At 33.7% G+C, this 60,948-nt stretch overlaps 3 protein-coding genes across 4 annotated transcripts; 1 reads left to right on the top strand and 2 right to left on the bottom strand.

The window, feature by feature from the left end:
* The first annotated feature begins 832 nt into the window (after window positions 1-832).
* Window positions 833-3,140, top strand: LOC114739856 (MADS-box protein FBP24). Its single transcript, XM_028927956.1, has 6 exons — window positions 833-1,020; window positions 2,240-2,306; window positions 2,418-2,582; window positions 2,689-2,730; window positions 2,809-2,850; window positions 2,958-3,140. Exons 1-6 carry the CDS (start codon window positions 833-835, stop codon window positions 3,138-3,140), a joined length of 687 nt encoding a protein of 228 aa, XP_028783789.1.
* A 3,667-nt stretch (window positions 3,141-6,807) lies between these two features.
* On the bottom strand, window positions 6,808-26,994 carry LOC114739844 (myosin-1). Of its 2 annotated transcripts, XM_028927934.1 has the most exons (25): window positions 26,676-26,994; window positions 26,121-26,178; window positions 25,559-25,978; window positions 24,084-24,185; window positions 23,857-24,000; window positions 23,620-23,770; window positions 23,466-23,493; window positions 23,048-23,213; window positions 22,845-22,908; window positions 22,701-22,714; window positions 22,519-22,603; window positions 20,990-21,093; window positions 20,705-20,843; window positions 20,048-20,166; window positions 18,120-18,272; window positions 17,908-17,997; window positions 15,038-15,115; window positions 14,637-14,795; window positions 13,866-14,072; window positions 11,397-11,602; window positions 11,153-11,288; window positions 8,728-8,857; window positions 8,473-8,619; window positions 8,170-8,237; window positions 6,808-8,057 (listed from the first exon to the last, which is right to left on the bottom strand). In XM_028927934.1, the coding sequence occupies exons 3-25, from the start codon at window positions 25,937-25,939 to the stop codon at window positions 7,398-7,400; spliced, it is 3,531 nt and encodes a 1,176-aa protein (XP_028783767.1). In that variant the 5' UTR covers window positions 25,940-25,978; window positions 26,121-26,178; window positions 26,676-26,994; the 3' UTR covers window positions 6,808-7,397. The 2 variants fall into 2 exon arrangements, with proteins under 2 accessions (XP_028783767.1, XP_028783766.1); XM_028927933.1 differs by having other exon boundaries at window positions 25,559-26,178.
* Window positions 26,995-47,372: 20,378 nt separating this feature from the next.
* LOC114739849 (anthranilate synthase alpha subunit 2, chloroplastic-like) lies at window positions 47,373-53,988 on the bottom strand. The gene is given in 12 exon segments (XM_028927949.1): window positions 47,373-47,914; window positions 49,243-49,329; window positions 50,288-50,368; window positions 50,745-50,897; window positions 51,127-51,183; window positions 51,294-51,540; window positions 51,649-51,764; window positions 52,227-52,318; window positions 52,321-52,377; window positions 52,918-53,107; window positions 53,190-53,374; window positions 53,781-53,988. Coding segments are annotated over 12 exon segments (1,743 nt in total). The 5' UTR covers window positions 53,935-53,988; the 3' UTR covers window positions 47,373-47,590.
* Between the last annotated feature and the right edge of the window lie 6,960 nt (window positions 53,989-60,948).

Below are 60,948 nucleotides of genomic sequence, written 5' to 3'. Positions count from 1 at the left end.
ACCCAATTGACTTATTTGGGGACATTAAGGAAGTAAGTTAAGTTGGTTATTTATTATAAATAAGTGTTGTTATTCCTAAAATATTCTTGCTAATTAAGTATATTGGCTAAAACTATTATTATTAGAAGGATTATTTTGGAAAAAAATACATAAATATAAGAGAGAAAATGGATTGGGTCTTATAATTAGGACCAAATAAAAAGTCAAATTGGGTCTTATAATAAGGACCGGAGGAGTATTTTGTTTTATGAAATTGAGGCCATGTCATTGTCAAAAAGACAGTGGTGATTGTTTGGGGTAGTTTTGGAATTTGACATGCGCGGCAGAATTTTTTTTAAGGTTTTAAGTAGGTCGAGTTTCAAGTCATTCTGACTAAGGAAAGGAAAAAGAAGATAAGTTGAGGTTTGAATTCACGCCTTGTTCCTCTCTCGCTCTTCTCTTCTTCTTATTATCATTATGAACACTCACTACTCTCCTAAAATGCCAGCACGCAAGCTTCCACTTAATTTTTCCACGCATCTTTAATGGTGTCTCCTTACTTCCCTTATTTTAAGAAAAAATCTGTGTTTTTTACGACGCCAAAATTACTCTATTCTCAACCTAATCTAAGCCAGTCGAGTAATTGCTTATATACTAAATTACCAATTATTGATAATATCTGTATTGCAGTGTGCATCACCATTTTTGCTGCTGCTTTTTTTCTGAGTGAACTCAAAAGGCCAGAAAGCAAAGGTATGATTATTTTTGTTGTGCTTTTGGTCTGTAATTTCTTTAACTGGTAATAAGAATAATGAATCAGTTATAAATGGTGGAGGAAGTTAGGGTTTTTGAGATGGGTCGAGGGAAGATAGAGATCAAGAGGATTCAGAACACGACCACCAGACAGGTGACCTTCTCAAAACGCAGAGCTGGACTTGTGAAAAAGACTCATGAACTTTCTGTTCTCTGTGATGCTCAAATTGGCCTCATCATCTTTTCTAGCACCGGCAAGTTGTTTCAGTACTGCAGCGAACCTTTCAGGTCTCTTAATTTCTGCTAATGAAATATTATCTGTTACAGATCACAGATCTGGCTATGAAGAGCTAGCTTCAGCTCTCTATCATACTGTCCTAACTTCTCCCACAACTATTTCTTACATTTTACTATGTACGCCTGCGCGTGTAACTTGGGAGTTTTCTTTTTCGAAGTGATCTGTGATTGTTGTTATAGTTTGATTTTTCTTTCCAAAACGGCTACTCGCTAGGGTTTGTGTGCGTATATGCAAGAAGGTTATTTATTTCGAAATTTAGAGAGATATATCAAAAGTTCTAGCTTTTTTGAGGTATTTGTTGATTTGTATCTTCGTTTTTCCTTTTGCTTGCATTGATGATCTGAGATTTCGAATAAATAAAATAATCTTGCGTGTTATTTGGATATTCATGGGTTTTAGAGAGAGAGAGGTGATATTCATGAGTTTTAGGGCTATGGCTGCCATGTTCTGAAACGTGAGGTTGACCTATCTGAGTAGCTTGGACTTTCAGTTCGCGGTTCTGACAGAGAGATCATAACAATATAAATCGCATGAGTTGATCTCATCATCTCTTGTTTATTTCTTTCTTCAGGAAACATATGGCCGATATCTTTCACTTTCTCTCATTTCTGTAGATCGCACTGTAATGAAATGAAAAGTTACCACTGATCGATAACTTGTGTTAATCAAATATACCTCTTCTTTCATTTAATTTCATCGGCTCTTTGTATTTGGAAACAGATTTTCTATTTTGGGGCAAAATCCAAGTTTCGTATTTAGGAACAGATTGCATTTCCTTTAAACTAAATGATGATTTTAGGTTTAATCATATAGCAGATCCTCTAAAGTTTTATTAGTAATATTCTTTTTTAATTGTCATGCAGAGACATATACAAGAAATATATAAAGCTCGATATATATGAAAACTGCAATAGAGTGCAGTCTCTCTCTCTCTCTCTCTCTATATATATATATATTTTAACTAATTAAACTTGTATGAAAGCAGTCATTTTCTATAACAAATAATTGTTTTCAAAGGCATATTCATTATTGTTTATATGCCATTTGGCTACATAATTAAACTCTATCTAGCTATAGAAATTAATGCCGCTATAAATAATTCAATGTTATATTAACATATAATTAATGACCTGGATATATTAAGTGCGGTAGATTAAATTTTTATTTTGACGTGGTGAGCAATCGTTGACTTGAAACTGAATTTCTCAGGATGGAGCAGATCATTGAAAAATACCAGAAAGCTACAGGAGTACGCATACCTGAACACGATAGTCGGGTAAATTCATGTCACTGCTTAGCTTGATCTTAAGTAGGCATATTTATGGAATTAATAATAGGTATATGCATGAATATACAATAATAAATTTGTAGCGGAGTGTGTTTGTAGGAAGATTTAGTGAGTGAGATGGCAATGCTGAGGCAGGAGACTCTGCGCCTTGAACTGGGAATTCAAAGGTACATCGGAGACAGCATGGGCAGTTTGCAGTACGAGGAATTGGCTAAACTCGAACAAGACCTTGAGATATCTGTCACCAAGGTCCGAAATCGCAAGGTAGGTGTACTCATTCCGTTCCGTGTGTGTACATATATACAAATATATATATATATATAATGATGAAGAAACACACCACTCTATCTTTGAACTGGCATGCATGCAGAATGATCTGTTGCAACAGCAGCTGGATAATCTGCGAAGAAAGGTGAGATGAATTAATAACCTTGTACTGTGAATGTCGCATGCATGCATGTTAATGATATATGTGTTTAACGTTGTTTAGGAAAGAATGATGGAAGAAGAGAACAGCTACCTGTCGCAGTGGGTACGTAGTACGATGGTTAATGAAATGATTAGTGATAGATTAAATGATAATGATATGAAGGAATGAAATGACACGTGATATTTTGTATCGATTGATATGATAACAAGATTCAGGAGCAGCGAGGGGGAGGAGGAGTGATGGAGAATGATGGAGAAGGACAGCAAATGATGGACCAGTTGCCATTCTATGAGGGCCAGACTTCTCTTCAGCTTGCTCCTCTCCACCTTCATCCCTATCTCCAGCTTGCCCAGCCCACCATTCATGACGCTTCTAATTCTCATCCCCACTAATCCCTTCATGCTACCTACGTACGTTAATTAGTTCCTACCTATCATAATCTCCTCTGTTTCCCTGCACTATGCTGTTTTCTAAACGCTGCGTTTTTATTTGTGCTCTTGCAGAGACATACCAGGTTGGAGATGCATGCTTCGTTGCCAATTATATTAAGCATATCTGCACTTAATCTTAATTCATCGACTCTCTTCTCTGCTTACAAATAACTTGCTTCCTTCCAGTCCAGTATAGTACCTCTATTAATTCTATGCTTATTTGAATCGGAATACTATATTTAGTTCATTATCTATCAAAGGCTTTGATTTTGCATGTGAAACAAAATGAAACAAAACCATTACAAATTTGATCACTTGCAATATACGAAGTCCAGAATGATGTAACTATTTGGTACCTATTTATAGATACTTATATTGCTCAAATTGACGCCAGGCCACTGTATAGGATAGAAATGAAAAAATCAATAACGAAGACATGCATGCATGTAGCTACGCCTCTGTCACTGCCTCAACACCATCCTGCATCTCCGAAGCAGCTGAATTTTAATTTCACGCTTCTACCGCTCCTTTCAATTTCGGAATCTGCCCCCCTTTCTTGTGTGTAACTGTTAAATGTTCATGTTGGAGTTGTAGCTTATAAAGTTTTCTGGGTGGGAGGGTATTGGCTGCATTCGTCAATGTGCTTTCCCTTGTATTGTTGCTCGCAGGTGGGATGTCTCGGATTACCGCAGGGACTGTGGCGTTTTAACTTTCTCTCTCTGTTTTTTTTTTTTTCCGGACTAACTTGCCTGGTCAGCATGCCAAATAAGCAAATCGTGTTAATATCACATCACCAATATTACCACTACTGTTAACTCCACGTGTTCAAGAAAATAGAGAAACTAGCATTTCCGACAAAACTTGAAGAGATGAAAAACCCGGATTTAAAACCATAGATATCACCAATAACTTGTTAGTTGAGATAGTAGCGGCCTCACCCTCATAAGGAGGAGAACGTAAGTTTGAATCTCGAGAAATGCATTTATTGGGAGGGCTATTTTTTAACCGCTCTAGGTCTAAAAGGGATTAGTCTCAAGTCCAATGCGATTTGAGAATACCCTTATTTCACCTTAAAAAACCATAGATACCAAAATCAAAATTTGATAAAATTATAAATAACAATAATGATATTAATCCTATATATCTTTTGATTGCTAAAAAATAAAATGTATCAATGAGTCAAGCTCAGATTTTATCTTTGATGAATGGCAAGAAGCGGTTTCAGTGCTCATCGTATTGATGAGCACCATGATATTTATCAAATCTCAACTATTCAAACTTAGTATGGACGATCGAGATTTAATATTTCAGATTTTTTTCAAAATTTTTTTTCTTTTAATATCTATATAAGCCAAAATAAATGTAATATCTTAACTGTAAGTATTTTAAAAAAAGAAATTTTTTATTTAAAAATTACCAGTTGAAAGTTTCAAATCTAGACTATTAAAACTAATTTTGAATAATTTAGATTGCACCATGATGCTTATCACTGCAATAAGTACTAAAACTAATTCCATGATTGGCCACGATTAACACAAATATATCTAGCTCGTGCTGCATTGTGCATAAGGTGTGCTCATTTATAATTTGGACGTCTTCTTAAAATGGTTTTTATTTTACTTTTACTCGCTGAAGACTAAATTGTAACACCTTGTTCATAACATCGTGTATGGACAGCGTGACATAGCACAGGAACAGTTCTAGTTTATACTGTAGTGTGTTATATGGCTATGGTAATAATTAACCAATGAAAGGTATTGACTGGGTTAATTCCCTAGTTTCACTCAGACGTGTGGAATTTTATATTCTTTCTTGCTTCATATTCTTTTCTTTGATGACTGATCTATTGCTTATAGCAACTGCGGGACTCATGAATTTGCCTGGTTTTCGGATTCAAAGGTTATAAGATGGAAAGTGCCCGCTTTGTGAACAGTCCTAGAAGAATTCCCAGCCTTTCTAACTGACAGCATCGGGAAACCGTGTCGTTTCAAGATAGAGATGACAAAATTGGGTCTGGGTTGTCCAGAGTCCGTGGGCCGAAGCCTTCAGAAGTTTATGGTTTTATGGGATCCATGCCTGTTGGTGCTTCAGGTCTTGTTTTATATTCCACTAGCGAAAAATAAGCCTTGAGCAGTTTCTTTGTCTTTATTTGAATTCTTTTGATTCTGTGACATTCTTAGAATGCTTTGCCGTTTCTGATTGCTGCTGACGGTGCGTTTGGCACGAGGGATTTGGAGGGGAGGGGAGAGAGGGAGGAGGAATGATTTTAATCATTTCTTCTTGTTTGGCAACACACAAATTTTAGGAGGAGGATTTAGAGAGAAAAGGCTATATTTTATCATGTTGTGACTATTATGCTCATATTTATGTTTAATATCCCTATACTACCCTAAATCCTTCTCTTCTTGTCTCCAGATGCTGCTTTCTCCTTTGTATGACCAAATATTTCATTTAAAGATAGGATACAATACAAGTTAGTTGAATATTACTTTAGTCTTCTTTTCAATAATACTTCATGCTTTAAAGTATATTAGAATTTTGGTATAAGCATTGCCCAATATATTAAATGTTATTTACAATTCTATTTTATTAAACATTCTATAAAATTTGAAAAAAAAATCATCTTGAATAAGGCAAAATTGTCCATGTCAAAATATTTTTCCCTCCTCTCTCTTTATGAACCAAACAAGGTAATATTAAAACTCTTCTCCTCCCCTCCTTTTTATAAATGCAAACCAGGTAATGTTAAAATTCTTTCACTCTCCTCTCCTTCCCTTCCCTCCATTAAAATTCCTCTCCTTTCCTTCCTCTCGGTGAGATATTCAATAATACTTCATTGAGATATTCAATAAGCAAAATTTGAGCGATTATTTTGGAGGTAGTTTAATCGTACATCGATATTAAAACCTTTACCATGTCGCGTGAAGTTCATCATATATGATTAAAATATAAGTCGGTTCACTTATCATATTAATGGATGCAGGAAGTGGAAAGGGAAAGGGTGCTTGGAATTTGCAATGCATGCTAATATCTGGCGTCTATTGGAGTAAATTGTAGAATCATGCCTGATTTTATGAGAGGAGGTGTTGTATTGTGGACCATGACATCCTCTTAAACAATCGAGAAGAGTTTCTTAAACATAGAGATTACTTGTTATTTATAACTAGGCTAAAATGTCATCCTCATCTCCCTTGAAATAACAAAAGTTTACTATAAGGGTTCAATACTCTCCTCGAAATAAAACGAACCAAGATTTAAATTGCTTATATTTAACACTTTGTAATACCTTGAATACATCTGTTGCATATTAAAGCAGATAAAAAAAACTAAAATATACATTTAGTCTTTTAACTGTGTACAATATTTCAATTTAATCCTTTAACTTTAAAAAATATATTTAGTTCTTTAACTCATTTTTTAAAAAAAATGATGAGATTAAAATCTTAATTATTAACAAAATATTCTCAAATAGTAACATATTAAATTTAATTTTCAAAACATCCATATTTATTACAAAATATCATCATTAAAACCTAATAATTTTAGAGTAAAAGGATCAAATGTATACCTTTTAAAGTTAAGAGACCAAATTAAAACATTGTACAAAATTAAAAAACCAAATGCATACTTTAACCTAAAAACAATAACAAAGGTTTGCATTATGTGAGTAATAAATTTGAATGCCACCTTAATAATTTGTGAATTTAATCCTTCCCTATGAAAATACCAACTTTCACACTGGGCACATGAAACTACTAGGGATTGAAGTGACACGCTGCAACTCAATTTACTGCAACTCTTGCTCAGATCTCATCAAACGAAAAAAGAAAAAAATCTCAAATAAAAAGGGCTAGCAACAACTAACCCGTTTACAGAAACTAATTCACCTTTTCTATCGTATTCTTTTCCTATTTTACACGTAGTTGCCGACAACGCCCCAGGTTAGTGCCTGCGCCGAGGCCGGCCCCCACCAGGAGGGAAAACAAAAAAACAAAAAAACAAACATCTCTCAATCTCAGTCGGAAAAGAACAACCTTATTTTGAGTAAATTTTCACTGTTCAGTTGATTTAGACTGTAATTTTCTTCCCTCCAATAGTAATAAAATAGTTTCAGCTAATTTGGCCTGTTTAGATCAACTGAACAGTTGGCATTGACTCAAAATTGTTATTTCCCACGCAAAAATGAGAGAATCTTTGTCCTCCCCTGGGGGGGGGGAATCAATTAATCCTTGTACTGTTCCTTCTTCCCCACCATTTCTTCTTCACTTTGTCAACTGCAACTTCCTCAGTTCCAAGCTTATGTAAGATGACCTTAGTTTCACGTAGTCTTGCACCATAATCCTTTTTCCAAGCTTCGAACATTTGCTTCAACCTTCTGAGCTCCTGGTCTGGGTTCAAACTTGCGTCAACTTGACCAGATTTTACCTCCACCAAGAACTTGGCATCATCACCAAATACTTGACTCCTCTGCTCAAATTCTTCAGCCAATCGACTTATAACACTCAAGCCTGCGCTCATTGATCTTGTTCCATTGCTTTCTTGGCATTCATGATTATTTCCTATATCCCAGCCACAATCTCTTTCATCACTTGCATTGACGGATGCATCTGAGTTCCTTTCTGAATCATCAATCGCAAGGCTCTTCTTTGCTATAGAGAGGCTGGACTGTAGGGATCTCATCTGCTTTTGCCACACTTCTTCCATGGACTTCATCTTCAACTCATACTCAGACCAACGGCTCTCATACTGTTGGAGCCGTTGGTGGAGGATGTCATTTTCCTCTTCTTTCTCTCTCAGTGAAGCTTCTGCCCTGAGCACCCGACGCTGTAATTCAGCTAAGAAAGAAGACTTGACCAGTACCTCATCCGATTCATTTGTCTGTTTTGGAGTTCATAAAATTTGAAGTTACAATGAATTTCTTTGAGGCGGAAAATGCAAAGCCAACTTGCACCAGATTATTTAAGTTTCTCAACTTTGGGAAAGAGGATACCTTCACGCCTTCAGATTTCAATGATCCTAAATCCCCTGAGCATCTTCTGACTAACCAGCCACGAATGACTGCAAATATAGCTCAAATTAATAAGGTAATAAATTATTTACAGAAGTTAACAGGCAATAGCCCACGTAGACTTTCACCGATCTGGACACCCTGCTGTGCCCCCTAAGCTGGATTTTCACGAGTGGAGAATTTCAATAATAAATCATGGTCCTCAGTTTTATGAGCACTTCATAAATCCGACCAACAAAAACTGGTAGCATGAATATTGGCGTTGAACGAATCTCGAACTCTTACTTGATTGTATAACAATTGCAGCTTCATTAGTGTTCTTCATTCTGCTTCTTACAAATGCCGCTTTCATCCGCTTCTGTATAAGGACAGCAGCTCGATGTCTCTGAATTGAAGCTGCATATTCGTCTCTGATTTTCTTTCCCCTAATAACTGTATTAATAGTTATGAAATTACGGTTTCCATCTTTATATATATATATATGTATATATCTTAAAGGAATATGAAATAACAAGAAATATTTGGTGAATAAGGAAATACAAGACTGAAGAGTAATGATTGCTCGGCGAAGTTCCTTCAGGTAACATCGAGCTTGGTGACCCCTGAAGCAACTTTGGACGCGTAAAATGCCATTGAGGGTACGATTTCTGGTATCTTCAAGCACTCCAATCTGCAGTCATAGTATAAGATCAACGTAATTATTTGTCTTTCATACTCCAGCTGATAACTGTAGGTTTATAGAAAGAAATACAGAGCTGTCAATGCAGATTTCGAAGGAATAAGAAGATCCTAATTAAATGCAACGCAGGCATGTCTTATTTTTCAGATACTTACATCGTAGAGTACACAAGAGACCACCATTGTCGTAAGAAAGAATATACAGCATTAAAATTGTTGTGGTCATTTTTAACATCAAATCTAAAGCACATAAAATGCATTCCTCTGTGAAGCTGGCAGCACATGTCTACTTACGCCTACATAAAATTGAGAACGGGGCAAACTCAAAAAAGGTTCCCTGCCCTACACATTCGCCAGTCTATCATTCTATCAACAAGAACAGAGATAAGAAATAAGCAAAAGAGTATTTAATTTCATCATTTTAAAAACTCGAAAGGCAGTACTTCATTTTGAAACAAAGGGACGAAACCAAAACTTTAATTTGAAGTTTGTAGCTTGTTATTTATTCTACATTATTTTTCGTTTGTTACTGTTTATTTATATTCTACTAGCTATTTTATTACTATAATAAATTTACATCTTATTTGGAAAAATATTTTTGAAACTGCATTAGGACAGAGACAGGAAATAATACTTTCGACCTTGTAAGATGGGAATCTGTTAGGACCACTTTTGGAAATCTAGGAAAATACATGTTAAGGCAAAGGTACTTTTTGCTGGGCAGAGGTTTGACTTGCTATTTTGAAAAAAGTAGAGGGTGGGTATGAGTTGGGGGTAGTGAAAGTCACTTTTTGGGTCTACAAATCTTCACTTTGGTCGAGTTGGAAAGGCAGAAAGGAATTTGAATCAGGCTTAGGTATTGGAGTGGAGAGAGCCAATCCCCTCGAAAGATTGGCAGACTTGCGTAAGAATCGTCTGCGTGTGCTGTTTGTATCTTTTGTTTGAGTCATCTGTTGAAGCTGAATTCGTACCCCTCCTATATCAGTTCACTTGTGGGTCTATTTGTATAACAAAGTATTGTTGTTTCATCAATGGATGTAAAGTGTTTTTCCACGTAATAGTATTATCAATCTCAAATTACTTCCCTCCCTTGTTTTTTCTTGTCTTTAGTCTTGTTCACGAGAGGGTCATAACAGAATCTCAATCTTCTCATAGGATTATGTTTTATAATCATCAATTAGTTTCCCGCACGAGATGTGGAAATGCATCATTCCAATCGAAATGCCTAGGAACCCAAAATACTTTTGCCGACCAAGCAGCCCCTAATGATTATAAATTTTATCTAATGGGATTCTGGAAATAGAAGTTATAAATTTTTATAGCGCTTTATAACTTATCTCTAGGAGTTTAACTTATATTTAATCTCTATTTTCATATAATTACAAATAAAAAAAAAATCCAACCCTAGGTTATGCCAACCACACAATTAAACTTGATGACCACACAGTAAAGCAACAATTTACTGTTTAGATCTGATTTAAAAATAGGAAATAGGTCCCAATAAAGAAAACTAAATATAGAGATGCCCTAAAAAATTAATATTTACAAGTTAAATTAAACAATTTATGTTTACAAGTTAAGCTTCCATATTTACAAGTCGAGGGCCATTTACAAATCAAAGCTGTAAAACGTATAAATTGGACCTCTCAGTATTTAATTTCTTACCTGGGACCTATAGATAATTTTTCCTGAAAAATAATATAGGCAGACAGAAAGAGGAGAGGAAAATGCCAATCATGAAGAAAAGATAAAATTCCATTAAATATATTATTGTTACCAAGACTACGCTGAAGCTAGATGTGACTAGACTGATAGGTTTAAAGAAATATTTTACCCAAAAAAAAAAAAAACATAGAAGGAAAAAGAAAGGCACGTGACTTTACTTGATCCAGAAACCTCAAAGCATCCACATCCTAATCATTGAAGCTCAACATTTCAAATGGCCAAAAGAAAAGGGAAGCTTATCCGTTTGGATTCTATTAAGTAGATCCTAATTCTTGAATTGCAAATTAAACCAAAAAGGGGATCACTTTCGTTAATAATTTATTATACTTTCTAATAGTAATTTCTTTGCCTGTACTCATCTAAGATTCTAAATGCTCAGAAATTAGAAGTCCGTGGAGATAAACATCGATTTCGAATATTAAATGCAATCAATTCCATTTGATCATGCCAACCAAAAGAATTTCACAGCCATGAAGACTACTGCTGCAATTAATTAGATACACACCAAAACAACGTCAACTGAAAACGATTTGCATAAGTTCAATTAATAGGATGCACATACCTGGCCTGTTCGGAAAAATAATTTTGTGTAACCAACTTGATACATATCAGGCGAAATATTAAACTGATGAAGAATTGCGACTGAAACACCAAGTGGATCCTGAGATGCAACATCCTCAAGGAGGAGAAAACCATATCTGATTCACCAGTCCCAAGCCAATAAGAGAAACATAAGGCACGAGTTGAAAGGGGGAAGGAAATAGTAAAGACAAGAACTATCATATCATACAATCTCTCTTTTATACCTTTTGGCAAACTTTTGGTGAGACATCCTGGTAGGGAAGCCTGATCTTGATATTCGAACCACTTCTAGTACCCCACAACATTTTAGTTGCTGTAGCACAAGATCTTGCTCATATAATCCTGGAGATTGGAGGTTATTGGGCTTAATACAGCGAATAAAATGTGGGGTGGTGCTCTCCAACCTTTGCATCAATTGGAACAGTTGACCCTGAATGTCAAAAGAAATAACATAATACCAAAAACAAATAAGATCCCCTACTTCTAAGAATTCCCTATGAATACTAAGAGTGCACTAGGGCAAAAATGAAAATAGAACAGGCAAAGGAGTATGTGGGATTTTGGGAGAAGATGTATCTTATTCATCTTGAATATAGCACAGCACATCTAAATATATTCACTGAATAAAAGCAGAGAATAAAACAGTCTTATGCACAGCTCTTGCAATAAAACATGCAAAACAAACTGACAAGCAATGGGAACTGATTTAATTGTAAGAATTAAATTGTGTAGCATCTTGGTTGATAGGTCAAAAGTTTCACTCCTTCAAGGTAACCAGCATCATAAGATTCATTTGATATGGTGGTGGCCCAGTAATTCTTTCCCCCTCCCTTTTACAGCAGTAACTGAAATATATTGCATGGTTTGAGCAAGCAGAACAGCATGGAATCCTATGATTCTTGGACAGAAACACGGTACGTTATTGGGTTAAGGTGGTGCAAAAAAATCTACCAACTTCTTTGAAAAGTGCGCCAAGCACCATATACTTTTCTCATGTACAAAATTTACCCATGAATTTTCACAAGTGGAGCAAAAATGACAATTCCATTACCCAAGCCCAACATCCATCACTTTAGATCATGCTGGTATCCAAGTCAGCATAATCCTCTACTTTCTCAAAAACACCCTCATCTTCTTCATCGATCAACGATCCCAACATAACCATCTTCAAACCAGCAACACATTGCATGATCAGAGATCAAGCCATATCAACAATCAACAAATCAAATAAAAAATCATCCCATATCAACAAAGTCAGATCAAGTCCTAATTAAATTCAAATAGAAAAATAAAATTTAAAAGAAAATGAAGAATTGAAGAACAAAAAAGTTTGGCAATCAACCCTGCTGAAGCATAATCAAGATTGAAGAACTGAAGACGGAAGAACTGAAGTGAAGCTCATCTAGCATTACCGGGTAGCTTCTTCCATTCAAAATACCCAAAAAAAAATTTTCCCCAATACCCAACCAGATTTTAACCCAAACAAAAAAATTTTTACTCCAAAAAAAAATAAAAATCAAACAACCAACTGCGTTATTTGCTCAAAATACCCAGATCTCACTACCTTCTTCTCTGGCAAGCACTCTCAGCGACATCATCTAGACTTCAACAAGTGTCTTGTGGCATTTGATTTTCGCCTGAGGCTATGACTAGGGAAGAGCATCAAAACATTGAGCATCATCTAGGTATCTCTAACCACATTATCATCATCTAGACTTCATCGTCATCGTTTACAACTTGCTACCGCCCGCCTGTCACTATAGGCACCAGTATGTGAAGAAAATGGGTAGTTAGGTCAAAAAATTGAGTGAGATCAGGGTATCTTTGGTCACATCGTCGTTGTTGGGACTTTGTCATCATCATCGACGACCTTCACCGTCACTGCTATTGGTGGGGGATGCCACCATAGTCTCCAGAATTAGAAGAATATGGGGAGATAAGGAGGAAAGGTGAGGGATCAGGAGAGATGGAGGAAGGGTAAGGAAAGTGAGAAGGGCATTAATGGAAATCCATAAATTTTAAAATTTTTTTAAATTAATATATTAATATTAGCTGGCATTATTTTTATTTTTACCTTTTTCTTCTACTGCCAACTAGGATATTATTATGGCCATATGCATCCATGTTAGCATTTTCAGTAAAAATCTCTTTCTCTAATGGTCAAAATTACTGGGATCAACGACAGTGTTACTTTTGCTCCACATTTGAACATTCATGGGTAAATTTGTACTTGAGGAAAGTATATGGTGTCTGGCACATTTTTGGGAAAAAAATGGTGGGTATTTTTGCACCTTAACCCTACTTTATTCTGTAGTAAAGTTAAATATTTTATTCCCATTTTTTTCAGGGTTTATGAGGCTTTATGTTGCATGTTTATTTCTTTTTAAGCGACACTTGATTGGCCAATATTCTTTGCCCATTATCCCCTTTCATGTTTCTTGATATTCTTGGCCCTTTATTTCTGTTTATGTGAAGGATTGATTGCTCATTTTCTGTGACCCTAATTGTAACATCCGTTTTGAAATAAAATAAGAAATATGTCACTATTTTCTAAAATTCTTCAAATAGCATACCAGATATTCCAACATATGTATTAATTTAAAGACAAAAGAAACTAGAGCAATAATTTGCCTAAGTTTCAGAACATGTCATTAAAGCTGAAACTTTTTAGAATTTCAGTTTTGGTGAAGTACCTTGAACTTTGTCGCAACACTCAGCTTTTGGGAATCAGCTCCACCTGATTTGTGTAAGGGACCGACAACAGGCTTCTCAGACTGAGTGAGCATAAAGGATGCAAATATCTGAGGAAGATCACACCTGCATGACGATAGAAGTTGAATGGAATCCAAGTGTAATAGGTCCCTGTTTTTTTCTAGAAATCCAGTTGTGTCGTATGTGACCTGAGGAAAGGAACAAATGGAACAATTAAACATTCAGCTGAGAAAACTAATACGTAGCCCCTTTGGTTTTGCGATATAGTATTGGACTTAACATGAAGCCAAATCAAAATTATGGCTATTGCACACTTGATTCAATTCTAAGCTTCTAGCATGATGCTTACAATTTATATAGAGTAAATTAGATAAAAATTCATTGAATTTAACTAAAATTACATGGACCTTCTCTTCTCTCTAATTTCAAAATATAAGGGAACTCCCAGAACCAAAATGTTGTTCTACTCTTTAGTTGAATTTTAAATTTTTTGGAACTAAAATACCTTCCATTAACGTAAATAGATTCAACAGAAAATACGCTAGTTAAAAATCTTTAAGGAAAGCATCTAATTTACTCGCTCATACACTCCAAAAACACAGCAGTGTCATATTGTAGAGGCTAAACCAAGTCAAATGTAATGTTACTATAATGAAAATCATATTTTGATATCTTATGGATATTTATGAGCTCCTTTGTCAGAGAGACAAACAGGAACCAATACAGTATTATGAGCCTAACAAGATGAATACCTCCCCAGCATAGTGACACGCAGTAAAAGCCTTGTCTCGCTCTCCTCTGAAACATGAATTAGAATTCAAATGCTGCTTAAGCTTGTTAGCAAATGTCAGATCTGTGCCATTAGGGAATGTGGACTCTTCATCTAACAGAGATAGTAATCCCAGTGGTTTCTGCACATATCAAAAGTTGAGAAAAAATACATTCAAATTTGAGTATCAACCATGAATGACAGAAGTTCTCTGGTAAGCAAACTTAGTGCTGTTTCCACAATGAAGTTTAGCCATTTACTATGCACGTGCATCTCTCTATACATGAGGGGTTTCAAGACCATATTTCCTATAAATCCAAATTCCAATTGAAAAGCATGTTACAGATAGCACCCCCGGGGGGGGGGGGGGCTGTACAACTATACCTGTTCAAAAAGATTGAGGCAGTCTTGGTTATCATCAAATTCAATTTTTGCCCAGTCAATGCCATCTTGGATGTATTCCTGGAATAAGAATGTACCAGTTCACATGTATATTCGAATGTCTCGAATGTTTAGCTTTAAGATGTAAGCATTACACATTTTCAAAGACAGATCTTCATTTTAGATGGAAGCTTTTAGAAGAGTTAATTCTATGATTCAAATGCCATTTTGGAGGCTGCTGATAAGTATTAAACCGTATACTGGAGAATAAAATCACAGCATCTCAGACATGCTCTTCGTAAAGGAGCCCTTTTTTCCTCAAAATCCAATCAATTGGATTAGCTCAAGCATTTAGGCCCCGTTTGATATGATGGAGTGGTTTTTGATGGAATTGGAATAAGAATCAGAACTGGAATAGGCAAGAGAATAGAATTGGATTCTAAAAGTATGTTTGGTATGACAATGGAATTTTGTACATTTTTTTCTTTAATATATATATTATCATATCAAATGACTATAATAGCCTTCATTTAAAAGGGAAAAAACAAAACAAGACCTCATCTTCTCCATAATATTGCTAGAAAAGATACTGATATCATCACCGCCAGATAACAACAAAGACATCATTGCCAGAAAACATCACAGAAGCTCATGAAAACATGAACAAAAAACATGATGGTTTGTAGAAATCGAAAGAAGAAATCAAAAGAACTATAGACTGCCACAGGTGCTTCATAATCGTTGGCTAAGGATTTCAGATCTGGGCCTGAAACTAAAACACAAAAATAGAACTAAGAACAGAAACCAAGATCGAAGATGAAGGAGATAGAAGACAGATTGAAGAATAGATTGTTGCTAAGAGGGAAACCTTTCATCCTCAGCTATGGATTTTAGATTTGGGCCAAAAACATAAATGCCATTGTCGCCACTGTCATCGAACCCACATGGTCCCCATTGCAAATGCTAGTCTTTTAACAATAGCTATCCTCTAAAGCCATGCCAACCACAATTGCTTGAAGATCTTGGTGTTCGACTAACACACAGAGAGAGGTTGTCACAGGTTGGGGTTGAGATCATCGTCATTACTATCTAGGGAAGAAGTGTCATCATTGATAGGTGGTGCATGATTGCTATCTCGTCACTGATGGGTAGAGCTAGTGAGCATTGGTCGTCAAAGGTGTGTGTCCCACTGAGGCCTCCCAAGTCAGCAAGGATGTAGGTGAGAAAAAAAATCTAGCCAGCTCCATGGGGGACGATGGAATTGGATTCAAGGCAATTTGACAGAATTGGATTCTACAAGGAATTAGATTCGTGGACACCAAACAACCCAAAACATGGATTCCAATTTAGTTTCCATTTCCCCAGTTTCAATTCCCATCTACCAAACACAGCATTAGCGATCAAAACCCAGTACCGTGGCTTAGTGAACAGCGTTAAGTGTTGTGTTTAAAAGCATTGGGAACAAATAAAGTCAGGTAGACCGTACCATTTTAAGTGTTGTATTATAAGAATGTTTTAAACATCAATGTGGGTGACAATATTTTAGCAGGTGTTGATGATGCTGTACCATTAGATCTAAAGAAGAAATTGTCTCAAATATTTGATATTCAAGATCTTGGCCCATTTAAATATTTTTAGTTAATTGACTATGCTAGGTCAAAACGAGGGATTTATATCAATACATAAGAGTCTGTGCTTCATGTAAATGGATAGGTCGTAGAAGATACATGAAAGAGGAAAATCACTTTCTGCTGTCCAGAGCATTGACCTCAAATTTCCTTCTGTTTTGGATAAAGATACTGAGCATATTAGAGTACCTTAGCCTTGCTTTGGGTCTGACCTAGAAAGGGCTGTAATGGGGATCGTGACTCGCATTTTGGGCTTATATTAGCTGTGGGTGTATCCTGGGAGAGGTAGGTCTTATTTTGTAAACAGAGTGTAGTGACAATAGCTCTTGCCCCTTGAATGCCAGATGGGAGTGGAGGAAGATCTTTCTTCATCATTTTTATCTTTCAATTCCGAATGTGTTTTCTATTATACTTATTGTTGTAACTTCCTACACTACTGGAGAAAGAATATTGTGAATTAATCTAAGTTCAGTGATGGATTTCCTACTGTTACAAGCTTCGGTTCTATCAATAGATAAATAACGAGAATATCAGAGTAGAGAGAATGCTTTGAAATTATCTCAATTTTTGTAGCATGATTTGTTTTTCTTATTTATTTTCTATTCAAAGCACCATACAGGTCAAAAGTAGTACCGGCTATTATGCGACCATATCTTTAAAAGGCTTAGTATGACTTGGCACAATGCAAGTTGAGAGGTGAAAAGATTTCCAATAACAGGATCAAAGAATGATTTTGAAGAACCAGGAATCTCCCCAAAAAAAAAAAAAAGGCAGTATAGACCTACACATATATTACATTCCATTTTGCTTTTGTTCAAGCAGCTGGATTCATTATGGTATGGGAGAAAATGATCAGAGCAAAGGCAAAGAGAACGTATTCAGATATCAAATGAATACTTCATGGCTTTACAACTAATGGGCACCTCTGTTTATAGGCCTTGAGCTAAGGAAAATTTACAATAGTATCCCTAGAGCTAGGATGAATGTTCAATTGCATCTTTAGAAACTAGGTTATCGATGATAGACTCAAATCCACCCACTCACAAATTAGTAATTCCACAGTATATACAGAAATGCAATATGACATGCATAACTTTTGTTCTATCTTGAATAAATGACGATTGAAGAGTTGAATGAACAATAGTATCTCTATGAACTTGATTGTTTGCAATTAACTCAAAAAGAAAAAGAAAATATAACTAAATATTCCATGTTATAAACGCAAAGGAAACATGTCACAGATACCTCCTGTTCTAACTTGAATAAATGACGATTGAAGTGTTGCTGCAATCTCTCATTTGCATAATTGATACAGAACTGCTCAAAACTATTCCTCTGCAGATATAGACTGACTAATGAGTAACATCAAGAAAGACATTATATGTCAATATTCACACAAGAGGAGAGTGGTCAGATAGATTTGAAGAAAAAGGGAAAAAAGGGGTAATAAAACGTACATCAAATGATTCAAACCCATATATATCTAGAATGCTGATTGATCTGCCTGTACACCTTTTGCCAACAGCGAGCGATTTGTTTATTTGCACTACCAGCCAATCAAACAGACAAGCATATATTGACTTCGCCAAAGCATCTCTAGCATCAATGGCCTATAAGACAAAATATAGAATGGAAGCTAATGAGGGACAATCTGTATTTAAGATATAGTTACCATACATATTGTGGAAACAATAGGAATCCATTCTATTTATACATTTTGCATGATGCCTAAAAATTCCCGGCAACATCCATGAAACCCTTGAAATACTAGAATAGAGGAAGGCTATTATGGAAGAGATTAGAGATCTAGAGAAAAACAATACTTGGGAAGCAGTTGATTTGCCACAGGGAAAGAGACCAGTAGGATGCAAATGGGTTTTTATACCGAAGTTTAAGCCTGACAGTTCCTTAGATAAATACAAGGTTCAGTTAGTGACTAAAGGGTTTACTTAGGCTTATGGCATAGACTACACTAAGACATTTGCCCCAATTGCAAAGCTCAACACAGTTAGAGTCCTACCACCATCAGCTGCAAATTTTAACTGACCACTCCAACACTTGGACATCAAGAATGTGTTTCTCAATAGTGACCTAGAGAAAGTTTATATGACCCTACCTCTGACTTTTGAAAACAGAGGCAAAAGTAAACAAGTTTGCTGCTTTAAAAAATCTCTTTATGGGCTGAAACAATCCCCCAGAGCATGGTTTGATAGATTCTCAAAGTTGCTGAAGAAAGAGCACTATTTGCAGGGCCAATCTGATCACACACTCTCTGTTAACCACAATGAAGGAAAGAGGGCCATACTAATTGCCTATGTAGATGATATGATTCTAAATAGAGATGACATTGAGGAAATAGAGATTAAGGAAAGTCCTAGACTCTGAATTTGATGAGAAAGATCTAGGCCAAGTGCTATTTCCTTGGCATGGAAGTTGCCAGGTCAAGCAAAGGGATACGCATCTCATGGAAGAAAGATCACCTTGATCTCTTAACAGAAACTGAAATGCTTGGTTGCAAGCTGATTGATACTCCCATCACAGTACAAAAGAAGAAAAAGAAGGGAGAGGAAAGCAAAGATGATGATGAAGAAAAAGAAGAAAAGAAGGAGGAAAAGGAAGAAGAAGGCACGCTTGTTGACAAGGAAAGATATAAGAGTTCAGTGGGAAAACTAATATACTTGTCATGTACAAGACTAGATATTGCCTTTGTTGTGAGCTTGGTAGTAAACCAACGTACACACTCACCAAAAGAAACTCACCTAAGACTCTGTTAAGAATTGTTATGTACTCAAAGGATACCCAAGAAAAGGGCTTATTCTTCAAAAAAGGTAAACAACCCAACGTAGAGATATATATACTGACACCAATTATGGGGGCATTTTTGAGGATTGAAGATCCACATCTGTGTATTGTATCTTCATGCAGGGCAACCTAATAACCTGGAGGAGCAAGAAACAGTCTGTGGTGTCTAGAAGCTAAACTCAAAGCCATAACACATGGAAACCTATGAAGGATTGTGGTTACAAAAACTCCTTAAAGATCTAAGGATTGAGGTGGAATTGGCCATCAAGCTCTATGCTAATAGCAAGGCAGCTATAAGCGTGTCTTACAATCCAATTCAACATGATAAAACGAAACATGTTGAAATAGACAGGCACTTCATCGAGGAAAATATTGAAAATGGAGTCATGCATCTAATAATATGTTCCACCAATGGACTTCTAAGAGATGGTTTTGATGAATGCATAAGGAGGCTGGACATGATAAATATCTATGATCCAACTTCCAAATTGCTAATGCCTAGACCTTTCCTCCTCCAAAGTAATATTTCCAAGAGGCATAATTTCATATAAAAGTTATATTATTCATACAGTAGCCATTTTACCTGCGATAGCTTCAACTTTTGAACAATATTATCATTACCAACTTTCATGTTGCGAGTCGATAAAGTTAATTTAAGATCTCCAATGTCAGAGCGTATCAATTTGGCGACGTTCAACAGAGCTGAAGATATAGCCGAAACAAAATACACCCATAAGTGAGCTGATGCAGCTTCAATAGCAAAATAATTAGCTTACAAATCCTTAAATCAACCTTTTGAGGAACTCCCTCATTGCCCTCCAAATTGATATAAGATAGAAAATGAAAGCAAGAAAAAGTGATTAGCTATGTGACTCCTTCAAAACAGTTTATTTTGGTTCAATGAAGTTGAAGACCGCAAAAAGGATTTTAAAAAAAAAAATCTAAAATTCATCAAAAACACAATTTGATTGAGAAGGAACTGAAGATTACTTTGTGTTAAGGCAATCTTCCTACGTTGCCAATGTTTCTGTTGTGGAAAAGCTAACAGTGTTATTCCAAGAGTCATACTATACTAATTCTGCTTTTTATCTGCACATAAGACGGAGTTTCCAATGCATTCTTTTTTTTATCTATCACATTTTCTAATAGAAAATAGGTGTTCTTTTGGTAATTGACACAATTGTGCTGCAAAAACACTATGCTACAAATACTTTGAGCGGACGTTTCAGAGGATCCTTACCCTCGTCTTCTACAGCTTGAACATGATTTTCATGATCAATTATAGTAAAAGATATGTTTCCTAGCCATAGTACTGCAGCAAGCATTGCAAATACATTCTCCTGGTCTTCTTTGCTGATGTGGACAACATCCAAAGCTTCCTGGAAATTGTTGGCACTAAGATAAATTCATATGCATGTCAAACTACTGTTTCAAAACAAAACATTGACCAGGGAAAAGAAAGAGAATCAATGAAATGATTTTAATGAAGATAAATCATCTGCCACAGTTGGAAAGTAAAATGTACCATGACTATGCTAAATTCCTCTGCGTCATTAACACCAGATATCAAATAACAATTACTCTGCCTGAGATATTTGTAGTCTTCTGCACTATGCAGATTCAACTTCTCTGTGTTATAGAACCAACAAAAACAACAAAGGAAAAATAAGCAAGAAAATAAACAGAAATTATATATAATTAATTATAATGAAATAAAAGGCCATGGTATAATATTACGTTTTGACTGTTCTCATTTATTTTTTCAAATATTTTTGGAAGTCAAGTGTCCCTTGCAGGTTCAAAATCCATATTACTTCTACTAGAACAGTGACAGAAAATAATTAATCATAGAAGTCTTGAAGTTTATTATTACTTCACTAATATGTATAATTAAATGCTGATTGATACAAGCGTTTATGGACTAGTCAAAATCTGTACAAATAATTGCTGATTGAACATCGTGCAAAGTGGTGGGTACTAAGCAAAGATTCATGGAGAATTACTTTTGAGAAATGATTTGCATAGAGATGAAATAATTGATAGAGCTAGGAAGGTTCATGTTTAACGGAGGCAAACTTGATCCAAAAGCCATCAAATGTATTTTATCTGGGACTCATCAACCAAAAATGCTACAAATGCTATCCTTCTACCACCAAAATAAATACAAAGGATGTCATATTGTTCAGAAATTGACCTTTCTATTCTTAAACACCCATTCAAGGACAGCATGAGAGCAGTCACAATATGCAGGGATGGATATGTGGTATGACAATAGACCTGAAACTATCGAAACTACCCACATCAATCGCCTAGAAATCAACCCAAATTTAGCCTTGAGCATGAGTCCAGTTCCCTTAAAGCCATAAGCTTTCTAGAACATGAAAGCACCAATCCCATTCATATACCTACTAAGGTCATAGTTTATCCAAGAAGAGCATGAGAATTAATGAGATAGGGCCTAAAGCATCTTCCAAGCCCATACTCCGTCCAAATCCAGGTCAAAGAAGAGTTAGCATACATACAGCCCTACAGCCCTGAAGAAAGGGGCATAGCCTCATACCCAACATCCTCTATGTAATTACATTATTTCAACAAGTTGCCTCCTAGTTATCAATGGTTTGTAGAAAGTATTTTTAGATAACAGATTCCCCAAAGCACTGGTGAAGCAATGAAGAAACCAGAAAAGAAGACCATTGAAAATGAGACGAATGCAGTAAAACAGAACATCCTTAGACTCTCTTATCTAGTTCTGTATACTAAAATACAGATCAAAGAAGTTAATGCTTTGACCGCTCTCTGCATTCCTAAACTATTTTTCTCTGATTTTTTAAAATTTAAATTAAATAGTAGCATATTCAAAAAGGGATAGCTATCCTTTACATTGAAGTAATCGCATTATCATCTTCAAGGTCATGATCAAATAATATGCCTAGACAACAAAAACTCAAACTGATGTTACACACCCCAAAAAAAAAAAAAAAAAGCAACGAACTCAAACATTATTTACAATATTCAACAAATACAACAAAGTGAAGGCTAAAAGCCAGTAATTACCCCTGAGAGAAGGTGGTGCTCCAGCACATAGCTGATAAAATATATGATATGACCTTTCTCCTTCATTGCATTGGACTACTCTAGACTGCTCAATCACCAAATCAAAATAGTGTCTAGTGATGTAAGATGAGATTAATGCAAATGGTCATGTAAAGATACAGCTCAAAAGAATGAACAGTTACCTTTTCCAGCAAAACTGTGCATGTCATGCGGGGAACATCACAATCAACAGGTGGATACAAACATTTAACAATATAGTTAGTTGAAAATTTCTTGGGGAAGCAAAAGCACATGGTTTCAATCACAAAATTCAGGAGTAAACTAACATGTCTGAATATTAGCACCCGATATCTTTCCAGTCTCACTGAAGTGTATCTCAATGAGCTTTCCCTGTGAAATGTTGGCTCAAATTATGAGAACTTTCAGTATAAATTAAATGAGATCAAAACTTAACATGAAGAGAACCATTACTCAATACACTTGAGGAAACATAAACTGAAAGATTTAATATGACGAATAAGGATCTTACAAAACGACTTGAGTTGTCATTTCTCAATGTCTTCGCATTGCCAAAGGCTTCTAGTATTGGATTAGTCTTCAATATCTCATACTCTATTCCACTTCCACCTCCCAGAGCAGCCAAGTACTGCATTGCTATCTTTGCTGTCTCAGTTTTTCCAGCTCCACTTTCGCCACTGAATATGGTAAGGATAAATCATAAATTAAGTCCCAATGTAAACAGAATATAAAATAAACAATTAAATGATATCACATGGAGGGTTCAGAATGTTTAAAAAAGTGGAAAGCCAAGAGGAAGATTGACATAATAGAAAAAAACTTCAGATAGAAGATGATGAGAAAGCTGTTAGTTCATCAAATAATAATAGGTGGACCTCAGAGTACATATTTAAAATTACCAAAATTTTGTTAACTAACTATTTACTGACCTTATGATAATGGATTGATTTACTTCATCTGGACAACAAAGCAAGAATAAGAGTTAGACATGCTTAAAGCAAATGAGGTTTCTAACAGCTAAGATCTATTCTATATTTACGGATGCATACATGTATGTATGCATGTGGGAAAAGAAAATGTGACCTCGTATCATTTCCTGAATAGCTGTCTCTGTAATGGCATATACATGAGGGCTTTCAATTGTTTTACGCTTGTATGCTTCGATATAATCATTTCCATATAAAGGAACTTTCTTAAAGGGATTTACAGCAACCAAAATTGGCCCAGCTTTCGTCTGATCACACAGTTTTAGACATAAAGATGTTACAACAGCTTATATTGAGGAGACAATGAAGCTATAACTTCAAAATAAGAACTTACATAAATCATATTTTGATTGTATCTATGCTGCAAATTGTATAAAACTGAAGGTTCGTTTAAATAACTAAGTTGCATTAGATCATCCACTCCCTCAAGAATATCAGGGTTTGCCGGCACCAAACTTTCACTGTTCACTTTTAAAACCTATAACAAGGAGAAGAGTACACTTCAACAGACATTCAATAGAAAAACCATTACGTAATATGTAGATTTCAAAAACATTTTACCTTCCCATCAGGCAGTGAAATAACAGATTCAGTTCCAGAAATTGATAACATTTTCCCCAACTCCCAATTTCCATTTGGAAGTTGAAACCATGACTGGAGCTTCTGAAATATTGAACTTAGAATGTAAGAGAGATATTTCATATATTTAATATATTTTGTTAACTTGTACGAACTCTTCAAACTGTTGTAAAAGTGACTTACATGGCCATTTCTGCTTTCAAAGCGTTTATAACTTATAATTATAACTATAATTACAATTTATAATTTATAATAATCTTACGAAGAAAACCATCAAAGGCGTTCATGAATTTATACCCATCATCCAGTATAATACATTCAACAGACAACCATGTTAATGAAAATAAAGAGAAGAAAGTTATGGATGCTTTAAATTGACGCTGGAGGAATGTCCAAATTTCCATGTACTGATAATCTTCTCCAATAATTTCTATGCAGATGAAACATAAAGCAAATCAAGTCAATGAAAAGAAGAAATGTTTCCTTCACTGGTTTTCCTTTAGTTTGCTTAACTAAATCCTGTTCCTACAGTTCAAGGAAAAATAAAAATAAAAAATTCATCGTTCCCTATCAGCTCATTTTCATTCCTAACATTCTGCAAAGCACCAGTCCAATTGAACATTAGGACTAAGAAGCCACAGCATATGTCAGAGGAACTAAAAGATTGTCAATTATTTTGTGACCCATTTATCCTAAAGCCTGGATGTAGCTTTGTTTTTCAACCCATTCCATTCCTACCATGTTCTGAACTATGAATCCGATGCTTTCATATCCAGACATCCATGTCTTTAAGAATTTAGGATACTAAATTGATAATGGCACGATCATTCAAAGAGCAAAATAAGGTTTTTGTCAGAAAGCAAATAGACCCTATTTTAAGCATATCCTTTTCACATCCTCACATCAACTATTCAACCTCAGTATCTTAGATGTTCTTCAACTGATAGTCCAGCCGCTTATGACTTCAGAAGCATGACCCCTCCCCCAAAAAATATTTATAATACATACATACCATAGGAAAGATAAAAATAGCTTAACCCATATGATTAGTCTAAGCTCATAGAAATTTGTGAGAGAGAGCTCACAAGCAATAAAAACCATCTATAATCAATATCAATAATACTATAAATAACACAATTTTTAATACAAGTTAATTATTAAAACAGGGCATGACCTCCAATATCTTCTTTAGCTAGCAAATCGTGTGTGGCTCAGTCTGTGCGTATTTAATCCTTTAATCAGAAACAGGCATAAATTAGTTATTGATTATTGATTACCAAAACGTAAGTTCAAGGCTGAAACTTCCAATTAAAAAAATTGAGATTGCAAAAATTTATAGACTTAGACATTCTCCAACAATGATGAAGCTATTTATCTAACTGAGAAAGCACATCACAAGAGTCATTAACCAAACTCAAAGCTCAGGGACAAAATTTGGAATTAGGAGCGTAGAGTACCATGTTTGAAGCATAAGGTGTTGTATCACTCCACCTGCGTTCCCAGAAAGATTTTGAGATTGAAGAAAGGGGCAGAGGTAAAGGATCAACTTCTTCATCACCACTTGAGTGCCTACTTTCTAGTGATGTATTTTTTCCACCATATGGCGAGTCCTCATTGACGAAATCCATGTCACCAGCACAGTCCTGAAGTACCTCGGAAACCTTCTTTCCTATCGCACCATTTTCAGGACTACCTGATGCTACTACATCAGTGCTTCCCGGTTTAACATTTGGACTTTTTCCCAGAATATTAGGGGTTGCATTGCCTGTCAACTTGAACTCAGACGAAATTGATTTGATAGATTGAATGGCAGGTGGGACCCTAGATGTTTGAGACATTTTCCTTTGCCAACACCAAGAATGGTTACCAGTGGCAACTTCAATGGGATAAAGAGAGATTTTTTAGAAGTTCACTTTTCAACGAACATATCCATTTAAACACTAAGAGGGTCCCATTCAATGACTTGATCAGATAAACATAAATAGATAATAGAGGGGACCATAGCCCGAGATACAGAATTTACTCCTCAGTGCTCCTGACTCAAAGTCTTCATGGACACGTTCCGCCTCTTTTGAAGCTGAAAAAATCAAAATCATCAATATGACACAGCCATACCCCACTAGGTAATTCAAGGACCCAAGCAATAAGACCTTCGAGTAAACCTAGCCCAAAAATAGACTTTCCCGATTTGAAAAGTTGAGAAGTTTTCAAGCTTCAAACTCCCTCTTCGTTATTTTGGAAATGCAGGAAGTATTGCACAAACAGATCTTTTATTTTACTGGAATGCCGGCTGCTGATAAAGCCAGAAATAGAAATGTTTCGATTTCGAATAATTTTCCCCCCAGGAAAGCAAAAAAAATATGACTTCAATTAAGTTGAAATGCTTGACTTTGCAACCGGAAACAAAATAACCCTCAAATACAAGTTCTCAGTCTCATGAATTCTCTTCCGTGTTTCTATCAGCAGTTACAAAATCTTATAAGCAAAGACAAAGACGAGACACGCAAAAAGCAGCAGAGAAATAAACAGAATGCGCCTAGTATCTCCGAGCACCATTAAAACCGATCTGCTAACCTCCCAAAAGGCAGTTAAGAGTTCAAATTTCCACCATAAAGCAGACTAAGAACGGATCAACCTCTGGAAGAAAATTGATGAGGCTGCAAGAGCAGCTCACGAACCAAAGCCAAGAGGATTATCAAGTAAGAACAAAGATTTCACGGAACAAGATCTTGCAAAACGAGGGCTGGGGTTAGCGAGCACTCAGACGAATTAAAAGCTGTTCAGGAAGAGTCTAGTCTAGCAAATAACAAGGATATGCTTGCTTTCAGAGAAAGCTGAGGAAGAAAATGAAAATACCAAGCCAACCACCCAAGGTGTGTGGAGAAAACGGAGCTGCTTTCCTCTCTATGCTAAATTAATCAAATTGCGGGCTTTTGCGTCGCCACCAAATTTCAAATTTTTAAAATTAAAATTTAAAGTACATGTCATGAAACCATGTGGCGACTGTGAGTCGATTTTTTAAACAAGCACGGGACACCGTTACCTTGAAAAAATCTAGGAAAAATTGTAATAAAATTGCAACTAAGAGAATTAAATACAAAAGATCTCTTAAAATTATCAAATTATTTTGAAATCTCAAAGGACCTCATTGTAAGAGATTTTATTTGTTGAATTATCAAATTGTTCTTTTTTAAAAAAAAATACATTAACAACTAAAATAGTAGTTATTAACAACTTAAGGTATAATGATTAACAACTATCACAGTTGGTATTAACAATACATTTTCTCAGTGCATCACAAAAATGTAATGCATAAATTATCAATAGCTATTATGATAATTGTTAGTCGTTACATCTTAAGTTGTTAATGACTGCACTTTCAATTGTCAATACGTACTTTAAAAAAAAGAAGATAAGTACAATTTGATAATTAAGCAAATAAAATCTCTTGTAATGAGGTCTATTGGGACTTCAAAATAATTTAAGAATTTTAAAAGAACATTTTGTATTTAATTATCTAAAGTAGGACCTGATTGCAATTTTTCCAAAAATCTATGTAAAACAGCAAACACTAAAACCTTCACCACTTGCTACCCCTTAAAAAAAAAAGGGGTGAAGGTGATCAAGGATACAAAAAATATCATTACTATAATGAATAAGTTTTGCTAAGTGAAAAAATACAAGAGTTGCCGTCTCTATAAATATGTTGAAAAGAAATTTGTCAATCTCTATTAAGGGTGTGTTTGGATGAAACCAAACCGTGGTTTGGAAAAGTGATTCTGGAGAATAGATTCTGTGGAGAATAGATTTTGTGGAGAATAGATTCTGAGAAAAAGTGATTCTGAGAAGTGAGAGTGTTTGGATAGTTATTACCAGAAGTGCTTTTTACATGTGGAAATTACCAAAAAGGATATAAGTTAATATGATAATTATATAAAGGATAGATTTTATGATTTATTTTGATTTGAAGAAATAAAATTGTTAATAAAATAATTTTTACTAACATAATTAATAATATATAAGATAATATAATTAATACATAATTAATATGTGTTCATATATTTATAAAACATAATATTAAATATGTTTATAGAAAAATGATTTTTTTTATAACAGAAAAATATTAATTTTGTTTAAAGATTGTAAACGTGAAATCCCATAACATTTTTTCACAACTATTTTTTGTAATAACATACTACATGTATAATAACCTCTGATATTTAATACAATTAATTAATTAATTGTCACCACACATATATATTCATAAAATATAAGAGTGAAAAATATTTTTAGAGAAGATGAATTATTTTGTTGCAACCAGAAAGTCATGTATTTTTCATGAAGATTATAAATATAAAATGGGATGATATTGTTTGATAAAATAGAATAAACACGTCTTAAAATAATTTATTAATTATTCAAATAAGTAATAATTAGCTTGAGAATATAAGGTATAATATTAATAAGAGAAATATAAATAAAGAAGTGTCATAATCATTAAGATGATGCATCGATACAAAGCATTTGTAATAGGTTTTGTTTTTAACTACATATTACAATCTATGACAAAAGGAAATAAATAAGACATGACTACTATCCTCGTATTGAATTAACAAGTTCGTCTCTTATGCTATCACGAACCTGAGCCATGTAAGATGAAGATTGAATTGATGAATGTATACGTGAAAATCTAACCCCATCATCATCATCTTCTGCATAAGTACCTTCTTCTTCCAACTGAACGAATCCAGGATCAGTAATAGATGTCGTTCTAATAAAATTATGTATAGCCATCGTTGCACAAACGATTTTAACTTGTGTTTCAAAATCATAGGATGGCATGTTTTGTAAGATTGCGAACTTTTTTTTCCAAACTCCGAAAGTTCTTTCAATTGTACTCCTTAAACTTGAATGGAAATAATTAAAGATCTCATTGTCATTTTCAAACCCAGATGTCCTTCGAAAATCAGGCAAATGGTAACGCTCTCGTCTGTATGGGCCGAGATATCCATTCGGTGTTGGGTATCCAGCATCCACCAAATAATATTTTCCTATATAAAAAATGAAATTATTGTAAATTATGTTTCTATTGTTAAGCTAAATATAAAAAAAATGTAGGAAATAAAAAAATACCTTCAGGTGGATGGGGAAAGTTCATTGAAGGAGTTGTGAGGGCATGATCAAATATCCGAGCATCATGTGCGCTACCTTCCCATCCGGCCAAGACAAAAGTAAAACACATGTCCCAATCACAAACCGCCATAACATTTTGTGACACTGTTCCTTTCCTAGAGATAAATTTAGTTTGATCTGTTGCACTGACAACGCAGGAAACATGTGTGCCATCAATTGCTCCAATAGCATGTTTAAAAAAAGGCCAGTATTTACCAAACCGAATTTTTGTATGAACATGCCGGAATGTTGGATCTTTTGGTTTGATATTAGACATGGCAAGTCTACAGCATGCCATTAGGACATTATGAAAATGTCTGCTAATTGTCTCCCCTGAATGTTGAAATCTTTCTTGCTGCATTCTAGATTCTACTACTAAGTGCATGCCCAACGGTATGTAAAAACATTGCAACTGATTCATGTATCCCTATATTTTTAGTTTCTTTTAGACCATGTTGTTGCAATTGTTCCACCAGACTTAAGAACACATCCCGTTCCATCCTAAACATGTTATAACAACGACTGGAGTTGCCATCTAAAACATCCCTTACCCATATGCAGCCTGTATAAGCACTTGTATGCCGAGGCTCCTTACACAAGTTCAAAGTAGCGTATGCACCAACCAATGCTGCAACTTTGTTAACCCTTTTTTTTTGTCCCTTAGCATGCTCTTCCACATGTTTAATTTCATCATCCATATTCGTTTTATCCTGTGCACATACACATAAAGTTTAGAATTCCTACGTAGAAATTACGAAACATTTATAAAAGTTACAGAGTTGTCTGATTCATATAACAATTCACTGGTCACATAAAACATACACATATGGAATTGTCTAATATAATAAGCAAGTCATAAATCCCTAGTGTAAAACTCCAAAATAGGTAGAAGTTGTTCCTTCTGATCCTTCAAAGCTGCATACATTTCCCGTGCCTCCGGCCGTTCCATAAGGAGTTGTGTGCACCGTCTAAAGAAATCGGGATCACTGACAACTTCAGGAACTGTTTTCAGGTGAGACAGGACTCCCCTAATTGAAATTTCATAAGCACGCGCTTCTTCTTCCAACCTTCTAGCTTCTCCTTGTGAAATGACCTCATTTCCACGCTCGGCCTCAGAAATATTTGTTTCAGCAATCTTGCTAATTGCATCCGCTATTTTCATAGAGGGAGATGCGCGTTTCTTCTTCACTTCACTCTTCCTTCTGACCCCCAATGAGCTACTAGGTCGACTCCTACCTCTGCTTGTACCCCCACCACTGGTATCCTGCCTCAATTCAGTGTTACCTCCACTACCTCCACTATTATCATTGAAGTTCACTGTGTTAAATTCCCCACTTATACCAGTTGGTGCGCCTAAAATTTCATCACTATCTCCGGACCCTTCTTCCAAATCTTCATTCGGTGTTCCTTCACTTGGAAGTGTCATGGAAGAAGGTGCCCATGCTTGTGGTCCAGTTGCAGCCACACTCCAAAATAGTTGAGTCAATTGATCCCTAAATTGAAGTCCTCTTTCTCTGAATTTTTCGTAGTTTGGAACTTCCTGCACATTAGACACCAATAATATCATAAAATATTCCAAAAACAGTAAATATACACAAAACGTTAACAAGTAGAGAAAATGTAAGATCAAAAGGTTCAATAATTACCCTTATTTTTCTCTCCCACCAATCATCAGTTGCACTGACAGTATTCCTTTCAGTATCCCATCCCAATCCTGTCTCACGAAGCAGCCTATCCCATGTCTGCCACTCTTTTCGTAGGGAATCATATTTATTCTTAAATTGAGCTTTTTCATACACTCTTCCAGTTTTGGCAGTAAAGTTATCAGCAAGAATATCCCAAGCTTTCTTTGTTAAGCTAGTACCTTTTCTTTCCCCTTGTTGCACAAATTCAATGCAGAGGTCAATAAACACTTTCGTGGTTCGTAGGTCCCAGGAAGCTTTCACCGTATTCTTACCTATTATGCTATATCACAATTACAGCTCTTCAGTCATCACAGGTTAATCAACTCAAAATTAATTGAAATAACAAGTGTCATTGTTACCCAAATCAACTATGAATACCATATTAACATTTTTCTTTCTTTCATTATTATTTAAAACAAAAAGAAATTCAATCTATATTTATAACAAGTAATTAATTTTTTTAATTCAACATAAAATGGAATTATGTTCCCATTCCTTTCATGACTAGAAAAAAATTAAATAAATTAATTTTAATTACTACAAATACAACATCCTATAATTTTATTCAAAACAGGATTACGAAAAATAAAACATAAGGATTACAAATATATGTCTCTGGAAAAACTAGTCACTTGAATAGACCGAAAACCAATCCTCTGACTGAAATCAGATAAACCAAGCTACACAAATGAATCCTCGAATGAAAATCAACCCACCACTGAAGCAGAACGTCAGCAATAACTATCAACCAAGCAAAACCAGCACCCACCAAACACCCCAAGCCAGTACTGAAAAAAAAAAATATTACCCCGGTCAGACCACAAGCCATGACAAGTTCAATGCAGAGTATATAAAACAAAATTTTAGACAGCCCGGTCATCATCAACGTTGAGTGGTCGTAAAAATTATAGGGCGGCAAACTACAAATATTAAACACAGATTTCCATTTGCTATATTTTTGCATATGAGAGTCCGGTGAAGGAGACGTGGAGCTAGATAAACAGATCTCAGAACCAAAAACAAATTCACAGATTATCAACCAACCGAAGATACCGTATATCAGGCTTAAACCAACCGGACATATTTATACACCTTTAATCTATCAGATTTTAAATACCATGATAAACAATCATAACTCAATAGCTTTGGCTGCTTCAGATTTTAAATACCATGATAAGCGTATTTATTGCAGCAGCGCAGAGCACAGAGCATAAAGCATGAAAGCATATTTAGGCTCGGCCAAACAACTTGAATTTCACATAACTTTTCAGGATTAAAGATACACCAACTGAAAATGATTTCCAAAATACTGCATATTAATTCATATTTCAATCACTCTGTCTAATTGAGTTTCACAATTGCAGAAGGTTATCTATGACGTTGGAATACTGACAGATGCATGAAAAATTAACATCGACAGATGCAAAAAAACAAGGATGGACCGAAGTAGACAACAAACTAAAGAACAAGAATGAAGAACATAAGAATCAATCAGATAAAGAAAACGAACTCAGAGACTCACCTGAATGGAGGACTGAATACGGCGACGAGAGTGAACGACGGACCAGGCAGCGGGGCCGGTGGCGGCGGCGGCGGCGGCGGCTGCAGGAGGAGCACTTGCGACTAGGCTAGTGGCGACCAAGCATGAACGAGAAGAGCGGCTCAAGAGAACGAACAAAAGGTGTTTTAAAATCTCTTATCTGATCCGAATTGATTTCACAAAAATCCCATTCACTCCGAATTGATCGTGCTACGGTTCCCCCCCACGGTTAACAACTCGACGTCGCAGCCCGTAGAGGAAGAAACAGAGGTTGCTCTGGTTTTGGCTTGCAAGTTGTATGATCCAGAATCCACAAATAGTCAAACGAAAATTGATCTCAATTGACACTGAAATTAACAGAAGAGATCGAGTAGCAGAGGATAAATGCCGGATCTGAGCCACCTTACCTAAGCGCCGGAGAAAGAGCCAGGGAACACTGACCGCCGCGGAATGCTTCAGAGCGAACCTGAGCGTCGGAACTCACAACTGATAGCTACGATCTTCTTCTGTCGAGCTGCGATTTCTCTCACCAGCACCTTCAAACCATGGCTGGACGGCGACTTCTTCAACACGGGCGGCGACTTCTTCTGTCAAGGAGGAAAGACCGAAGGGGGAAAGGAAGACCGTGCTTGAATTGACGAATGGAATTGGGGAAGAAAGCGAGAGGACGACCGAACTGGAGCTCCGCTCTGGAATGGACCAACTGGAATGGAAGGAGCTCTGAAGTTTCGACCGAGTGATAATTGAAGCCAGAAGATAATTGGGGGCTGTTCGGTCATGTGAGGAGGGCCCGCCATCAGCCTTCAATAATTGGAGCCAGAAGCGGACAAAAATAGCTTCTGGTGAAACCATGGTTTAGGGGTTCAAAACCATAGTTTCCCCTAAACCATGGTTTTAAATATTTGGGAGGCTGTTTGGGTAGTATTTTCCCCAAACCATGGTTTGGGGTGCTACCCAAACAGAGCCTAGAAAGAAGTCTAACATCCTCGATAATATTTTTGAAGGGGTGAAAGTCATCACAACCCCTAGTGATGAGATTAGTAGTTTCTAAACAGTTAGAAAAGGAAGATCTTTTTCAAACCTTCAATCCAACACGGATAATCCATGAAAAATTCCAATCACTTCCACTATAGTAGAGAGAACATTTAGCACCTGTTTGGATTGTTGTTTGAAGGAGAAAATGTGCTTTAGAATTGACAAAATGAAGATTTGTGGATTACTTGGAGTTTTTGGGTTGTTTAGGTGGGTTTTTGATCCAACAAACTTTTGCTTTAAAAGTTGGTTGCGATCTCTCAAATTTTGAGTTTTTATAGTTGCCACCGTGGAGAAAGAAGGCAAATGAGGATGAAAAAAAAAGATAAAGATAAATAAATGGGTCCTACATTAATCCAATAATTTGATTTTTTTTAGTAATAATTTAATTATTTTTCATTTATTGTTTTTCTTAAATTTATCAAACTATATGTATATGATAAACTGTCTCATGTAGTGACCTAATTTGAAGAAATTATGAAAGTTAAATAAATTACTTAATTATATAATTTATTGCATGATCTTTCTAAAATATTTATGCATATTACTATATCACAAATTAATTTATAAATCAAGCAAACTACTTCAGAGAAAAACGATATCTTTTTTAGTCATTTTACATATAAACTTATTTTTCTACTACTTATTCAAACAAGTTTCAATTTATCAAACTGACTTTTATAAAAATTAATCCAAATATAAATCACATTACACTAATGATTTTTACTCTAACTCATCTTTGCAAAGTCAGATGAAATAAAATTCATTTTTTGCCACCGTTAATCCAAATCCATCCTTATCAATTTGCAAATATATCCACATATCTATTGATTATCATTATCTTTAATAACTCCATCACAACCGCCTCTTTGGTCTTCCAGTATCGAACCATCAACAAGTTTGATCATTCCTTCCTTGATGTTGTTAACCTATTCCCCATGAAGGGATTTATGCTTGTAGATCTAAACATGCTATGAAGAAACTCACATTTGCATTGTGGTGATTGTCTCTGATTGTTGTCAAACAACCTCTCTGTCAATCAAAATGTCCCAATAAATATGCCCATAGGGCTTAGTCCATGCAAAGTTAACGCAATTTTTTTTCACCCTGAAAATTTTTCTTGAGTTTTCTCAAGTAGCAAAGCACAAGTGGCATAAGAAGCTCTTCTATGGAGGAGGGGTATCCAAGTGACATAAGAAGCTCTTCTACGAAGGAGAGGTATTCCTAAGTAATAGTGAGCCAATTAATTTCTAAAGCAACTGCAGGTTCAATTCAGTTGAAATTCAGTTCAATAATATTCTTAGGATTTTGTTCCTGTCAGCAATAATTGAGTTTTAAGAGCATGCACGTTGTCACTTAATTCTATTAATTATAAGATATTATAATTATTTAATGTTAACTCCTGTTATGAATATAATAATATCTTTGTGGATATCTATATATCTCCCATTATTTTCTATTTCTCCTATTATTTTTGATATCTTCTATTATCTTTATACCTCATAATTATCACTTATTATTATGTAATATGTAGATTTATTATATAATCTATAGATTCTGTTAAAGATATAAAGCTATGCCTATAAATAGAAGGCATGTATCATGTATTCAGTACATTAAATGAAATGAGAATTAATACTCCTGTCTTCTATTCTCCCTTATTCTCTTCTTTTATTCTGTATTCTTTCTTTAGTTTTATAATACGTTATTAGTACAAACTTCTAACCAAGGTGCATATGATATACCTTTAAACCACAGCATAATTTTAGAGCATCATCTCTATAATTTTTTTTAGAGTATCCTTTGCTCTATTCAAATGAAGATATCTTAAGCATCATATATATAGTGTTTCAGAGTATCTGTATCCCTATTCAATTTATCTAGGATAATCTGAGCCACTATATGGAATTAAAAGAAATAGTTATAGTTATTTTAAATATCAAGTTTCATGGCCAAAATTGGAGATCATTATTACTCTACATTTTTTGTTATAATTTAATTTTGATGTGAATATTATACCTTTCAAATTAATTGTAATATGATGAATTTGTTTTTATCTATTTCTCAGTAACTTGACTTCACTATCTTGAATGGAACTTTAAGTTTCAATCAATATTTTAATTCATCCCTTAGTGACCTAACATCACTAATTTTGATAGAACCTAGAGTTTCGATTGATACTTAAGATTACACATAGCCAATGCACAAATTGAGAATTTGAGGGGGCAATGATTACAATATGGCTAGAAGTCATATTCAACGAATGACAGAAAATTGCTTATGGTGCCAATAGGCTAAAAGATGTGGGGGTAAATCCTTAAAAGGCTCAAATGCTAGCAATAAATGGCAAAAGTTGTTGTAGAGGTAAAGGGCCACAAGATGTGAGGGTAAACATTGGAAAGCTCAAATACTAGCAATAAATGATAAAATTTGTTGTGAAGCCAAAAGGCCACAAAATATGAGAGTAAGCTCTATAAAGTGCAAATATTGGTAATTAATGTAAATCCAATTGATACCTGTGGTTTCCTTACAGGATTATTGTCGTATATATTATTGAGATCGAAAATAAATTTGTCCAAATAAATTTAATTTTCTATCTCTTTGAAATTAAATAGCCATTAGCCATCATACTTATGTCATGACCAGAAGACATACAACTTTGATTTTTTATGTTATGGCCAAAAACCATACGTCTTTGAATTTCTATCCTATTAAATGGTTAGATGCCATATAACTTCAATTTTCTATCTTATATGACCAAAAGCTACATATTTGATTTTCTTCTTAAAATTAAATAGCCAAAAGTTATGTGTATATATATAATTTTTTATATCGGAAGTAAATGGTCATAAGCTATATATATATTGATTTTCTATCTTATTAAATGGCTAGAAGTCATATAGTTTTGATTCTGGATCACTATATGGTTTGCTTATAAAGAAAAAATTATGATAATTAGACTTTTGAGGATTATAAATAATAAAGCTCAAAATGTTATTGGTTAAAATATCTTATATTATAAAAGTTCTTCACTATAATGAACAATGTCATGCTATGTTCATTTATGAGATTCTTATTCATCACACAAAGATATGTGAATACGTATTATATTTCTTATTTTTCTTAGATTTTTATTTATGTAAAGCCTTAGTTTTATTTTTATTATTATGATAATCTTAATTTGATATCAATTGACTTAATATGTTGTAATTCACAATAATAAAATAGTTAGTAGCTATATTAATTCAATATAACTTCAATTTGTTGAGAGAAGATATAATCTTGCAGTGGATATTCATATTCATCATATAAGATACAAGAATTTACTTTTTCTCATTATTATACGCTATATTCAAATTTATATTTATTAATTTGAAGTTTAGATTTTTATTCTTATCTCATTATTATATGTTTATGATATTCAATTTGATATATATATATATTATAATTTTATGGGAATAAGATGCAAATTTGTCTCGAAAGTATATAATCGAGAGCTACGGGTATCCAAAAGGTTTTTAAGTCTTACCATCATCTCGGAAGTTATAAAAATGTAGCAATATCACCATGGAGTTAAATAGTGTTAAATTTGACTGTTTTGTTTGATTGAAAATCCTACTTGGCATTATGACTTGATGCTCATAATCCCACTCATTGCCACGTTAGCATTTTCATCTTCCCCCCGTCTCATCATTCCCCTTTTCTCTCTCACTTAAAGAAAAAAAGAACATTTCAGTCTTCTCCAGAATCCTCCTCTACTTTCTCTACAGCTTCATTGGCAATATGATCCCCCAAAATTCCAAAGCATCTCAAATCCTTTGCAACTACAAGTCTACTCAACACTCGAGTCATTGTGCCCATAGCCAATGCCGTCCCTGAAACATTCTTCCATTTATCTTTTTTGGTATGCATATGGAAACATTATGATTCAAACGGATCATGAAATAAACTTGTGGATTGAAAATTTAAAATTTGCTTCATGGGTCACTATTCACTAGTAAATTTCATATTTTCGATCTAACTTTGAAAATTCATAACTAATTATTAAAAAAAATTATATTGAGGTGATCTAAATCTCCATTTAAAGCTCTTTTAATTCTCTATGAAAAAGAATATAAATCTAAGCTTAATCCCTCTCAATTTGTACACTTTATTCATAAAATTTTACTATTCATTTGGTAAAAAAATGTACCTTTTAGTTTCTCTACTCTAATTTTGATCAGTCATAACTTTTAGTACGCACATCCATTTTAAGTGATTACTATTTTTTTCAAAGTCTAGGATATGTATTTTAAGCATGCCAAAGTTCATAGGCAGATTTAATCGTTGGCCTTACTTCCACTCTGTCACAAATTCATGGCTCATATATGGATACTTTATTCCCTTATTTGCATTAATAATTCATATTCATTTATTTCCTTACATGCAATCATTTCAACATACCATTGATCATTTCCATGCATTATTAGACCCATTCATATATGTCAATATCATTATTCATCGCCGCATTATATATGGCATTATATATCATGCATACAGAGGGAGGGAAACTCTTTCTTTTGTTCTTTCATTAAAACATTTAATAATATTTATTTCAGAGTAAGTTGACTGGATTCTTTCTATCGGTTCATGACTCTGAAAATCTATCTCTGTGCACCAGTACTACTTTTTCATCATGAGAAATTTTTCTAATTTTTCTCATGTCAAAAGTCAACCCATAAACGGTTTATTTTGACTTTCCTCGAGTAGTATATAAATAGGCATTAAATTCTGTTAAAGCTAACCGTTTCGCTTTTGGGGAATGAAATCATTTTTAAAACCTGTGATAATTCTTTAAGTTTCCCATTTATCTCTAGTTATCTTAGGCCTCCTTGTATTTTAAATAATTCAATTTCAGATAATATTCATAATTAGCCAAAATTCTAAGAATTTCATCAATTTGATCTAGGGTATTTTCATCATTTTTAGCCTCATACAAACCTCAAAACCTCATTTCCCATTTTTCTAAAATTTTTTGAAATTTTCAAGTATATTTTCCATTATTGCCCTTTTCAGCCCGAGACTTTTTGAATTTATGATTAGGTCCCTACTCGGATTTAGCCTCAAAAATCATCTCACTAAGGTTCTAGCACAACCTTTAGCCCTTAATCATCACCAATTCTCATACTCAAGCTCTCGAGATTTCATCAGAGTCTCTAATTTACCTGTCTCGTGGTTCCAAAAAACTTATTTTGCGATTTAGTCCTTAAGAATCTTCTCATTTTTTAAGGAAACTTCTGAAGCTCCTACTAAAAAAGGTCTAGTTTCAGTCTAATTCTGATACTTCTATGCTCAAAATCTGGGATGGTACAGTCCCATCTCACCAAATGCTTTTCTTCTCCTCCTCCTCTTCTATATACACTGGCCAACTCGTATGACTGTTGGCATTCTCCTTTGTTACCTTTCTCAAAGCTAGTGTTTGTTCCTCTTGCAAGCCATCATCAACATCGTCCTCTTTCTAACCTCACCATTCATCGGCGTCTTCGATTTGACTTCTCTCTTGTTCTTCAAGCTAATTGGATGTTCTCGTTTCTTTCCTTTTGTCTCTTCCTACGGGCCTTTCGTTGCTACTCCTGCAATCTTGACAATGGCAAGCTCTCTCTCTCTATAGACCCAAGCAAGCAAAACAATGATGGGATAAACCTTTCTTCTTCGGTGAATTTCATGTACTGAAATTTCCTCTTGTTCTTGCTATGAAATTTCCTTCCTATTGCTCTTGCTTTATATAATTTTGGGCTTGTATCTTCAAACATGTAGCATTGTTGCAGCGTAACATACATATACTCCTCCTGTTCTTAATATAAGACCCATTTAACTAATTTGATTAGATTAAGGAAGTTAGGTAAGTTAGTTAATTATAAGAAAAGTGACACATTTTTCCCAAAATACCATAATCATCTTTCTTAATACCTATTCTTCCTCTTCTACTTGATTATGGGTGAGAGAGTATCTATAGGGGTAATTTAGATAAAATTGATAAATATAAGAAATGGGTCTTATATTTAGGACCAAAACCAACTCAAGAATTGGGTCCTATATTAAGGACCGGAGAGTACAAAATTAATTTTTGATTGCTTTTGGCTGTGAATGTCGATGTTGGTTTGAAATATTTCGGTCCTAGACTATCATGTTGGATTGTGTTTTTTGTTAAAGTCATTTTCATATATTACCGTAAAAAAAAAGAAAATAAAAAAAAATCATGATTATATATGTTAAGCAGAATAAAAATATGACCAAATCGAAAGGTAGCGGAGGTAGGGGTGGGGAAGATAGAGAGTCGGGGGTTTCTTGAAAGGCTAAAACTCAAAAGAGAGAAAGGGGAGATGATGAGATTGAGGGCAAAGTTCGAGAGAGGAAGAAGAGTTGATAAGATGACGAGTTATGTGGCTGCCAAATAAGCTTAACAGTCAAAATTAATTAAGATAACAATCAGGATGAAATTGCTATGTTTTTGTAACTTTCAAGGCGACATTGAGACTTAAAAAACTTTGAGATATCCATAACTCCTAGCTGTATATTTTCAGTGGAAATTTGCATCTTATCTCTAATTTTTTGTTAATAAATGGGCCATTCTTTACCTTTTTTGAAATTTTGACAAAAATTGCACTAAAAAATCCCATTTATCTTAAGTAGATATTACACTCAAAGACCCCACTTTTCATATTTCTTTCCTTATATTTATGTGCTGTTCAAAAGAATTAAATAAGAGAACATCACTAACTATCCTTGAAATCAGATCCGTGCATATATATAATGGATCAAGTTTATATATAGGCCCATTGAAACACTATGTGGACCAAATCAATACATTATGAAAGAAAGATGCATCTATAAATGTTCACATGGGTGATTATGATCAACTTATGATATGAACTTTGCAAATATGTTCAAATAATCACATTGGATACATAAGTGCATAAATTCCAGATTATGCAACCAATGTGATTCTCATTGAAGTAGCTAGTGATTATTTCTCAGTTTATCAATAATTTTATGTTTGGTAAAAGCCTCCATATGTAATTAGATCAAAGCTTATGAATCAAGGAAAGAGATTAACTCTAGTATGTAGTTATGGAGAAGGACTTTCGAGTCGAAAGGTTTTCGCTTGAGCAAGAGAAAAATAGAATATATGTATCACAATTTTGAAGAAGGCAAGTCAGTAGTGATTTGGGGATAAATGTGGGACATCAAATCATTCTTCATTGTCAAAGTTCAAGTATTTGTGATCTATTATACATGAGAACGGTAAAATTGATAGAGATGTTTATCATAGAATGCAACTTGGATGGTTAAAATGGAGAAAACTAATGGAGTTATTTATGACAAGAAGGCACCTAACAAGCTTAAAGAGAAATTCTATCAGACTGCTATAACATCTACTGTGTTATATGATAGTGAATGTTGGGCTCTAAAAGGGAAAAAAAAAGCATAGAGTTGGGGTGATAGAAATGTAGATATTGAGATGGATGTGTGATCATATAAAAAAAAATTCAAAATGATAATATCAAAGCAAGAGTAGGTATGACATCTATCAAAGAGAAAATAGTTGAATGTCCTTTGATGTGGTTTGGACATGTGCAGAAAAGGCCATTAGAGGCATCAGTAAGAAGGGTAGATGAGGTAATTTGGAGTCATTTTAAAAAGGCAGAGAAAAAATGAGGAGAACACTCAATGATATCATTGAACGGGACCTTTTAGTTAACAATCTATCTAAAGATTTGATTGTTGATAAAACACAATGAAGTTGTGTGATCCACATAGTCGACTCTTTCTAGTGGGATAAGACTTGACGTTGTTGCACTGAGGTCACTATGGTTGATATTATTTGAGGACAATACTTTGATCTACTTTATCTCTTTTATTTATTTATTTATTTTCAAAATAGTTTTTATAATAGTTGCATATATATTAAATATTCCATCAAATAATAGTTCTAGCTAAAATATATGATTATTAAGGGTATTATAGAAAAGACAACATATAATTGTTATAAATAACTAATCTAACAAACTTTCTTAATTTACTCAAATTAGTCGACTAGCTTTTATATTTAGGACCAGATATAGTAAAATGCAAAACAACAAAAATGAAATTTGATAATGGTGATTTGAATTTTTGCACGATTCAAAAAAGAGATTTTCAAATATTGGGATTTAAAGCTTTTCTACTATATTTTTTTCGCCATATTCAAAAAAGGATTTCTAGGTATTGTATTTGAAATTTTTTTAGGGAAAATCGTGTTAAAAGACTCCTAAAATGACAAAATAACGAAATAAGTACTTAAATAAAACAAAATTACTTGAAGATGCCAGGTTTTAAATATAAATTATAACATGTCATCTAAAGGACCAAAATATCCTTTTCTTTGTCTTTCTCCCATATCTTCTGGCTTCCGCTGTTGCCTCTCGTGCCCTTTCGCTCGAGGTCCTCTCACCATAGCCGCCAAATTCGCTGATGGAGCTCACCGTCGCCATCACTATCGCTTCTAGTTCTTGCTGTCGTCGTCATCTGACACTCCAGTCCCTTCAGGTTTAGCCGTCGTCCCCTTCTGTTCTGTGTTTTTAGATTTCATATATCGGGGCTTGGAACCTAATATGCACCCAAATTTCTCTCGCAATGAGAAAAGAGGGAAGCATATCTACGTCTCAGTGTCAAAGTGGTCCAAAAAGTTTTAATCTTTAAATTCTGTAGTGCCCTGATATGAACGGGACTTGTTCATATTCAAGCTTCTTATCTCATTAACTTCCAACATACCTAGTCAGCTTTAATGGCGTAAGGGCCACAGTTAACCCAAAATTACATTGCCCCTTTATCTTACTTTCACTTGCGCGAAACCTGGGGCCTTTTTGGTGCGGAACCCATAAGCCGTGAATGGAGTTTTCCATAGTGAAATATATACAGGAATATAATCCATAAAGCAATATGTATGTGCAAATCGAAATAATTGATCAGAAAGTGCGTTTATGTATACCACGGCCACTTCAAAGTTCAAGGAATCCACAGAGCTGTGACATTTCAGGATATGATTGTGTCTTGTATCAGTCTGCGTTTGGAAGCACAGTAATATCAAAAGGAAAAGGCGTTTCATCTTTTAAAAAGTGGAAGATAATTGAAATAAGCCTATTTGAGATTTGTAATTTTTAATGATAGTATTGTAATTACCGACTTGTTATAATGGCAATAACATTACATGATGATCTGGAAATGCTACTTTTTTTGTAGATGGACAAGACAATGTTTTTATTTTGTATTTGTCAGTTGTTAATGGTAACATTATAAATGTGTTACATTTTCTTAAGTATATGACAAAGTTCTTGCATTTCAGTAGTTTAAAGTTGTAATTTTGTATTCATGACTTGTTATTTGGTATACTACACTTGTTATTGGTTAATGAAATGTAGAAATAATGTCATTTGTGGCTAAAACATTGGTTAATATGAGTTGCTTTTTATAATTTTTTATTTTCCATTCTATACTTGTTATTGGCTAATAAAATGTGAAAATAATGTCATTTATAGGTAAAACATAAGTTAATATGAATTGCTTTTCATAATTTGACATTTCTCATTCAAATGTGAAAACTTTAATAATCTCAATTCAAAGTGAAAACTTTAATAATCTTAATTCAAATGTCATTTTAGTAATATGTAATTATCACCAACAATTAATAAATTTGACTATCCGTCAACAAAGTAAAATATGCTATTAAACCTATCTTAAATGCAGTAATAGTATGTACATTTTGTCCTATTTTTCCTATTTCATTGTTTATAGAGACTTCCTCTTCTTTTCTTTTTTGTTGTCTTTCACCCTTTGTCAGGCTATGAAATAAGATTCAGTGCATTCTCACGGCATTCATTCTCTTCATGATTGACCATTCTATATCGGTTTAGATTTGGATGCTTCCTCTGATGTCATCTCTCTTATCCTGCAAAACATTCAACATACAATTATTGATTGCTACATCTAGTAACTAACTAATAACAACTCTGTTAACACTTGCTATTTTAAAAAAAAACCTTCTTACTTCACCAATATTAACTTGTTATTTCTAAACATAAACTTGTTATTTTTAATTATGAACTTATTATTTCCTATCCAAACATTGTCCATACTCAACTTATTATTTTTAACAATTTACCACACTTATTATTTCTAATTATAAATTTTTTATTTCTTATACAAAACTTGTCAAATCGTCATACTTAACTTGTTAATTCTAACTATTTAACAAACTTGTTATTTTCTATACAAAATTTATCAATTTGTCATACTCAACTTGTTATTTCTAACAACTTACCAAACTTGTTATTTCTAATTATAAATTTATTAATTCCTATATAAAACTTGTCAATTTATTATACTCAATTTGTTATTCCCAACTATTTAATAGACTTGTTATTTCTAATTATAAACTTGTTATTTCCTATACAAAAATTTCTAACAATTTACCAAACTTATTATTTCTAATTATAATTTTTTTTTCCTATAAAAAACTTGTTAATTCATTTATCCAAAAAAAAAACTTGTCAATTCGTCTTAATCAGCTTGCTATTCTCAATTATTTAATACAAACAACAATAACAACAAGCCTTATCCCACTAGGTGGGGTTGGCTACATAAATCACATGATGTCATTGTGTTCTGTCAACAACCTAGTCCTTAAATATGTTGTTGATTAGAAGGTCTCGTTCAATGACCTCATTAAGCGTTCTTCTTAGTTTTCCTCTGTTCCTTTTTATGGGACTCCATTTTGTCTGATCCACCCTCCTCACCGGAGCCTCCAATGGCCTTCTTTACACATGTCCAAACCATCTTAAGCAATTTTCAACCATTTTCTCTTGGATAGGTGCCACACCGACTCTTGCTCTGATATTTTCATTTCGAATCCTATCTTTTCTTGTATGACCACACATCCATCTCAACATCTTCATTTCTGCTACCCCTGTTCTCAATTATTTAATAAACATGTTATTTGTAATTATAAACTTGTTATTTCTTATACATAACTTGTTAATTTATCATACAGCTTGTTATTCTCAACAATTTATCAAACTCGTTATTTCCAATTATAAACTTGTTATTTCTGATTAAAAAAACACTTGTCAATTTATCTCAGTCAACCTGTTATTCCCAACCACTTAATAAACTTATTATTTCTAATTATATACTTATTATTTCCTATTTTATTCCTAACTACTTAACAAAGTTAATATTTCCATTACTAAACATGTTAAATTCTCATAATGATCTTGTCATTTGCAAGTAAATAATGAGAGAGACGCTTACATAAATCCAGTGAGAGAGACTGACCATTTTGAAGTACCTTTTGTCATAAAAGTTGAAGAAACCCAACAAATCAAAATGTGAAGATACAAGTAATTCGGAGAAATATCTAGGCGGTGACGATTGGATTGCAAGCAGCTTCTGCCTCCTTGAGTTCTCTTCATAGTCTTCTTTCCCAGCGTTCTGGTTGTCGTCCAACCATTCTAGAGCCTCCAACCTGTCGATCTCCTCTTGGCTCAGTCACTCCATTCTATATTCAAGACCTGATCCCTTCTAGCAATTTTGCTTATTCAAGTACTCATTTCGCTATTTCATATTTTCATATATCTTTTAGTGTGATTTTCCCATTTTTTATGCTACCTAAACAAATTTTAAATTTTAAATTTTAAATCTAATCCAAATTCTTATATTCCGGCAAAATTTTAAAGTATTTCATTAGGCTCACATTCGAAGAGAGGCGAAAATTCTAGGAAATTCAAGTTAATTAAGGTCATTATTTTGCAAATTTGTGCTTTGTTATGACAACAGAAGACTGGCTCCTATATATGATGCTAGAGCATTTGTACTAGAGCTACACACTGAAAGTCTAGTTTGATTTTTGGTCAGGTTAGGTTTTACAGTTTGTGGTCTAGTCCAGTTTAGTAGTAATCCAATGTCAGGTTGGACTAGACTTGGTCTACCAGACCAGTGAACCGACTGAGACAGTCTAGAATCCCAAGTTTTTTAAATGGCTTTTTTTTTTTATGGGAAGCAAGATCTCAAACATAATAAATACAATTAATACAATAAAAATTAACCATAATTATATAAAACTCATCCTAAAATATTACTCCCTCCGTTCCTTATTATAAGAGACATTTGATACTTATAGTATGTTCCTAAATATAAGAGACACTTAAAAGTTGTCTCTACTTTTTTGTGTTGATTTCCTATTTTACCCATATTTATTGTCTCCAACTCACACTCTCTCTCCTTCCCACTTCTCTTTCTTTTAAGAATTTACTATTGTTCTCTCTCATGCTCTCTTTCCTTATTAATGAGGGCATTTTTGGAAAAAAATTATACTTTTTGCACATTAATTGTTCTTAACTAATTTTAACTGTTTTTTTTATCAGCATAATTCGGTTATTCGTCTCTTATAATAAGGAACGGAGGGAGTAAAATTTAAACATAAATGCATAATATTATCTAACAACATTAAAATCAATTAAACATAACATCTAAATTACAAATTATTAAAAAGATAAAAAGATTCACTTGGACGAAATCGGACTAGTCTTGGTGGTTTGATCACTTGGTCTGTAACCCAGTCCAATCTAACCAACAATTTAGTTTGATTTCATTATATAACTTATTTGGACTGGATCGGACCATGTTGGATTGGACTGGACTGAATCGGGCCACTAGATTTTTACATACCCCTTACTTTGCATTACTTATGGACAAAAAAAACCTTTATAATGCTTTCACTTCTTAATATAAAAAGTAGTTAGAGATTCAATTCGATTTTAAATATAAAACTCTAATCCATTTTGCTTCCAATATTTATATATTTTGCCCTTAAATAATTTATATGGTGATCACACATGTTAATAAGTTACTATCAATGGGTAATTTAAATACACATGATTAATAATGATATTTCAGAGAGATAACGTCTATTTATTACAAATAACTAACTCAACTAATTTTCTTAATATCTACAAATTAATTATATAATTTTTATATTAAGGATCAAAGATGGTGTTAGGATAACTTGAGGATAAGCGGTTGAAGTAGCGAAGTACGCCTAGCTCTTTTTTTGTTATCCCTAAGCACATCTATCTTCCCATTAAAAATAATAACCCAGAAAATATTTAAACTTTAATTTTGTGAAGATTAACCCATTTTGCTAAATTCAGCTGCCAGTAATATTTTTCTCACCCACCTCTCTTTGTTTCCATTAGTGCCCTACTTATAATGGACCAACTTCTCTTTATTCCCATTGGGTATTTTTTCCCAAAAAAAAAAAAAAAACAGCAACCTGGGATGGAGTGATGTTGGTGTTTTAAATTATTACTGATTCTTAATATAAAAACTAATTTAACTTCTATTTTAATATTAAATATAAATCCCTAATTCATTATAAATATTTAACTATTTTTTTCAAAATAATATTTACAACAATAATAATTATAACTAATACATTTAATTAGCAAAAATATTTTTAAAAAAACATATTTATTATAAATAACTTGACTATTTTTTTTAATATATTTAAATTAATCAATTAGCTTTTATATCAAAGAGCAAAAGTAATAATACAACTGTGATTGGACGGCTAAAAATGAGGCGAACGTGGGAGTGACTGCATCGGATTGCGTCCCATTGATGCGCTTCATCTCATTAGGTTTCCAAAAAGGGGGCAAGTATTGGCTACGTAAGGTGTGATCACCTTGTATTGTCTGTCACGAACAAATCAAGCCAGCGAGTGGAAGTGGAATAGTAATGCGAGCATAAAAAATAAATCAACGTGAATGGTTAACAAAACGTTTAAAATGCAACAAAATACGCCCAATATCCTGAGAAAAATAGAAACATTAAATTCCCATTAAAATCAACTACAAATGGTTAACAAACCCCTCATTTGCTGAGGCAATTACGTAGTTTCTTCAGATTAATTTCAAACAAGACTCGACGTCTTTATTTTAGTTTACGATTCAGCAATGAGGTTTTTACCCATGGATTCATCCAATTCATTTCTCAACAAAGGAAGACTCAGCAAGATCAATCGCGCGGGCAAGAGCTGCAGCTTTGTTCTCACACTCTCTTTGCTCATCGGCTGGATCACTGTCAGCCACAATTCCTGCTCCGGCCTGCAGATGAGCAATCCACTCCTTACGTTTGTTCAAATCCTTGTACGAGAACATCGTATCAAAACGAGTATTGGTAGGGAAAACGATGGTCCTCAGAGCAAGGGCAATGTCCATAGAGCCAGAGAAAGATATGCCTCCAAATCCACCACTATATGGTCCTCGTCTTGCCACTTCCAACTGATCAATCAATTCCATGGCTTTCACCTGTTTTGCAGCACAGAACATGTGGATTTCTTAGAATCAGAAACGTCAAAAAATAATCCAAACGAGAGTGACTTTTTTTTTTTGGTCAAAAAAAGGGGGGAAAAAAAGAAAATACAAAGGGAACATGTCCAAGTTCCAGACAGGTCTGAGTTACAAAAGAAAATACATGACTTGAATAGGAAATATGAAAATTTATTAGGTAAAAACATATTCTAAGTTCCAGATATCTCGCTTCACCAATCGAATATCAGGAGCATTAGCATACTGTAACATTAACCCATCATATTCTGCTTCACAGTCCTGTTATAAAAGCGGCACGTTCTTTGGAACCCAGCAGTAGAGGATTGCAGAATATTTTGTTATAGCAACAGGCAAAAACTACTTTTTCTCAAGCAAGAGCCAATATTTCATTTCAAATTAGTTGGTTGAATTTCTACTCATACGGATTAGCTTAGAAAAAGGAACCGGTAGAAGAATCCAGACTGGACCAGATGGTCAAACCAGTACACAGATGATCTGGCCGCCAATCTAGTGAACTAAAAGGGTTGAGCCGTCCCCAGGCAAAAGATCTTTACTTTCCACCTCAACATACCAGAAATGAGACGTTCTGAAAGTTTATATGGGACCCAGCTGGTGCCAAGGCCCATGTGGTTCATGAAAACGTTTAAACTCTGCCAATTCCTTGCTTATATAAGATAAAACATTTCATGCCTCTAACTAATGTGAAGCTTAAAGGAAAGGAAGGAACTAAAGACCGGCCAATAGATGCCAGTAACTGATGTGAGTCCTTTTAGAGGTCCCTAAAACAAATATTTTAGGAAGAATTACAATCAGGTCCCAAAAAAAAGGATTTAATTACCCTAAAATCTATTGACAATTGAAGAGCATGCTATGACAAGTTTCAAGGTAAAGAATAGCAACAGGTTCATGCTGGTCACTTGTCATTGGATTTCTTGGCAATTAAATTCTTTCCTTAGGACCTCATGGTAATTCTCCCCATTTTAAACTATAATCATAAATTGATTTCATAGATTTTACAAAATTTGTTAACCAAATGTTCATGTCAAAATTTATTCACAAGCCTTAAAAGTTAAATTGGTAAAATTAATTAATTTGGAAATATACACAGCTCAATTTTAGTTAAAATTTATCAAAATTATAAAACTTAGATTTTTTTTTTCAACATATATAATGATCCATCTGGTTATCTGCCCAAGAGAGGGAGGGAGGGAGCCTACCTTTTGATTTCTTGGTTTCCTTATATTTTAGCAAATGTCAGAATTTAGGGGCATTAAGACTAAGCAGTCTTACAATGCACTAAAAATTACCTTCGGTGCTCCACTAACTGTTCCAACAGGCAATGCAGCACGCAGTGCATCCCAGCTTGTTAAATGATCAAGTAACTCCCCGGTGACCTGCAAAGACAGACATGTACAGTTTTCATAGTCATAGATACAATCTTCGATGTACAGTTTTCATAGTCATAGATCCAATCTTCTTCACTAACTCCATTCATTTGTTGCTTTTAAAAAGACAACTGAAATTGCTTTGAAACTGTAGCTAAAATATAGAATCAGCATCTCCTCAACTAATACCTCCAATATTCAATATAAGAGCTAGTTTGATATTCAATTTGGTCCTAAATATAAGATCTTAATTCACTTTGTTTTCTCATATTTATCCATTTTTTTTCAAAGTAATCTTTGTAATAATTGCACATGCTAAACGTTTCATCAAATAGTAGTTTTAGCTAATACACATGATTAGCAATGGTATTTTAAGGAAGATAAGACCTATTTATTATAAATAATTAACTTAACAAAATTTCTTGATCTAATCAAATTAGTTAACTAGCTTTTATATTAAGAATCAGAGATAGTATATAATTAGCAAACTGGACATGAATAGTTGAGATGCAAAGACCCTAAGTCTCACGTCAAAGGACTTGGATCAAACAAACTTTCACAGAAATATAAAACTGTTGGTTATAAGCTTATAATGATGTACCATCATATGAATCCTATTAAGAGTAAATAGGCACCTAATTCTCACATCTAATTATCTCATCGATAGACTACCCTCAATCTCACACTTGACTTCAAAACCCATTTTCAACAATTTCTTTTACCATTCCTTTTACACATTCTTTCCGCCTTATCCCACAAGATTTTTGGCTGTACTCTTTTTGTCCATATCTGTCAACAAGGTTTTGTTTTCCAATTTAGTAATAGAACTATTATACTAAGAATCTTGAATGACAAAGAGCACAGTGACGTTGGAAGTTCCCCTTGTAAGCATACAATGCATACATATCATGTAGTTTGAGACACATTTGAGTATCCAAATTCCCATCAATTACATTACAGAACTTACAGTTGAACTGATGTGCATAACATGGGAATAGCGTTCAATATTCATGAGCTTTTCAACCCTAACAGAACCAGGTTTGGAGACCTGCATATCCACATCATACCAAATACATGGTTACAACAATAAGAAATAATGTTATGGGTTTATGGGCAATTTGCAAATACCAGTATCATCAAAGAGTACTTAACCTTGAAGCAAGTACCACAGAGCACATAAAAAATATACGTCCAATAGGAACATATTGCTCCTTGCTTTTCTATTTTTTTTGTACATAAATTTTCACATTTCCTCCCATTTTTTGCCATTTTGTGATTCCCATATGTCTCTTTGCATGTTTTGGCGGGAGTAACGTGTTGGGGCCCATCAATATGCTTATAGCAGGCACTAATGGGATATTATTTTGATCCCCATAGAATATGGAACAAAAATAAAATAAGTCCTGGAAATGGAAACTTCAAACCTTCCCAACATCATTCCTTCCCAAATCAACAAGCATTATGTGTTCTGCACATTGCTTTTCATCATTCAAAAGATCTTTCTCTAACATGATATCTTCTTTAGGTGTTTTGCCTCTTCTAACAGTCCCAGCAAGGGGGCGATTGGTAATTTTCCCCTGTCAACAAAGATATGAAAGAGGCATTAATGCTTGTTAAAACTATATGAAAATTCAAAGACGTTAATAGAAAACCTCAAGAAGGAAGAGGTTAAAAAAATGATAAGTAAACAAAAGAAAATTGTGAACACAAACACGGCCTACTACTATCATATACTAACATTAAATTAAATGAAAAAAAAAAGATGTAGGCAATTATGTTTAAGTAATTTTTGCACAGTAATGTTACCTTCTTCACCCGTGTAAGAATTTCTGGACTTGAAGCAACAAGGATACATCCTCTGGCCTGATACCAGTATACTTGAGTAAATTAGACAACTTGAAAGCAAACTTGAAAGCACAACAACAGCAATAAATAGAACAAACTAAAAAAAGGAGTAAAGAGAAATGGCAAACCTGTAGATAAGTCATGTACGGACTAGGATTAACAATCCTCAGTGCTCTGTAGACTTCAAATGGGTCTGCAAAAGTCCGCCGTTCAAACCGCTGACTTAGTACAATCTGAAAAATATCACCAGCTAGAATGTGTTCTTTTGCTTGCAGCACTGCCTTCTTGTATTCATCACTTGTCATGTTTGATGCCTCCAGCTTAGAACCAAAAAGATGAGTGTATAACTTTATTGAACCTGCCGGCAGCCGTGGGCTGAAAATTGACAAGTATCTTGCAGTTTGTAGACAATCAAACTTAAAATCAAAATAAAAAATAATCCATAATTAGAAATATAATGTACAGGGGGAAAGCATTACTCACGTAATTATATCATGCACCCTGGACACCAGTGTTTCCAATCGGTTCATTCCATCATTGAGAGCTTCCTCAGCAGAAGAATAGCGATCTAATTGCACCCAATGAATCACATAAGCTTTCTGGGTTCAACAAGCTCAAATTAAAGAGTTATTCGTTAGAACAGTAACTCCAGGAAACACTTATATATAATCAGAATTATTGCCTCTTAGTCTCTTTGTTGCATTAATTTATTTCTCAAAAAAAAAGGTGGTGAAAGCCAAAGAAACAGCAAGGTTCTTATAATTGACTAACAAATCCGGTCGCCAGCCTTTTTTTTTTTAATGACATGAAATTTCATTTGAAAGGAATAAATGAATGTAAGCTTGAGCAAGTCTTCTCAGTTTATCAAGTCATATTGCCAGCCTCGTCTGAATATTTCATTTATAGGCACAAAAAAAGAAAAGAAAAGGGAAGCATGTCACTCAATTAGTCAACTGTCTTTCTGTACACATCACCAAAGTAAATACAGGCATAAATTGAAGCCATAATCCCATAAGAAATTCAGTCGGAGAGCACATTGTTCTTGAGTGATATGAAAGCACCTTCTCAACATGATCAAACACAATCACGTTATCATAAAGACCAAGATGAACATCAGGAAGGTTTCTATCATCTGCTGGGGCAGTAAAGAATGAAGTTTCTTCTTTTCTACAAAGCGCACTGTATCATATGAAAAGTAACCAACCCAACCACCTGGTAAAAGGTAAAAAGTAAATAATCAAATATATATCAGCGAACTCACTATAAAACTGCTTAGGTACATGCGTGGGTTTTGCTGATCAGTTACTTGATATTCATTTTTCTTCTAAGAAGTTAAAGTGACCCCTAAACATGCATCAAGGCTTACAAAGCAGACACTTGATCTTTACTTGATATTCATTTTTCTTCTAAGAAGTTAAAGTGACCCCTAAACATGCATCAAGGCTTACAAAGCAGACACTTGATCTTTACTTTAGCATAAAGCTGTAAGTTGGAGGAAAATCTAACAAGGAATTTTTTTTGGCCCCATCTGCGTCTTGCAAGATGCAAACAATATGATATTTAAAAATTTGGAAAATAAATAACAGAAGCATGATTTATGAATTTGGCTGCCTTAACACTACCAAACTTTGAAGACTAATACATATTACAAAATATAAACAGAGGCATCGCAGCAACCAAATTGAAAGTATGCCCTATTGAATTGTGTGTATGGATAAAGTTCTTTAGGGATTTATAGTCAATGTTCATTACCACAAAATGCATCGGGAAGCCCCTCAGTGAGCTGAGGCTTCCACTGATCCAAGATTCTTCTGGGAATCACCATCGGATCCTCCACAATTTCTTCAGTTCTGCATCCTTCCTCATGGTCCATTATTGTAACCATGTTCTCTTGTGCCACAATTTCCATTGTTGGCTGAGCTCCCACCACACTGTACCGCCCCTAATATGATTTATCCAGATTAAGGGAAAACCCAAGACATCTTTCAAACAATAAATTTAATAAAATGGAATGGAATGCTTACAATGCTGGAAACCTGAAGTCCAGGTTCAACAGACTCAAACAGAAAACTAGGAGCATCTCGCTCATCCTCCTTAACCAAACACCGGTAAGCAAGAACAGGGGTGAGGTGATCAGAAAAAATACATCGATATAGAGGAATAAGATTTCCCGTTTTTGAAGCTTCAATAAACTTGTCTGCATTATCAACTAGATTAAATGGATCGTAAGAATCTCAGCTCAAAAATGTTGGCCAGGTCCCATTAAAAAAAAAAAAAAAAAACCAGTACAAGGAAATGAACTACAGATACAGGATATATATGATGTATTAATTAATTGTAACAAATAGGAATAGTTACTTATAGTTGTTAGTACTGTGGGTATCTGATAGAAGAACCGCTTGAACGATCAGATGAGCCGAAGTTAATGCTCAAAAAATGCAATAACCCACGATTTATCGTACATTTCTCGTTACCTCGAAATCACAGAAACCAAGCAAGAGGAATTGACCAAAAAAAACGTTGATCAAGTTTCCATTCTCATTTTTTCATGTCCAAGAAGGAAAATAGAAATGTAATCAAAATAAAACCACCACAAGGGGAAATGTGAGAATCACCTAAAGCAGAAGCACGAGCTGAGCATCTTAAAGGACGGAGACGCATAGAAACGCCATTGGGGCTCCGGCTTGATCTCAAGCTCCTCCGGTTGAACGTAATGGAGACCGCAGGTTGAAATTGTCCACTCGCGGCTGCACTGGCTAGGGCTTCCATAAGCAGAGCATGGGACTGCGAGAAATTGTTGGCTATGGAGGAGCGAGAGCGATTCGAAGCTTTCAACAGTCAGTAGATATCTTTTACAATATTTCCTTTTAACTATTTTCTGAGTTATAACTCTTTTGGGAAAAAGACAGAAAAATACACCTTTAACTTCAAAAGCTCAAAAACGTCCGCCTAATTTCACAAATCCTATTTTGGTACCATGAGACCAAATTGAGATTATTATGTGAAAGGAAAAGACCACATTGCCCTTCATTTTAAATATTATTTTTAAAATATCACAGCCCCTACTAGCCGGCCGGTCACCGGAGCTTCGGCGGCGGCGGTCACCGGAGCTCCGGCGACCAGTCGACAATTGGTCACCGGAGCTCCGTCGGTCGGATTTTTTTTTTGAAAATTTTTACAACTTCAATATAACGGTTAACAACTTTTGTAATGTTATTAACAACTTTAGTATAACAATTAACAACAGCTTTTCTGGGAAATTCAACAAATTCCGGCGACCGGAAACAATTATTTTGAAAATTTTTACAACTTCAATATAACCGTTAACAACTTTTGTAATGCCATTCACAACTTCAATGTAGCAATTAACAACAGGTTTTCTGGGAAATTCAATAAACTCCGGTGACCGGAAACAATTTTTTTGAAAATTTTTACAACTTCAGTATAACGGTTAACAACTTTTGTAATCCTATTAACAACTTCAGTATAGCGGTTAACAACAAGTTTTCTGGGAAATTCAATAAACTCCGGCGACAGGAAACAATTTTTTTGAAAATTTTTACAACTTCAATATAACGGTTAACAACTTTTGTACTGCTATTAACAACTTTAATATAGCAATTAACAACAACAAACTCAGGCGACCGGAAACAATTTTTTTGAAAATTTTTACAACTTTAATATAATGGTTAACAACTTTTGTAAGCCTATTAACAACTTCAATATACCGGTTAACAACAGGTTTTTGAGTTTGTTAAAGGCATTACTGAAGTTATAAAAATGTCACTTTTTGAATTTAAAAACTTGTTGTTAACTGCTATATCAAAGTTGTTAACCGTTATATTGGAGTTGTAAAAATTTTCAAAAAAACGTAATTGTTAACGTTATACTGAAGTTGAAAATTTTTACAACTTCAATATAACGGTTAACAACTTTTATAATGCTATTAACAACTTCAATATAGTAATTAACAACAAGTTTTCTGGGAAATTCAACAAACTTCGGTGACCGGAAATAATTTTTTTGAAAATTTTTACAACTTCAATATAGCGATTAAAAACTTTTGTAAGCCTATTAACAACTTCAGTATAGCGGTTAACAACAGATTTTTTTGAAAAATTATATAACTCAAAAACCTGTTGTTAACCGCTATACTGAAGTTGTTAATAGGGTTACAAAAGTTGTTAACCGTTATACTGAAGTTGTAAAAATTTTTAAAAAAATTATTTTCGGTCGTCGGAGTTTGTTGAATTTCCCAGAAAAGCAGTTTTTAATTGCTATACTGAAGTTGTTAATAGCAGTACAAAAGTTGTTAACCGTTATATTGAAGTTGTAAAAATTTTCAAAAAATTGTTTCCGGTCGCCGGAGTTTATTGAATTTCCCAGAAAACCTGTTGTTAATTGCTATATTGAAGTTGTGAATGGCATTACAAAAGTTGTTAACGGTTATATTGAAGTTGTAAAAATTTTCAAAATAATTGTTTCCGGTCGCCGGAGTTTGTTGAATTTCCCAGAAAAGCTGTTGTTAATTATACTGAAGTTGTTAATAGCATTACAAAAGTTATTAACCGTTATATTGAAGTTGTAAAAATTTTCAAAAAAAAAATCCGACTGACGGAGCTCCGGTGACCAATTGTCGGCTGGTCGCCGGAGCTCCGGGGACTGCCGCCGCCGGAGGTCCGGTGACCGGCCGAGCAGTAGGGGCTGTGATATTTTAAAAATAATATTTAAAATGAAGGGCAATGTAGTCTTTTCCTTTCACACAATAATCCCAATTTGGTCTCATGGTACCAAAATGGGATTTGTGGAATTGGACGGACGTTTTGGGGATTATGAAGTTAAAGTTGCATTTTTCTGTCTTTTTCCCTAACTCTTTTTTATTTTTATGATTTATACTTGAAAATATAAAAGATGAGTGCCAAAAATAATTTAATAACGTATTAATGGGAGAAATTTGATTCATGAAGAAAGCTACTCCACCCGTTGTTTTTAATAAACAACTTTAGACTCAATCATATAAATTAAAAAGTTAGTTAAAATTGATTAAAGATAATAAATATGTAGAATTAGAAATTTTTTCTCTAAAATACTGTTATTTATGTAAGAGAGTATAAAAAGGAGAATAAGAAAATTATTATAATAAAAATAGTTATGAAAGAAAAATGTGATGAATAAAGATAATAGTTTAGAAAATAAAATAATAAACATATTGAATATTAAGATGAGTAATTAATAGGGGCAAAATAAAAAATTTGGCACAAATTTTTTATGAGCAAGAGTTCTTATATTTAGGAACAAGAGTTGGATGGTAGTTGTTATTTATAAAAAAATAACGAAGGGAGTAATATATCAGAAAGATTTTTTAGTGCCTAATAAATTAGAAGTTTTTCAGCTTCTATAATATGATTGACATATCAAGTAATAATATTAATAAGTTTAGTAACGCAATTAATAATATGCTTTCTAGAAATTGTGAAAATGATATTTTCTTTTAGTTTTAATAACACGATTAACAATTATTGTATGTTATTAACAACTAAAAATACTATTTGCAAATTTAGTAACGCAACTAACAATATATTTTCTAGAAAATTGTGAAAATGAGAAGTATTTTGACTTTAAGATGTTTGACATATTTCTGAGTATTTAATAAATTAGGAATTTTTTAACTTTTATGACATGGTTAACAAACCATATAACGGTATTAATAATTTTGATATTGCAATTAGCAACCCATTTTTTAGGAAATTGTAAGAGTGAGATTTTTTTTTTAGGAAAAATTTTAGTTGAGGACTACTATGGCAAAAAAAGATTTTATTTGCTTCCAAAAGATTCTAAAACTTCACGGTAGTCTCTTGGAGGCTAAATGAAATTAACTTTTAAGTCAAAAGACAAAAATAACCCTGGAAAAAGAAAGAAGAAATAGACTATTGATGAATAAATAAGTAAATGAGCACCAAATCGATACACTTCTCATGAACTCTGTCATGTCTCCATCTCCACAGGTTGATAATAATGCAATGACTAATTATTAGTCTAAAATCATGTCATTCTGACATCTCTTCATTTGAAACTGAGTTTTACAGATAGTCCGTAATCATGTTACTCTACCATTAGGAGTCTCGTCATTGTCATTAAGCTCTACAATTCGTTAGAATTGTATCGTGGTTGAGGTAAAGTCTACTCTTCCCTTTGAGATAGTCTCATCTTCTTTATTTTTAATGTTAAATATAGTCTGTGGAAATCAGCATGAAAGGAATGGGTTATTTTATAGGTTGTATAGTATGGAATGTATTTGGTTTGAAGTCTGAATGAATAGGTGAATGTGATGGATATGGATGATATTAAAGCACATCTGGTTTGAAGCCTAAATGAATACATTTAACATGAAGTACCTAGTCAGCAATCTAGAAAATTTGTGTTGTTAATTGCCATATTTTTATTATTAATAGTTGTATTGTTGTTGTTAACATACGTACTTGCGTTGTGAATTCACATAGAGACTTGGACCTTTTTCATATGCTGTTGTTGTTATTATTATTATTTTTTGTTAATTGTCTAATTTTAATTGTCAATGTGTGAACTTTTATTTGTTAAATTTTATTATAAAAACATGAATAAATGGGTGGTGTTCATTTACCGTGGATAAATGGGTGGTGTTCATTTACCATGGATAAATGAGTGTTGTGTTAATTGATTTACTTTAATTGTTTAGGAGTATATTTGTCTTGTTAATACTTTAAATGTAGGCTTTGATTTATATGGGAAGGAAGAGTGGAGGTGGAAGAAATTGAAGAAGAAATGTTGCATCAAAACTACTCGAACAGATCAAAAAATATAATAGAAACATGATGTGTATAAATTTGTGTCCCAACTCTGCAATCTCATTTCATACATTTGATTTGAAACTGATACGTATGAAAGACGATCTCTAAGAAAATTTTAATGTGAGTTCGCTGATGTATGCTAGTATATATCTATTTGAACATTTACTTTTTTATTACTTAAATTATGGAAATGTGTAATTAAATAACACGTGAGTTTGCTAAGAAATTTTAATGTGAGTTTACTGATAAGAGGAATTTATTCCTAATTGTGAGAAAATTTAACAATCAACACTTGTACTATGCAAATAGAGGTGTTTCTCTTGTTAATCTACATATCTTTGCTGTAAATTGGCATATTTCACTTGTGAATGATATTTCTTAAACTTGTAAATCATCATGTTCAACTTATGATTTAAATTAGTCTTCTTACAAATGAACACGTTTTTTTTGTTAATCTACGTATCCTTATTGCAAATTGGCTTATTCTACTTGTGAATGATATCTCCCAAACTTAGAAATAATTGTATTCAACTTGTGAATTAAATTAGTCTACTTGCAAATGAATATGTTTCTCTTGTGATCTACGTATCTTTGTTACAAATTGGTATATTCCACTTGTGAATGATGTCTCTCAAACTTGTAAATCATCATGTTCAACTTATAAATTAAAGTAGTCCACTTGCAAGTAGATGTGTTTCTCTTGTTAATTTACATTTTTTTTTTTTTTGCAAATTGGCATATAATAGAAAATTAAACTCGGTGGGTAAAATTGAACATGCCAAATAATTGTTTTCTTTTACTACTAGCCATATATAATTGCTGCATATCATTCATATTAACTTCAATCAATTTTTAAAAATTAAACATAATATACATTTACAATTGCTATTTGCGAATTTACAATAAAAATATGAGTTTTCACAACAAAAAATTATCATTTCTATAGACAACTTGAATTTGTGAATTTATAATATGAAATGTGGGTGAAAATTTTGAAATGGCCCTTAGTCGAATTGTAATTTGGTCTATTAAAATTGTCATTCACTATAGTGAACGTGATTTCCCATAGTTAACTTGTTATTGACTGAGGGGTATTTTAAACATTTCACCTACATTTCACATTTGCAAATATGGGATCGGATTCTTATTTACTATTTTTCAAATTAAGGATCTCAAATCATAATTTTTGTTACATACGTACTTGCGTTGTGAATTCACATAGAGACTTGGACCTTTTTCATATGCTGTTGTTGTTATTATTATTATTTTTTTGTTAATTGTCTAATTTTAATTGTCAATGTGTGAACTTTTATTTGTTAAATTTTATTATAAAAACATGAATAAATGGTGGTGTTCATTTACCGTGGATAATGGGTGGTGTTCATTTACCATGGATAAATGAGTGTTGTGTGTAATTGATTTACTTTAATTGTTTAGGAGTATATTTGTCTTGTTAATACTTTAAATGTAGGCTTTGATTTATATGGGAAGGAAGAGTGGAGGTGGAAGAATTGAAGAAGAAATGTTGCATCAAAACTACTCGAACAGATCAAAATAAATAGGAAAATAAAACAATAACATCTCATTTTATATATTTGTATTAGAAACATGATGTGTATAAATTTGTGTCCCAACTCTGCAATCTCATTTCATACATTTGATTTGAAACTGATACGTATGAAAGACGATCTCTAAGAAAATTTTAATGTGAGTTCGCTGATGTATGCTAGTATATATCTATTTGAACATTTACTTTTTTATTACTTAAATTATGTGTAATTAAATAACACGTGAGTTTGCTAAGAAATTTTAATGTGAGTTTACTGATAAGAGGAATTTATTCCTAATTGTGAGAAAATTTAACAATCAACACTTGTACTATGCAAATAGAGGTGTTTCTCTTGTTAATCTACATATCTTTGCTGTAAATTGGCATATTTCACTTGTGAATGATATTTCTTAAACTTGTAATCATCATGTTTCAACTTATGATTTAAATTAGTCTTCTTACAAATGAACACGTTTTTTTTTTAATCTACGTATCCTTATTGCAAATTGGCTTATTCTACTTGTGAATGATATCTCCCAAACTTAGAAATAATTGTATTCAACTTGTGAATTAAATTAGTCTACTTGCAAATGAATATGTTTTCTCTTGTGATCTACGTATCTTTGTTACAAATTGGTATATTCCACTTGTGAATGATGTCTCTCAAACTTGTAAATCATCATGTTCAACTTATAAATTAAAGTAGTCCACTTGCAAGTAGATGTGTTTCTCTTGTTAATTTACATTTTTTTTTTTTTTCAAATTGGCATATAATAGAAAATTAAACTCGGTGGGTAAAATTGAACATGCCAAATAATTGTTTTCTTTTACTACTAGCCATATATAATTGCTGCATATCATTCATATTAACTTCAATCAATTTTTAAAAATTAAACATAATATACATTTACAATTGCTATTTGCGAATTTACAATAAAAATATGAGTTTTCACAACAAAAAATTATCATTTCTATAGACAACTTGAATTTGTGAATTTATTATAATATGAAATGTGGGTGAAATATTTGAAATGGCCCTTAGTCGAATTGTAATTTGGTCTATTAAAATTGTCATTCACTATAGTGAACTTGTGATTTCCCATAGTTAACTTGTTATTTGACTGAGGGGTATTTTAAACATTTCACCTACATTTCACATTTGCAAATATGGGATCGGATTCTTATTTACTATTTTTCAATTAAGGATCTCAAATCATAATTTTACATATTAAAGGGTTTTTATTTACAATTTTCCCTAGATTTTTGCATCAAATTATCATTTCCACAACACCAATTCTTCTCCCTTTCTTTAGCACATTAATTATCCTTTCTTTACAATTGAAATATGGAACTTCTTGTTAAAGCCGTATTTTCAAGCCACACATGTTACAACCAAACTTTTTTTTT

The sequence above is a fragment of the Neltuma alba genome, unplaced genomic scaffold (genome assembly GCF_004799145.2).
Source record: "Neltuma alba isolate B1F8T4 unplaced genomic scaffold, ASM479914v2 tig00002944_pilon, whole genome shotgun sequence".
Classification (NCBI taxonomy): Eukaryota; Viridiplantae; Streptophyta; class Magnoliopsida; order Fabales; family Fabaceae; genus Neltuma; species Neltuma alba.
This window is presented reverse-complemented; position numbering and strand designations above follow the sequence as displayed.

Coding starts and splice junctions, on each gene's coding strand:
- LOC114739856 (XM_028927956.1), top strand. CDS start 833: ATGGGTCGAGGGAAGATAGAGATCAAGAGGATTCAGAACACGACCACC. Junction 2,307..2,417: donor TACCTGAACACGATAGTCGG/GTAAATTCATGT, acceptor GTGTGTTTGTAG/GAAGATTTAGTGAGTGAGAT. Junction 2,583..2,688: donor CCAAGGTCCGAAATCGCAAG/GTAGGTGTACTC, acceptor GCATGCATGCAG/AATGATCTGTTGCAACAGCA.
- LOC114739844 (XM_028927933.1), bottom strand. CDS start 25,939: ATGTCTCAAACATCTAGGGTCCCACCTGCCATTCAATCTATCAAATCA. Junction 23,494..23,619: donor TATTCAGGAAATGATACGAG/GTCACATTTTCT, acceptor TTTGTTGTCCAG/ATGAAGTAAATCAATCCATT. Junction 20,844..20,989: donor AGGAATTTAGCATAGTCATG/GTACATTTTACT, acceptor AACAATTTCCAG/GAAGCTTTGGATGTTGTCCA.